Below are 72089 nucleotides of genomic sequence, written 5' to 3' on the forward strand. Positions count from 1 at the left end.
AGAGATTTACCTGCATGGTACCAGGGATGAGGGACTTCAGTTATATAGACAGACGAAGAAGCTGGGATTGTTCTCCTTAGAGCAGAGAAGGTTAACGGAAGATTTGAGAGAGGTGTTCAAAATCAGGAACGATTTTGACAGAGTAAATAAGGAGAAACTGTTTCCAGTGGCAGAAGGGTCGGTAACCAGAGGACACAGATTCAAGGTGATCGGCGAAAGAGCCAGAGGCGACATGAGGAAACATTTTTTTACACAGCGAGTTGTAATGATGTGGACTGCACTGCCTGAAAGGCCGGTGGACGAAGATTCAATAGTAGCTTTCAAAAGGGAATTGGATAAATACTTGAAGGGAAAAAATTTACAGGGCTCTGGAGGAAAGAGCAGGGGGGAGTGGGACTAATTGGATAGTTCAGCACAGGCACGATGGGCCGAATGGCCTCCTTCTGTGCAGTACCATACTATATGAAATACTTGTGGGCCAGGAGGAGCAGGAGTGTTTCCCTGCCCTGGGCCCCGCCAAGAGCCCTAGGGCCTCCCCAGCCCCGGCCATGCCTCTCCTCGTGCCCCCTTCTCCCCCCAACCTCAGCGAACCCTGGCAGTGTCCGACTCCCACCCCAATTCCCGCTCCTGATGACATTGTTATTTTACCAGAAGCTGGAATTTCATAAATGCCAAAAGAAATCGAATAGTTGGAAATACAAGCATGGTCTCCTGGATACTTCAGATTTCACCTCAGACAATCTGAATAAAGTGCACACCAGAGAGCAGCTTCTCCAAACCTCCCTTGTAAATCAGGTCTCTGATGCTAAGGGTCAGATTTGTGGCTCTGCTTAGCTCCAGGGCCTGAATGACCCCCTTGTGTCTCGGTTGACTGGAACTGGACTCGGTATTATAGTAAGGAGAAGCTGTTTCCGGTGACAGGAGGGGTCAGTAACCAGAGGACACAGATTTAGGGTCATCGGCAAAAGAACCAGAGGGGAGATTAGGAGAAATTTGCTTACGCAGCGAGTTGTTATGATCTGGAATGCACTGCCTGAAAGGGCGGTGGAAGCAGATTCAATAGTAACTTTCAAAAGGGAATTGGATAAATACTTGAAGGAAAACATTTTAAGGCCAAGGGGAAAGAGCAGGGGAGTGGGACTAATTGGATAACTCTTTCAAAGGCCGGCACAGGCATGATGGGCTGAAAGGCCTCCTTCCATGCTGTATCATTCTATGATTGTATGAGCAATCGGACTATAATCCAACCAGAGTGCTGTGCAGTTTAAACGTGACCTCCTCCCACCTGTACTGCACGCACTTCAAGGCTATATTTGCAGGTTTGAGCTCGCTGAGTGCATGGTTGACAGCTTTAAGAAGGCGGCCCAGCAGCATTATTCAACGTGGTTCCACTGAGTCTCGAGTCCAGCTTTGGCCGTCACACATCCGATCTTGCAGGAAGCGCAGTCAACAAGTTAGTGCTCTCCTGGGATGGTGCTCAGCCCTCAATTAACGCACTCAAAAAACAAGGTTCTCCTCAAAATATTTAATGGACCATAAATGCAGTGACAAGACTCTCTGGCTTTTTGTGGGATGCTTTTGTTTTATTGATCAGTACAGTTACATCTTAGTACAGGCACGCAGCTTATTTTGTTCCCCCCCGGTAATAGGTGAGCTCCTCCTGGCCTAGTGTTGGATTCGGCGGATGGACTGCATCTGGTTGGTATGGGCCTGGGTGCTGTACTCATTGTAGTTCTTGAACTCACCGTTGTGCCTGTCTCTCTCAAGGATGTACTGGTAGCCCCTGTATCCTGGGTACTGGTAGGCAACCCACCTGTAACAACAGCAACAACAACTTGCATTTATATAGCGCCTTCAACATAGTAAAACACCCCAAGGTGCTTCACAAGAGCATTCTCAGACAAAATTTGACACCGAACCACATAAAGAGATATTAGGGAAGCTTGGTCAAAGAGGTAGGTCTTAAGGAGCGTCTTAAAGGAGGAGAGAGAGGTAGAGAGGCGGAGAGGTTTAGGGAGGGAATTCCAGAGCACAGGGCCTATTCAACTGAAGGCACTGCCGCCAATGGTGGAGCGAAGGAAATGAGGGATGTGCAAGAGGCCAGAGTTGGAGGAATGCAGAGTTCTTGGAGGCTTGTAGGGCTGGAAGAGGTAACAGAAATAGGCAGGGGTGAGGCCATGGAGGGATTGGAACATAAGGATGAGAATTTAAAATTGGAGTCATTGGGGGGACAGGGAGCCGCCAATTAATTATTCTCATCCCCTTAATCTTCCTCCTCCTTGCATCCTAACTCTGTTGAAATCAAAACTCATTGGGCCAACGGTACTTTTGGATATGATAGGGGCAGCAGGACAAGAGTTTGGTGGCTCAGGGTGATCAGTAGTGTCTGTGGTACTAGACTAGCAACTGAGTGATTGTGAGTTCAAAATCCCAGCGCACAACTTGTGAAATTAAATTCAATAAATTATATATCCTGGACTATCATAAAAGCCCAACAGATCCACGAATGCCCTGGTCAGGCCTACATTTCCCATGATGGTCTCTGAAATGGCCTAGCAAGCTGCTCAGTTGTATAAGAGTAACCAAGGATGGGCAATAAATGTGGTCTTGCCAGCATTGCTCACATCCCAAGAACAAATTAAAACTAAGGTTCGTGAAGGGCAAATTTAGGGCAAATGTCAAGGGGGTACTTCTTTATACAGAGAGTGATGAAAGGCTTGAATGAATTGCCAAGAAGGGAGGTTGTGGCTACGACACTGGACTCATGTAAGAAAGAGGTAAACACTGTCATTGGGGAATGGTCGGTTTGGCATTGTGGAAGGGTGAGGCTGAAGGGGCTTCTTCATCTGACCGTAACTTGTAATCTTGTGATCTCCTCATGTCCCAGCACTTCAGGACTGTGGAACTCCTTACCTCCCCTCAATCTCCCATTCCTTCTACAAACTGTAGACGTTACAAACCCAAACTTTCGAATTAAAAAAATAAGATGAAAATCACCCACTGGAAAATTGTACGGCGTTCCAAAAACGCCCAGCTCACCCCGGATCAAAGTCTAAAGCCAGTTGCGCAAAGTTATTGTCACCAGACCATTAACGGGAAGATCTGGGAAGTACTCCCAGTGGAATTTTAACCTCTGGAATACCATCAGCTCCATGGAATTCAGCTAATAGAACACGCAGTAAAAAATTCCACTGCAGTGCTGCCAGTACATGACTAGAGCGCCTATCTTGAGGTAGCGGAACCACAGTCCCAGACTTTCCGTCCATTAATATTCACGAACTTGTGGTGTGCAATTTCGCAATGCGACCTCCCAGGCGTGTGCTGGAGTGCAGAAGCAGAATTTTCACCCCAAATAAGTCGTTCTGGCCCTTTTTCTCCAGTTTTCCTCGCCTGAAGCCGCTAACTCCTGCTGGACTGGAAGCACGTGTAGGCCAGAGTTGATCCAGTAGGGCTTCTGCACAATATGGCAGCTTTCTTGGTTGTTATTTTTTTTCCTCTGGTGTGCCAGCCCAAGAACGACCAGATTTATTGAATTCAGTTTCATGGTTTGCCATGGTGGGAGATTAGAACATGTGACCACTGGTTGCAAGTATAGTACAATGACCACTACCCTAGTGTACCCATTTAGAAAGCTGGGTGCCAACCGCATACTTCTACTTGAGTCTGTCAAGAACCCATTGCCACTTGGGTCTAAACTAGGTGTCAGCCATGGCTCAGTGGGTCGCACTCTGGCCTCTGAGATAGTAGGTCAGGGGTCAAGTCCCACTCCAAGAGACTTCAGTACAAAATCTAGGCTGTTATTCCCAGTGCGGTACTGAGGGAGTGCTGCACAGTCAGAGGTGCTGTCTTTTGGAGGCCCTATCTGTCCTCTCAGGTGGGTGTAAAAGTTCCCATGGCACTATTTGAAGTAGAGCAGGGGAGTTCTTCCCAGTGTCCTGAGCCAATATTTATCCCTCAACCAATATCACTAAAAACAGATTATCCAGTCATTATCATGATGCTGTTTGTGGGACCTTGCTGTGCGCAAATTGGCTGCCGTGTTTCCTACATTACAACAGTGACTACACTTCAAAAAGTACTTCATTGGTTGTGGGATGTTCTGAGGTCATGAAAGGTGCTCTACAGTCTTTCTTTTTCATATTTTCGATGTTAAAAATGGAAACTCTAGGCCCACATATGTCTTTCTGGTGTAACCTCCGCATGACCTCAGTAGGTTTGTACACCACTTTCCTAGTTATATGTCCCAGTATTTTATCATTTTCTGGTTGCCTCGCCACATTGTCCAGACATTGACAGTGACGAGCCCAGAGTTACTCCCTTTTTGAGTCTAATTCTATTCCATTCATTTTATACTGATGTCACACATTATTTTGCCCAATGTGCAATACTTTACATCAAACTCCTGGCGTGCTTTCCTTCGGGGGAACGCATGTGCACCTACGCAGAAGGACATCGCCAGCAAGACCAATGGTTACTTACGCTCCAGAGTTGACCTTGATGGAAGCAACTTCCTTGTTACACCAGCCCATGGCCTGCAGAGAAGGGTAATCGTCACACAGCTCAAACTTGCGGCCTTGGAAGTTCTCATTTTCGTACAGGGTGATCTTACTGTCACTGTGGTTCTGGGAACAGAGAGAGAAAGCGGCTGCAATGTAAATCTGTAATATACATCAACTCAAGTCTTCAGAGAGTCCACAGCTGCAAGGTGCTAACCTCATAACTTTCTGATGTGGAGCTTGTTCATTTTTACAATTTAATCCTAAATGTAACACATTCCAGCCCATGCGTTATTGTACATGTAACACATTTCAGTCTGTGTGTAATCCTGTGCATAAACCACCCCAATCCTTGCATATCCTGTGCATAACACGCCCCAGTCCATGCATTATCCTGTGTGTAACACACCCCAGTCCATACATTATGCTGTGTATAACACACCTCAGTCCATGCATTAACCTGTGTATAACACACCCCAGTCCATGCATTATCCTGTGTATAACACACCCCAGTCCATACATTATCCTGTGTATAACATATCCCAGTCCATGCATTATCCTGTGTATAACATATCCCAGTCCATGCATTATCCTGTGTATAACACATCCCAGTCCATGCATTATACTGTGTGTAACATACCCCAGTCCATGCATTATCCTGTGTGTAACATACACCAGTCATGAGTTTTCCCTTATGTAATGCACCTCAGCCTGTGTACTGTCTCTATGTGTAACACACTCCAGCATGTATGTAATCCTTTCTATGGGGGGGGGGGGGTGATGGGTGGAGGGCGATCTGCACACTAAGTGTAAGGAAATAGTAACTTGTTTCTTTATGATCGAGCTTCCAATTCCATTCTATGTAGCACACAGAGGAAACATTACCTCAATTTGATAGTAGCAGGCTTGGAGTTACAGAGCTGACATACAAGCGGAGAGAAAGAGTTAAAGATTGCGAGGAACTTACAGCGCATTTGATGGGGCGGAAGGAGAGCAGGTGCTCTGTCCTGTAGCCACTGTTTCCACTCCAGGCATCCCAGCGTGGGTAATCACCCTTCTCCAGAATGAACTGCTGTCCCTGGAACTCTGGATACTCATAACCCGCCCAGCTGCAAGTGAGACAGGAAGAGAAGATAGTCAGTGGCTTTCCATGCTAAACAGATATATGACCTTGATATACCACAGCCTCTGATTACGTACGGCTCACCTCTCCTCCCCACCCCGTCCCCCCTTTTTTCTCCCCATCTCTCCTGGAGGTGCCAACTCATGTTGGAGTACCAGTTCCGTGGCTGCGCCACTCGTACCAAGACCGACCCCAGAGGAAGTTCTTCACTCGCGAGCTTAGACAGTGAGTATCAGCGGGCTATTTGGCTACGTGGAGCAGTGCGGCCGAGCCCGATGCTGTCTTCAACTGACATCCGCCCACCCGCACTCTCCAGCAGTTCATCAGACGTCGGTCAGGCGCAGGAAACCTGTCCGACCTTTCCCCTCTCCTCACCCACGAACTCTGCCCCCAGATGGTGTTGGTGCCTGGACTTCTCTGCCTTGCACGTAGCAAGTCAAATGCAGGCTTTGCCATCCTTTGGTTCACTTGGTAAAGAAAGAAAGAACTTCCATTTATACAGTGCCTTTCACGACCTCAGGATGTCCCAAAGCGCTTTACAGGCAATGAACTACTTTATAATGTGTGATCATTGTTGTAGGAAGTGCAACAGTGAAAGGCACTATATAAATGCAAGGCTTTTTTTTTGGAAGGCCACTTCAGAGTGTCTTAAAAGTCAGCTATATATTGCGGATTAGAGTTATGTATAGGCTGGGCTCCCTTCCTGAAGCTTTTATGAATATTTTTTCTGGTGCCAACCTAAAAGTGATCAGATTTATTGAACTCAATTTCACAAATTAGCCAGATATGTTTCATGAACTCACAACCTCTGAGATGCCAGTCCAGTATCCTAAGCACTACACTACCCTACCCGTATGGTTCATTGAGAGTTGGATGGGGGAATACTCTTCCACAGCACGTGTTTGGGGAGCGTTAGTCTGTATCTAACTACGCCACATACCTGACCTGGGAATGCTGTAGTGGAAAGTGCTCCATTCGCCAGCACTGACATCCCTCACCTCGATGAGCACGCAGTTCACAACAACTTGCATCTGTATAGCGCCTGTAACTTGGTAAAATGTGCCAAGGCGCTTCACAGGAGCGTTATCAAACAAGATTTGACACCGAGAGACGTAAGGAGATATTAGGACAGGTGATCAAAAGCTCGGTCAAACAGGTAGGTTTTAAGGAACGTCTCAGAGGAGGAGAGGTAGGGGGGGTTTAGGGAGGGAATTCCAGAGCTTAGGGCCGAGGCAGCTGAAGGCACGGCCGCCAATAGAGGGGCGATGAAAATTGGCGATGCGCAAGAAGCCAGAATTGAAGGAGAGCGGAGATCTCAGAGGGTTGTAGGGCTGGAGGAGGTTACAGGTTACAGAGATAGGGAGGTGGGGAGGACATGGAGGGATTTGAAAACAAGGATGAGAATTTTAAAATCGAGGCGTTGCCGGACCGGGAGCCAATGTAGGTCAGCGAGGCACAGGGGGTGATGGTGCGAGTTAGAAATCGGAGCAGCAGAGTTTTGGATGAGTTCAAGTTTACGGACGGTGGACGATGGGAGGCCGGCCGGGAGGCCATTGGAATAGTCAAGCCTGGAGGTAACCAAGACATGCATGAGCCCTAGGATCGAGCCACCAATCAAAATCTAGCTCCTCTACTCTTTACCAATGGTTGAGATCATTAGTTTGTGAGATGGGGGGGGGGGTTAATGTTTGGATACTTACGGTCCACATTCCACCTTGATGGAGCGGATCTTGTTGAATCCCCGCTCCATGATGTTGGGACATTCCAGCATAAACTCACACCGTTTTCCCTGGAAGTTTTGCTCTTCCCAGACAGTGACTTTCCACTGTCCCATGATATCCATAGGTTGGGTTGTCATCTTGAATTTTTGTACTGCGCCTTCTGTAACTGCAAGAAGAAGAAGCAAAATATCATTAGCGCCAAAAAAAAAAGAACAAGCGGCCCAGTTGCTCAGTGGATTAAATGCACTGCCAAGTCAGAAGGCCGTGGGTTCCAGCCCCACTCCAGGGACTTCAGCAAAAATCTAGGCTGACACTACGGTGCAGTACTGAGGAAGTGCTGCACTGTCAGAGGAGCCGTCCTTCCGATGAGACGTTAAACTGAGGCCCCATCTGCCCTCTCAGGTACACTTAAAAGATCCCATGGCACTATTCAAAGAAGAGCAGCGGAGTTCTCCCTGGTGTCCTGGCCAATATTTATCCCTCAACCAACATCAATAAAACAGATTACCTGGTCATTATCTCATTGCTGTTTGGGGGAGCTTGCTGTGCACAAATTGGCTGCCGCATTTCCTACATTACAACAGTGACTACACTTCAAAAGTAACTTTTGTAAAGTGCTTTTGGACATCCTGACATCGTGAAAGGCGCTCTATAAATGCAAGTTCTTTCTTTCTTTCTTTCTTTTATTGGCGGCCATGCCATCAGCCCTACGCTCTGGAACTTCCTCCCTAAACCCCTCCACCTCTCCACCTCCCTCTCCTGATGTGGAACTGAGCCATACAGGCTACAAGGTTCGATGTTTGATTCAAACTTGAGTTGAGTTAGTTGATATCACTTGAAGCTGGAGCTGCTTGCCTCAACCCCCCTAAGTTATGAAGGGGGGAAAAAACATTGGCCAGGGTTCCAGCTCCTCACCGCTATCTGGACGGAAACCATGACCCTGAATTTCCGCAGGGCTACCACGGGTCTTCTGCCCTAACTTTGGCGTGAGACTGGCGGAAACCCCAGTGTAAACATCCATTTTCAACCGTTTAGACCATTCCTCTGGGGGCATGGGGGTGGGGGGGCTGCCTACCGAGTCTGCTGACAAACTTATGGAAGGAGACTGGGGATCAGGAGAACCTCCATGGAATTGCAAGGCCTGCGTGTGTGTGTGTGTGTGTGTGTGTGTGTGTATAGATATGGGACAAGGAGGGATTGTGCTGGACTGTGACATTCTCCACAGTCAAGTAGCCACCGAGCAAGGCTGGAACTTGTTCAACCATTCCCCCAGCAGGAGGCGATAGCTCTTAGGAGAGGGAGGAAAAGGAGAGAAGATTGGGAGAAATTGACTCTGGGTAGTGCCTGTGGAGTCTCATCAAAAGGGGTATTGCGATCAGCAAATAAGGCAAGTAAACACCATCCAGACACAAGGGGATAGACAGTCAGCTCACTGGGATCACCCTGACACAAGGGGATAGACAGTCAGCTCACTGGGATCACCCAGACACAAGGGGATAGACAGTCAGTTCACTGGGATCACCCTGACACAAGGGGATAGACAGTCAGCTCACTGGGATCACCCTGACACACGGGGATAGGCAGTCAGCTCATTGGGTTCACCCAGACACAAGGGGATAGACAGTCAGTTCACTGGGTTCACCCAGACACAAGGGGATAGACAGTCAGCTCACTGGGATCACCCTGACACAAGGGGATAGACAGTCAGCTCACTGGGATCACCCTGACACAAGGGGATAGGCAGTCAGCTCACTTGAATCACCCAGACACAAGGGGATAGACAGTCAGCTCACTGGGATCAGACTCTCTACCATCAATCATCTCTGTTATATTCGCAGTTATTACAGCTTTATTTCTGATTCAAATACAGCATAATTGGTATGCTGGGTATGCAGCAGCGTTTGGTCATAAATCTCTCCCCTCTCTATCCCATTCTATCACTCTCTATCCTTTTTCTGTCTAATAGCACTCTCTCCCACCCTTTCACTTGCTCTGTCTTTCTCTCTAACCCTTTCTACCACTTTCTTCTCCCCTCTCTCTAATCACACACTTCTATCACTTCCATTGTTTCTCTCTAACTGTCTATCACACTCTCTCCCTTGTCTCTCTTTCTCCGTTTCTCTCTCTAACCCTTTGTATCACTCCCTCATTTTTGTCTGCTTCTCATCCTTTCTATTATTATTGTCTCTCTCTCTAACCATTTCTACCATTCGCTTTCCCCAGTTCTCTCAATTTTATTCTATTTTTTTCTACCACGTTCTCCCCCTTTCTCTGTCACTCTCATTCTTTATCTCTATCCCTCTCTTTTTCTATTGCCCTCTCCCATAATTTTCTAACACCTTCTCCTCCTTTCTCTATCACCCTCTTCCACCTTTTCCATCACCGCCTCCTCGTCCTCTGTCGCCCTCTCCCACCCATTTCCTCACTCTAGTTCTTTAAAGTCCCTACACCTTACGAGACGCTCCTGATACGTTGAGATATGGGTGTTTGGAAGAGTCAGCACACAATGCTGAGAATTTATGCACAGTACAGTCTGGAGATAAAACTGAACGACGCGGTAAATATCAAAGATACTACAATCTGCTGTCACCAGGATCAGTCTTCTAATATTGACCTTCCCTTTGGTTTTTTACCCCTCCCCTATCTCCTATAGGTGTTAGCACTTCGTCAGGGTCCAGTTCCATGGCTCAAGGCAGCTCTTTGCTTTCCTCAGCCAAGAGAGGTCCACGTGCGAGCCTAGACTGGGAGCTGTGCAGATCATGGTGAGCACCAGAGCCAAGCCCAATCCCATCCTCACGCTGCATCCAACCCAACAGGGCGGGTCAGAAGCAGGAACGCAGAATGATATTTTCCACCCCTCTCTAACTCAGGGGCACTGAAGACAATTGAAGCATCATAACTGCACCCCTCAGTAAGAGAGTCTGTTTGAGCACAGACCAGGGATCGGACCTGGTACTTTCATATCTGTATAGATGAGTCTCACACCATCCGGCTCACTTAACCACTAAACCATTAGGGGAACCCCAACAGAAAGAAAGACTTGCATTTATATAGCACCTTTCATGACGTCAGGACATCCCAAACGCTTCACAGCCAATGAAATACTTTCACAGCAAGCTCCCACGAACAGCAATGAGATAATGACCAGATATCTTTTTTTTAGCGGTGCTGGTTGAGGGATAAACATTGGCCAGGACACCAGGAATAATTCCCCTACACTTCTTTGACTGGTGCCATGGGATCGTCTACATCCACTTGAGAGGGCAGACGGGGTCCTCGGTTTAACGTCTCATCCGAAAGACGGCACCTCCGACAGTGCGGCACTCCCTCAGTACTGCACTGAAGTGTCAGCCTGGATTTGGTGCTCAAGTCTCTGGAGTGGGACTTGAACACACGACCTTCCGACTCAGAGGCGACAGCACTACCCACGGCCGTAACTTATTTTCTTTTTCTAGCTTTAGTCTAAACGCTTAAGTAACTCCCTTGTACATGACGAGGCCCTGACGGGACAGTCGACCGTGCGAGGTACTCACTTGAGTCTGCGGTGGGTAGATCCAACGAGGTTGCTGTGGTGCCAGTCAGGGAGCCAAAGCCTCTTTTATACTCCTGCCTCGCCCCCAGTGTAAGTGCAGAATGGGCATAATCCCTGCAAGCTCAGCAACGCGCTCCGTTGAAAAGGCCCGCGTTAGTCAAAAGCTTTTTGTGCCGAGCCTCGGTGTCCATTGTCAAAAGGATCAGCTTTTTATTCTCTCCGAACTTTGCAACAATAGAAAATGCTGCTTCCACGTTTGACCTCCAGCCAGGTTACAAGAAAAACAGACTGACACAACACTCTAGTCCGACAGCCAATACAATTAGTCACACACCACTTTACAAGTACAATGAGCTGAACATACAGCAGTGATTTAGAGAGATTATACATGTGGAACGTCTCTATCTCTCACTCTCCCTCTCGTCTGTCTTTCTCGGGCGTTACTTCTACACAACAGTGCACTGTCCCAGATGATTACTTTCATCCAGACACTTGGAGTTCTGTCCAATTCGGGTCCAAAGTTCCAAATCAAAAGCCTGCACTAGGCCTAAAACCAAAAGGGCAAATCATATAATCATAGAATCATAGAAAGGTTACAGCACGGAAGGAGGCCATTCGGCAAATCGAGTCCGCGCCGGGTCTATGCAAGAGCAACCCAGCTAGTCCCACTCCCCTGCCCTTTCCCCGTAGCCCTGCAAATTTTTTCCTTTCAAGTACTTATCCAGTCCCCTTTTGAAGGCCATGATTGAATCTGCCTCCACCACCCCCTCGGGCAGTGCATTCCAGATCCTAACCACTCGCTGTGTAAAAAAAGATTTTCCTCATGTCACCTTTGGTTCTTTTGCCAATCACCTTAAATCTATGTCCTCTGGTCCGTGACCCTTCCACCAATGGGAACAGTTTCTCTCTATCTACTCTGTCTAGACCCTTCATGATTTTGGATACCTCTATCAAATCTCCTCTCAACCTTCTCTGTTCCAAGGAGACAACCCCAGCTTCTCCCGTCTATCCATATCCCTCCTCCCTGGAATCATTCTAGTAAATCTCTTCTGCACCATCCCTAAGGCCTTCACATCTTTCCTAAAGTGCAGTGCCCAGAACTGGACACAATACTCCAGTCGTGGCCAAATCAGTGTTTTATAAAGGTTCATCATGACTTCCATACTTTTGTACTCAATGCCTCTATTTATAAAGCCCAGGATCCCGTATGCTTTTTTAACCGCTTTCTCAACCTGCCCTGCCACCTTCAACGATTTGTGCACATATACCCCCAGATCTCTCTATTCCTGTACCCCTTTTAGAGTTGTGCCCTCTAGTTTATATTGCCTCTCCTCGTTCTTCCTACCGAAATGGTCTTTTTTTGTTATTAAGAAGCCTATGTCAAGGCTTATTGTACAAGACACCACCAAAGCTGAAAGGATTAAGAGAGAAGTCAAAATAAATTTAAAAAGAAGGGAAGACATACATTTGTATTGCACCTTTCAAGATCTCAGGACATCCCAAAGCGCTTTACTGCCAATGGAGTATTTTGTTTTGAAGTGTAGTCACTGTTATAATGCAGGAAACAGGGCAGCCAGTTTCAGCAATGTCCCACCATAGGAAATGTCATATTGACTAGATAATCTGTTTTTTAGTGATGTTGGTTGAGGGATAAATATTGGCCAGGACACGGGGAGAACTCCCCTGATCTCCTTCAAAATAGTGCCGTGGGATTTTTTATGTCCACCTGAGGGGGCAGACAGGGTTTAACGTCTCATCCAAAAGACTGCACCTCCGAAAGTGCAGCACTCCCTCAGTACTGCAGTAGAGTGTCAGCCCAGATTATGTGCTCAAGTCTCAGGAGTGGGACTTGAACCCACAACCTTCTGACTCAGAGGCAAGTGTGTCCATGGATGCAAGGACCCTCTTCAGGCAAGGATTAAAATATCAGCACACCTCACATTAAGGGGTGATCTTATAGAAGTCTATAAAATAATGAGGGGCATAGATAAGGTCGATAGTCAAAATCTTTTCCCAAAGGTAGGGGAGTCTATAACGAGGGGGCATAGATTTAAGGTGAGAGGGGAGAGATACAAAAGGGTCCAGAGGGGTCATTTTTTCACTCAAAGGGTGGTGAGTGTCTGGAACGAGCTGCCAGAGGCAGTAGTAGAGGCGGGTACAATTTTGTCTTTTAAAAAGCATTTGGACAGTTACATGGGTAAGATGGGTATAGAGGGATATGGGCCAAGTGCAGGCAATTGGGACTAGCTTAGTGGTATAAACTGGGCGACATGGACATGTTGGGCCGAAGGGCCTGTTTCCATGTTGTAACTTCTATGATTCTATGATTCTATGATTACCTCATAGTGCCATGGGATATTTTACGTCCACCTGAGAGGGCAGACGGGGCTTTGGTTTAACGTCTCATCTGAAAGACAGTGCAGCACTCCCTTAGTACTGCACTGGGACTATCAGCCTTGGATGATGTGCTCAAGTGTATGGAGTTAGGCTTGAAACCATGACCTTCTGACTAAGAGGCAGAAAGAAAAAAAACTGCAGGGCTACGGGGATAGGGCGGGAGAGTGGGACGAGCTGGATTGCTCGTGCATAGAGCCGGCGCGGACTCGATGGGCTGAATGGCCTCCTTCCGTGCTGTAACCTTTCTGTGATTCTATGATTCTAAGAAGTACTTCCACTGAGCCAAGGCTGACACCTAGCTGGACCACTCTTCGGCAGAGGGTGAGTGCTTGCAGAGGCTCAATTCTAGGTTGTGACAGCAAGACCAACGTGTGAAGGCCTGACTAACCATTCATTATGCTGGATGGTTCTTCAGAAGCAGCCCAATCACAGCACGTCATGCTTTACACAGCACTGCAGGAAGAAGGCATGCCAGGGCGATCACCAACCGGCAAATCTTGCTTGGCCGCACCCACCAAGATGCAAGAGGCCACGTTTGAAGGCGGCGTCGCACGGATCTGACAGTGAGAGTGGGGGAAGTGTCCCCACAGGGTTTGGGTCAACTGAACGCCAGATGCAGATGTGTGTCTGCTGCTAACACGTGTTATAGGGCTGGCACAGCCAGTGACAGAGCTTTACCTAGATACAGGGAAACTATTTCCTCTGGTGGGGGAATCCAGAACAAGGGTGGACAATCTTAAAATTAGAGATGGACCTTTCAGGGGTGATGTCAGGGGTGAAGCACTTTTTCACACAAAGGGTAGTGGAAATCTGAAACTCTGTCCCCCCCAAAAAAACTGGGTCAATTGAAATTTTCAAGACTGAGATTTTTGTTAGGCCGGGCACCAATGGATATGGATCAAAGGCAGGTAAATGGAGTTGAGGTACAGATGAGCCACAACCTAATTAAACAGCGGAACAGGCTTGAGGGCTGCATGGCCTACTCCTGTTCCTATGTACCTTCAGCTGTAGCCAGAGAATCACCTGCAATGGCTTCTCTTCCCACTCCTGCACCGTTACCCCTGGAGTCCCCCCAAGGATCTATCCTTGGCCCCCTCCTATTTCTCATCTACATGCTGCCCCTCGATGACATCATCCAAAAACGCAATGTCAGATTCTACGTGTATGCTGACGACACCCAGCTCTACCTCACCACCTCCTCCCTCGACTCCTCCACTGTCTCTCATTTGTCACATTGCTTGTCCGACATCCAGTACTGGATGAGCAAAAATTTCTTCCAACTAAATATTGGGAAGATCAAAGCCATTTTCTTTGGTCCCCACCACAAACTCCGTTCCCTAGCCACCGATTCCATTCCTTTCCCTGGCCATTGTCTGAGGCTGAACAAGACCGTTCACAACCTTGGTGTCCTATTTGACCCTGAGATGAGCTTCCAACCACATATCCGTTCTATCACCAAGATCGCCTACTTCCACCTCCGTAACATCGCCCGTCTCCACCCCTGCCTCAGCTCATCTGCTGCTGAAACCCTCATCCATGCCTTTGTCACCTCTAGGCTGGACTATTCCAATGTTCTCCTGGCCGGCCTCCCATCTACCACCCTCCATAAACTTGAGCTCATCCAAAACTCTGCTGCCCGTATCCTAACTCGCACTAAGTCCCATTCACCCATCACCCCTGTGCTCCCTGACCGACATTGGCTCCCGGTCCGGGAACATCTCAATTTTAAAATTCTCATCCTTGTTTTTAAATCCCTCCATGGCCTTGTCCCTCCCTATCTCTGTAACCTCCTCCAGCCCTACAACCCTCCGAGATCTCTGCGCTCCTCCAATTCCTGTCTCTTGTGCATCCCCGATTTTAATCGTTCCACCTTTGGCGGCCATGTCTTCAGCTGCCTGGGCCCTAAGTTGTGGAATTCCCTCCCTAAACCTCTCCGCCTCTCCATCTCGCTCTCCTTCTTTAAGACGCTCCTTAAAACCTATCTCTTTGACCAAGCTTTTGGTCACCTGTCCTAATATCTCCTTATGTGACTCGGTGTCAAATTTTGTTTGATAATCGCTCCTGTGAAGCACCTTGGGACATTTTACTACGTTAAAGGCGCTATATAAATGCACGTTGTTGTTGTTGCTGCTAACATGTATTGTCGAGCTGGCACAGCCAGTGACAGATCCAATCAGCTGTAGCCTTAAAGGGGGTTTCCTTTCCCTTCATTTTTGTCCGTCACCTCTTAATCCCCCATCAGTCTTGACAAATGGCTGTGAACCCATTTGAGATGTCCTGAGGAATACGCAATATAAATACAAGTTTTCTCTTTCCTCCCAGCACCACTGGAAATAATTCACTGTGGAAACCCTCATCAATACATTTGCAATGTTGCTATACATAGCAACCTCAGGAATTCTTGCTCCTCAATTTCATCCTGATTTGTTTATCCCCTTACATGTGTTAGCCGTGGCTCAGTGGTAGCACGCTCGTCACTGAGTCAGAAGGTCGTGGGCTCAGGACCCAGAGACTTGGGCCCATAATCCAGGCTGACACTCCAGTGCAGTACTGGGGGAGTGCTGCACTGTCGGAGGTGCCATCTTTCAAGTGAGACATTAAACCGAGGCCCCGTCTGTCCTCTCAGGTGGACGTAAAAGATCCCATGGCACTGTTTTGAAGAAGAGCAGGAGAATCCTGGCCAAAATTTATCCCTCAACCAACATCGCTAAAAACAGATTATCTGGTCATTATCACGTTGCTGTTTGTGGGATCTTCCTGTGCACAAATTGGCAGCTGAATTTCCTACATTACAACAGTGACTACACTTCAAAAGTACTTCATTGGCTGTAAAGTGCTTTGGGACATCCTGAAGTCATGAAAACTACTTTTTAATGCAAGTTTTTCTTTTCTTTCATATATAAAGGCGGGTGTCTCCAACACTTGCTCAGCACCCCGGCTTGATTAAGTGGGGCTTGAACAAATGTACATAAAAATTTGGTCAATTTGCCATAGAAGGTGCTTAGTAAAGTGTGATTGGTGGGGACGAGGAGGGAGATTTTGAGTGTGTCTTTGGTCCAATGATGTCGAGTTTGGAGAATGATCAGTGTCACACTGCAGAGGGCGCCAGTGCTCTGTTAGTCACCTTGCTCTGTTTTAGTTTGCCAGGAACATTTTCAACCAACAAGCGAAAGAGGCAGGTGCGATTTGGTTTTTTTTTAATTCATTCTCGGGATGTTAGCAAGGCCGGCATTTATTGCCCGTCCCTAATTGCCCCTTGAGGAGGTGGTGGCGGGAACCTCTTCTTGAACCGGTAAAAGGGGCACCGTCAGGGAACATCAACTTCACACAAAGAGCGCTCAATGCATGGAACAGACTCCCAGATGGTGCCTCGGTTTAATGTCTCGTCTAAAAGATGGTAACTCCGACAATGCATTGAAGTGTCTGCCGAGATTATGTGATCAAGTCTTGGGAGCTTAAACCCACAGACTTCTGTTCCAGAGGCAAAGGTGCAACCACTCTCTCTTCTGTACCCCAACCGTGTGTCTCAGTCCCTAACCTCAGAAGAGAGTCCACACTGCAGCTGTCCAACACTTCCATTTCCCATAGCAGGTCATAAGGTTGTGGGCTCAAGCCCCACTCCAGGACTTGATCTAGGCTGACTGTGAAGTCTCCAAGTGAGGCTGCCAGTTTAGTGTCAATTGGTGTTGAATTATGAGCAGTTGTGAGCTGAAGACTTGGGCCTTCCATGAACTGAGCTGAAACTGCCCACACTCAATTCACTTAGGACATTTATACCCAACACAAGGGGGACACTTTCCTACCGTCGATCTGCAAAAAAGCAGCAACAATTTGCCTTCATAGAGCACCTTTAAGATAGAAAATATCCCACAGGAGAATTATAGAGGGGGGAAGAAAAGACTAAGAACAGCGGATAAAGACATGGACGGCAAGCCGTGGGAGGAGAGTTAGGAGAGATGATTGTGAGCTTGAACAAAGAGATGGGCCGTGGAAGGTTTTTAAAGGTGCAGAGAGAAGTGGAGGTACAGAGAGTTTAAATCAGGGATTCCAGAGTGTGGGGCTGTGGTGGCTAAAGAACAACATTTGTGGGGGGGGAGGGAGGGAGGGCAAAATACACACTGGCTAGAGTTGGAGGACCGAAGGGCAAAAGGGAGGACATAGGAGGGTACAGAGATAGAATGGGGTGAGGCCTTGGTTCAACATCATAAGGTTGTGGGCTCAAGCCCCACTCCAGGACTTGATCCAGGCTGACTGAGGGGGTGCTGCATTGTCGAAGGTGCTGTCCTTCAGATGAGACCTTAAATCGAAGCACCATCTGCCTGCTCAGGTGGATGTAGAAAAGTCTCGTGCTACCATTTGACGAAGGGAGCTCTTTTAGTGTTCTGGGCAAAATTTATTCCTCAGCCAACATCAGATCGTTCATCCCATTGCTGTTTCCGTATCCTAACTTGCACCAAGTCCCATTCACCCATCACCCGCTGTACTCACCGACCTACATTGGCTCATGGCCCAGCAACACCTCAAATTTAAGATTCTCAACCTCCTGTTTAAATCCCTCCACGGCCTCGCCCCTCCCTATCTCTGTAACCTCCTCCAGCCCTACAACCCTCCGAGATCTCTGCCCTCCTCCAATTCTGGCCCCTTGTGCATGCCTGACTTCCTTCACCCCACCATTGGTGGCCGTGCCTTCAGCTGCCTAGGCCCTAAGCTCAGAAATTCCCTCTCTAGAACTCTCCGCCTCTTTACTTTTCTCTCCTCCTTTAAGGCGCTGCTTAAAACCTACCTCTTTGACCAAGCTTTTGGTCACCTGTCCTAATATCTTCTTACCTGGTTTCAAATTTTGTCCTGTGAAGCGCCATGGGACATTTTACTACATTAAAGGCGCTATATAAATGCAAGTTGTTGTTGTTGACCTAGCTGTGTGCAAATTGGCTGCCACGTTTGCCTACATAATAACAGTGACCACATATCAAAAGTACTTCTTTGGCTATAAAGTTCTTTGGGATGTCCTGGGGGCTTGAACAGCCCTATATAAGTCTTCTGTTCAATACCTATCTCTTCGGTCATGCTTCTGGTTACCTCTCTCTTAACTTCCCTACCCCGTTTCTCCTCTGTGAGGAGTTTTAGAACATTTACCACGTTAGAGGCAGGATATCAATGCAAGTTGTACTTGTTTTTGAGTCAGCACCTTCAGGACAAGAAAGCTGCAAAAAGAAAGGTGCAAGGGGGCTAATGTCCCCACATATGTCCTGGAACTCCCTTCCTAACAGCACTGTGGGAGAACCGTCACCACACGGACTGCAGCGGTTCAAGAAGGCGGCTCACCACCACCTTCTCAAGGACAATTAGGGATGGGCAATAAATGCCGGCCTCGCCAGCGACGCCCACATCCCATGAACGAATAAAAAAATATATATTTTATCATAGCAAGAGTCTGTCCAGCCAGCATGGATCATTGATTGGATCTGGAGGGGTAGACTATTGCTAGGAACCTGTAAGTCAAAACCCTAATGGGCAAACATTGCGAAACACACTGGTGCTCTGTGCTGGGGAGCTGCATTCATGTAGCTGGTTAAATTTCAGCAGTTTCCTTACACACACTTGAGGGTCTCTTGTGGATGCTTAGAGGGTTAAATTATGAGGACAGGTTGCATAAACTTGGCTTATATTCCCTTGAGTTTAGAAGATCGAGGGGTGATATGATCGAGATGTTTGAAATCTTACAAAGGTTTGATAGGGTTGATACAGAGAAACCATTTCCTCTGGTGCAGGAATCAAGGACAAGGGGGCATCATTTTAAAATTAGAGCCAGGCCGTTCAGGAGCAAAATCAGGAAGCACTTTTTCACACGAAGGCTAGTAGAAATCTGAAACTCTCTCCCTGAAAAGTGGGTGCTGGGGGACAATTGGTGCTTTCGAGTCTAAGATGGATAGATTTTTTTATTGGGTAAGGGTATCAAGGGATATGGAGCTAAGGCAGGTAAATGCAGATGAGGTACAGATCAACCATGGTCTAATTGAGTGGCGGAGCAGGCTCGAGGGGCTGAACAGCCTACCTCTGTTACTAATGCTTCTATGTTCCTATGTCTCTTTGCCACACACCTTGACAAAATGTGGCTATGGGCTCAGGTAAGTGGGGTGTGTCCCCATTGCAAGAGGCAGTGTGCACTCCGTATTAATCTAACAGAAACTCTACCAGTGAGGGCCGCTCAGGAGTTTAGTTCAGAGACTCTTACGCACATGTGATGGATTTTCTACACCTGTCAGGCTAGGGTTGCCAACTCTGGTTGGACGAATTCCTGGAGGTTTCATCACATGACCTCCCAACTCCAACCACCCCGCCCCAGTCAAACAGCCTTTGTTTCCCCCCCATCTCCAGTATTTTTATAACTAATAACAGAAACATTCAAAGAAAATGAATAAACACTTTTTTTTTAATGCCCCTATGACTTTTTTCCATTTTTTTTTTGATCGCAGCAGCGTCCTGGAGATTAATCTTTAATTCCTGAAGACTCCAGGACAAATCCTGGAGGGTTGGCAACACCTATGTCAGGCGCACAACTAACCAGACAGTATAGAAGGTCGCGGTGTTCAAAAGGCTCGACAGTCCTAAAATGTAATACTATTATAAACTGGGCAGTAAAAACAGGCGCTGTACTGTGTCAGTGAAGAGCTGTATGCCTGTCGCTCTGAGCAATCAGATCCACGAGCTCGGGGATACAGCAGGCCTCTGCCATTCACAGTGACAATGCTGCTGATATGGCAGCTTTCTATTCTGATTAGATCGGCTAGTTACTGCCTGAAGGACTTTTTTTTTTAGATATATATATAATGGCTGCCCTTTTGCGCCTGGATTACGGTAAAGATTATGCATTTACTCTGTGTTATAATTAAATAATGAGGCAGGTTTTGTTTCTGTGTTTTGATGCCTCAGGCTGTAGGCCTCATTTAAAGCAGGTGCTGCTTTGCATTGCTCTGACACTTAAAGGGGACACTCGCTGTTGGGCAATAAACTTGAAAATTAATTTTCCTGCCCTGTTTTCTATGTCAATGTTCTCCCTTCCCCCTCGCCTGAAGGTGTTGTCGCTTTGCCAGAGTTCCGTTCTCTGGTTGCCAAGCGTCTTCCAGGCTAGTACTGTCACTTATCCATTTTTGGTGTCAGCCATGGCTCAGCACACTCACCTCTGAGTCAAAAGATCATGGGTTCAAGTCCCGCTCCAGAGACTTGAGCGCATAATCTAGGCTGACACTCCAGGGCAGTACTGAGGGAGTGCTGCACTGTCGGAGGTGCCATCTTTCAGATGAGACGCTAAACCGAAGCCCCGTCTGACCTCTCAGGTGGATGTAAAAAATCCCAAGGCGCTATTTGAAGAAGAGTGGGGGAGTTCTCCCCGGTGTCCTGGGCCAATATTTATCCCTCAACCAACATTACTAAAACAGATTATCGACTCATTATCTTATTGCTGTTTATGGGACCTTGCTGTGCACAACTTGGCTGTCATGTTTCCTACATTACAACAGTGACTACACTTCAAAAAGTACTTCACTGAGCTTTGGGGTGTCCTGAGGTTGTAAAAGATGCTATATTAATCCCAGTCCTTTCTTTCTTTACCCCATTATATACTGTACCTGTATTAGATTCGCTGAAATTATAACTGTTTTATATACTGTACCTGTATTAGATACTAAACCTGTATTATGTACCCTGTATTATATACTGTATCTGTATTATACACCCACAATATTATATATGGTATCTATTATTTACCATATGTGTATTATATCCTGTATATGTATTAGATACTGTATGTATATTAGATACTCTAGTATTATATATGGTACCTGTATTAGATGCAGGTTTTAGATACTTTAATTAGATACCCTAGTATGATATACGGTATCTGTATTATACACTGTATTTGTATTAGATATGCTGTTTTATTATATACCCATGGTATTATATATTGTATATGTATTATATATCTATATTATTGTACATTGTGCACATTCAGGGCTACATACAGTACATGTTATATCCTATGTATTATGCACAACATGCGTATCACATCAGTGTTATAGTCTACATGCTTTATAATCTCAGTATTGTATACGGTGTATTTTGAAAGATGTACTGGACATATTACACTCTCAGTACAGCTACAACTCATTCCTCAGTTAGCAGGTATCCTTTACCCCAAACTATCCTGAACCCCTCAATTAGATTCCAGCCTGTAACTCACTCCCGACTACCCATTATTCTATATATAAACCATCTGAACCCCTTGATTAGATTCCAGCCTTTAACTCACTCCCAAATTTCCATTATTCTATATATAAACCATCTGAACCCCTCGATTAGATTCCAGCCTTTAACTCACTCCCACATATCCATTATTCTATATATAAACCATCTGAACCCCTTGATTAGATTCCAGCCTGTAACTCACTCCCAAATATCCATTATTCTATATATAAACCATCTGAACCCCTCGATTAGATTCCAGCCTGTAACTCACTCCCGGGTATCCATTATTCTATATATAAACCATCTGAACCCCTCGATTAGATTCCAGCCTGTAACTCACTCCCGGGTATCCATTATTCTATATATAAACCATCTGAACCGCTCGATTAGATTCCAGCCTGTAACTCACCCCGAGGTTTTCATTATTTTGTACATAAACCATCTGAACCCCTCGATTAGATTCCAGCCTGTAACTCACTCCTAGGTTTTCATTATTTTGTACATAAACCATCTAGCTCCTCAATTAAAAAGACGCCTTGTGATAAGATTCATGTACATGTTTTTAGACAAAGGAGAAATTGGGAACAAACACTTTCATATGAAGCTGGTTCCTTATTGAATTCAGACTAAATAAAAACCGAGTTTGACCTTTGGGTTGCCAATCCTCCAGGATTGTCCTGAAGTCTCCAGGAATTGAAGATTTATCTCCAGGACACTGCTGCGAGCAAAAACATGGAGGAAAATTATAGGGACATCAAAAAAAATTATCTTTTTTTTTCATTTTCTTCAAACGCTTTTGTTTATTGGTGGGGGGGAAAGGTTCACAAAGAGTCTGTTCATCTCCGATTTCCTTCGCCCCACCATTGACGGCCATGTCCTCAGCTGCCCAGGTCCAAAGTGCTGGAATTCCCTTCCTAAACCTCTCCGCCTCACTACCTCTCTCTCTCCTCCTTTAAGACGCCCCTTAAACCCCTAAAAACCCTACCTCTTAGACCAAGTTTTTGGTCACCTGTCCTAATATCTCCTTATGTGACTCAGTGTCAAATTTTGTTTTGATAATCGCTCCTGTGAAGCGCCTTGGGACGTTTTACTACGTTAAAGGCGCTATATAAATGCAAGTTCTTGATGTATGTCCACTTTCGAATTGATGTGGGAAGTGGGTGAGTCCTGAGGAAGTGGACGTGTCGTGTGATCAATGGCAAAGGCGAGGGGGCAGGGCGGTTGGAGGCAGGAGGTCATGTGATGAAACCTCCAGGGTGACGTCCTACCAGAGTTGACAACCCTATTTGACCTGTGAGTTTAGAGAGACGTGTTGAAGTCTCTACATTGGAATTCTGCCACTCCTTTGCCCCCTCCTCCCCTGCAGTGCACAGAACTTTACATGGAAATGATCAGTTACAATTGTTTTGCATGTTGGCTGAATGCTATCCAGAGCAGCAAGTGGAACGATTGTCCACAGAACCGAGGTAAGCAAATTTGTCTCTGGAACAGTGAGGAAGGGGTTTCTGTATGTCGTGACCTCTCCCAGAATATATCACAGGCATTACATAGGACTACATAGAATTTACAGCACAGAAACAGGCCATTCAGCCCAACTGGCCTGTGCTCCACACTAGCCTCCTCCCATCTTACTTCATCTGACCCTATCAACATATCCTTCTATTCCTTTCTTTCTCAAATACTTATCCAGCTTCCACTTAAATGCAATTAGAACTAGAAAACTCTTGGGATGAATTCCATGTCGGTGGTGGGGGAACTTTTAGCGACAATAATCTGGGACAAAATTAATTGGCACTTGGAAAAATGTGGGTTGATCAATAACAGCCAGCACGGATTTGTTAAAAGCAAATCGTGTCTGACAAACTTGATTGAGTTCTTTGATGAAGTAAGGGTTGATGGGGTTAGTGTGGTTGATGTTGTGTACATAGACTTTCAAAAGTGTTACTTTCCCATTTTCGTTATTCCTGCCTCTGTCGCTTTTTGTTTTATACATCAGGCCATTTAAGAGTGAAATCATGGAGCGCTTTTTCACAAATCACGTAGCGGAAATCTGGAATTCTCTTCCCCCCCCTAAAGGCTGTCGATGCTGGGGGTCAATTGGAGCTTTTAAGACTGAGCTGGATAAATTTTTTGTTGGGTAAGGGGTATGGAGCAAAGACGGGTAAGTGAAGTTGAGGTACAGATCAGCCATGATCTGATTGAATGGAGGAACAGGCTCGAGGGGCTGAATGGCCTACTCGTGTTCTTATATTCCTATAGAGCTGCTGATCTCCACGTGCGAGCTGATTGCGACTCGCTGCACCTAGTTTGCCACAATCCAGGGGCTGATTCTCAGGTCTGCTTTATCCAGGGTCTATAATGTCATCGGTTCCCTTGCAGGTTAGGTTGTTTATACCCAGAAAGTGTATTCGACAGTGGGAGGGAGGACTGAACACCTCTTATGCAAACATGCCTGAAACCTTCCTCTGCTTCCATGTGTACCAATGTCAGAGCTGACCCTTAGCCACTGTGAGATACAGGAAGGAAAAAGAGCAACAAGACAGATTGCAAACCAGCTGTTGTGAATGGAGCTGCTGTTCATCTTTTACATTGAGAAAAAAAGCATTGGTTGCCATGTTGTTGCATCGGCCCTGTGCTCGCTGACCTACATTGGCTCCCGGTCTGGCAACATCTCGATTTTAAACGTCTAATCCTTGTTTTCAATTCCCTCCATGGCCTCGCCCCTCCCTCTCTCTGTAACCTCCTCCAGCCCTACGACCCTCCGAGATCTCTGCGCTCCTCCAATTCCGGCCTCTTGCGCAACCCCAATTTTCTTCGCTCCTCCATTGGCGGCCGTGCCTTCAGCCGCCTAGGCCCTAAGCTCTGGAATTCCCTCCCTAAACCTCTCCGCCTCTCTACCTCTCTCTCCTCCTTTAAGACATTACCTTAAAACCTACCTCTTTGACCAAGTTTTTGGTCACCTGTCCTAATGTCTCCTTATGTGGCTCGGTGTCAAATTTCGTCTGATAATCGCTCCTGTGAAGCGCCTCGGGACGCTTTACCACGTTAAAGGCGCTGCAATAATGCAAGTTGTTGTTGTTGTTGATGATGACAACAGCCTCCCACCACAGCGTTGTGTAATAGCTACCAGAGGTGGGGGGAGGCAGCACCGAGACCGTTCTCGGCGATATCTCCCTGCGCCGCAGGACGCAAAGCACTACCGGCAGCAATCAATGGCTGGAGGCGGTCATTTTGCCCTGGCCGTGGATGGGAGCACAGAACCCAGCCAAAGAGACCAAAGCTACCAGTAGCTGCCTGTGCGCATCCTGGCCTGACAGCAGTGGCCAGCTAGAAACAAAAAGCTGCTTCTGTGATGCACTAAAGACCCATGACTAAGTGCCTCTGGCTCATGTCGACGACGACGACGACAACAACAACAACAACAACAGCTTGCATTTATATAGCTCCTTTAACGCAAGAAAGCGTCCCAAGCCGCTTCACAGGAGCGTAATCGAATAAAAATTGACTCCGAGCCAAAGAAGGAAATATTAGGGCGGGTGACTAAAAGCGTGGTCAAACAGGTAGGTTTTAAGGAGATCTTAAAGGAAGAGAGAGAGGTTTAAGGAGGGAATTTCAGAGCTTAAAGTCTAGACATTTTCTATATTACAACAGTGACCACACTTCAAAAGTCCATCATTGGCTGTAAAGTGCTTTTGGGCGTCCTGAGGTCATACTGGTACTATATAATTGCTCAATTGCTAAATTTAAATGTGAGATAGATAGCTTTTTGGCAAACAAAGGTATTAAGGGATATGGGCCAAAGGCAGGTATATGGAGTTAGATCACAGATCAGCCATGATCTTATCAAATGGCGGAGCAGGCACGAGGGGCTGAATGGCCTAATCCTGTTCCTACGTCCCTATGTTCCTATAAATTACAGTCTTTCCTTCTTAGACGGCTGAAGGCATGGCCGCCAATGGCGGGGTGGAGGAAATGCGGGCTCCACAAGAGGTCAGAATCGGAGAGACGCAGAGATCTCGGAGGGTTGCAGGGCTGGAGGAGGTTACAGAGATCGGGAGGGGCGAGGCCATGACGACGTGGATTTAACATCGCCCGCAGCAGTTACGTTGCTGGGCTACACCAAGGCTGGTGACCGGCAGGACCAGCTCCTCCGGTGAGTGCTGTAAAGTGTATCCCACGGTGTAAAATGGAATGGTTATCGCAGCACGTAGAGCCTCAGGGAACGTTGCAGGATTCGTTCAGCTTGGAGCGGGTGTGGGGCAAAGGAGGACCAAGCCTGTGGCCTCAGACATAAGTCCCCTCGCTCGAACCATACAACACGTGTCACCCTACAGGCTCAGCTTACTTGATACACAATGCTGCACACGGCTTAACAGAATATCAATAAATATGATTCACAGGTGTCCGAGCCCAGAGCTAAAGCTTCAGGCCTGCCTCTGCGATACTCAGTTAGTCTCCTAGCCACCAACACAAAGGCAAACACAGCCAGGGGCACTCAGTAGAGAGAGGTTTTTTTTTTGGACTGCAACCTGTCCACTTTTGGACCTGACGGTCCTGTTTTCAACTGGGTCATGCAGAAATTTCTAAGACTGTAAATTGGACGCTGAAAATGCAATTTAAAGAAGTAGCAATCTGTTTTTTTCCCCTCCACTTATTCCAGTGACAGAGATGATAGTGATTAACATTTTGAACTCGTTTTCATCAGCAGCAAGACAAAATGTGAGAACTCGGACCGTGAGCAAAACCCCCATCTCTTCAGCAAGACTTAGCAGCTCTTATAAAATCTTACAAGCTCTTATAACAGGTGTTCAAAATTCTGAAGGGTTTTGATAGGGTAGATAGTTTCCATTGGCAGGAGGGTCGATAACCAGAGGACACAAATTTAAGGTAATTTGGCAAAAGAACCAGAGGGGAGAGGAGAAGAATTTGTTTTACGCAGCGAGTTGTTATGATCTGGAATGCGCTGCCTGAAAGGGCGGTGGAAGCAGATTCAATGGTAACTTTTAAAAGGGAATTGGATATATACACTTGAAAAGGAAACATTTGCAGGGTTATGGGGAAAGAGTGGGGGATTAGGACTAATTGGATAGCTCTTTCAAAGATCCGGCACAGGCACAATGGGCCAAATGGCCTCCTTCAGTGCTGTAAGATTCTATGATTCTATTCTATAACACCTGGACAGCCACAACTGACTTTTTGTAGCGCCTTTTATGACCTCAGGACTTCCCAAAGTGTTTTACAGCCAATGAAGTACTTTTTTTGTAGTGTAGTCACTGTTGTAATGCAGGAAACACGGCAGCCAATTTATGCACAGCAAGATCCCACAAACAGCAATGTGATGACGACCAGATAATCTGTTTTTAGTGATGTTGTTCGATGGATAAACATTGGCCTAGGACACCGGGGAGAACCTGCTCTTCTTCGAAGTAGCGTCATTGGATCTTTTACGTCATAGAATCATTCGTGCCTGTGCCGGCTTTTTGAAAGAGCTGTCCAATTAAATCCCACCCCAGCTTTCTCAACATTACCCTGAAAATTAGTCCTCTTCAAGTACCATGTCCAATAGCCTTTTGAAAGTTCCTATGGAACCTTCTTCCTTTCATGGAGTGCGTTCCAGATCTTAACAACTCTCTGCGTGAAAAAATTTCTCCGTGTTTCCCCTTTAGTTCTTTTACCAATTATTTTAAATCTCTGACCTCTGGTTACCGACCCACTTGCCAGAAGAAACATTTTCTGCCTATTTGCTCTATCAAAACCCTCATTATTTTGAATAACTCTATTAGGTCTCCCCTTAACCTTCTCTGCTCTAAGGAGAACAATCCCAGCTTCTCCAATCTCTCCACATAACTGAAGTCCCTCATCCCTGGTATCATCCTGGTAAACCTCCTCTCTATCCTCTCCAGGGTCTTGACATCCTTCCTAAAGTTTGGTGCCCAGAATTGTACACAATATTCCTGCTGAGGCCCAACCAGCGATTTACAAAGATTTAGTATAATTTCCTTGTTTTTGTATTCAATGCCCCTATTTACAAAGCCATGTATCCCATATGCTTTCTTAGCCGCCTTATCAACTTGCTTCCTTCAAAGATTTGTGAATATGCACCCCCAAGGTCCTTCCACTCTTGCACTCCCCTCAAAATAGTACCATTTAGATTATACTGCCTCTCTATGTTGTTCCTCCCAACTTATCCGCATTAAATTGCATTTGCCATGTGTCTGCCCATTTCACCGGTGTGGTTATGTCCTCTTGAAGTCCGCTACTGAGAGGGCAAACTGGGCCTCGGTTTAATGTCTCATCCAAAAGACAGCACAGCACTCCCTCAGCGCTGCACTGGGGACGTCACCCTCAATTTTGTGCTCAAGTCTCTGGATTGGGAATTAAACCCACAACCTTCCTCCTCAGAGGCGAGAGTGCTGCCCACTGAGCCGCGGCTGATACCCCAGGAAACGTTTGACTGAGATTTATTCATTTGATCTATTTATTTATTTGGAATAAGACCTATCAAAAACAGGATTAACCCAAAATGAGCGTTCATCACTCCAAATGATCGACAGCTTGTAAAGGTCTCGGGCCCGTGCTCATTCAGATACTTGCAGTGACCGACCGCACTGGACACAGGGCCTGAATCCTTTGCCGTTAAGTAACTCTGCCACGTGTGCAGGTGTGCAAAATTCATACACATATATCCAATGAACTTCTGCTATTTTTTAATTCACGAGTGGTTAGTGGATCTGCCCATCAATTTACATGTGTGGATTTGAAAGCTGAGCTAGGCTTTGATTTCATTCTTTCTTGTGGCTATACTTAACCGACCGGTTAACGTGTTCAAATATGATCCTGCCTGCGATATTTCAACCCGGTCATTAACCCGTTATGGGTTAATTAATGAGGCAAAAGCGTTCACAAAATCAAACATCCCCCCACATAATTTAGGGAAACGCTGCCCAAGTTTAATATACAATTATTATTGACTCTTTTTTGTAGTCGTGAAGATAAGAGATACCAGTGCTGGAGAATTCAGCACCAAGTACTTCCAGGTCAAGTACAACACATCCAGATGTAGAGCGAACCTCCCTCTACTCAACCCCAACAATGTGCTTCAGCCCAAACTCAAGAAAGTGCCCCCTGCTACACCAATGTGATATTTTTCCATTTCCCACACACACACCAGCCACCCCGTTAAGATTGCGAAGGCAGTGCCAATTAGCACTGGGTCTGGGGTACATTTTTTGGCTGCATATCTTGTAGGAAGTGAGGTTGCCCCAATTAATACCATGTAGAAACTTGAAAGAAAGATAGGTCCTTTCATCCCAGCAAAACTGGGCTGAATTCATACCTTGCCCCAGGTTGGACCCTCCTAACTCATTAACTGCCATCGCTTATAATCTTCCTGGGCTAAATTTGAACCCAGGTCCCAGAGGTGAAAGGACAGGCTGGTAATCTATGGCACCACCCAGCTCCCCCGAGGATAAGTCTCCATATAACTACCTTCCCTGCTCATTAACGATCATTGTCTCCAATCTTCTTTCACATACAGTGTCAATCAACACATTGGCATTTTACCTGAAGGTGACAGACACATCCTTATATTTTTGGTAGTTTTCAAGTTGCAGTTTTTTAAACCCTAAAATATAAGATTTTAACTATGCATTAGGGTTAGGGTTAGGGTTAACCCACATGTGGGTTGCACCATGTCAGCAAAATCAGCCTGGACATCCCACTGACTGCAAGCCCCAATGAAAGATAGAAAGAAAGAAAGATTGAAGCATAGAAGCTCAGAAGGATCGAACAATAGACAGATGGAAAGATAAAAAGATAGAACGAAAGAAAGAAAGATAGAAAGAAAGAACAGAAGGAAGGAGGAAGGAAAAAAAGAAAGAACTTGCATTTATATGGCGCCTTTCATGAACGTCAGGACATCCCAAAGCGTTTACAGCCAATGAAGTACTTTGAATGAGAAGCAACATAGCCTGACAAGAATGAACAATTCACTTACAGTGAGGCACAGTGGGACCCAGTAACTCAACTAGATTCATCACTTCACTTGCAGTAAAGCTCTGGAGGAGGGACAGTAACAGCAGTTGGAAATTTAGCTCATTGACGTCTTGCATCAGAGGTAGAGCAGGGGAGTTCTCCCCGGCGTCCTGGCCAATGTTATCCCTCCACCAACATCGCTAAAAGTAAACTATCTGGTCATTATCACCTTGCTGTTTGTGGGAACTTGCTGTGTGTAAATTAGCTGCCACGTTTCCTTCATTACAACAGTGACTACACCAAAAAAGTACTTCATTGGCTGTAAAGAGCTAATAGGAAAGACTGAACAGGCTGGGGCTCTTTTCTCTAGAAAAGACAAGGCTGAGGGGTGACCTGATAGAGGTCTTTAAAATTATGAAGGGGCTTGATAGGATAGACGTAGAGAAGATTGTTGGGGAGTCCAACCCCCTAGGGGTTATAAATATAAGATAGTCGCTAATAAATCCAATAGGGAATTCAGAGAGTGGTTAGAATGTGGAACTTGAGGGAGAAAGGAATTGAAGGCTGTGCTGATAGGGTTCGATGAAGCAGGGTGGGAGGAGGCTCGTGTGGAGAATAAACACCGGCATAGACCTGTTGGGCCGAATGGCCTGTTCCTGTGCTGTAGATGCTATATATAATCTACATAACGAAGCTGAGCAGATGTCACATCACCTTCTACATCAATTTCACCGCCAAAATCGTTTATTTCTATGCCACCACAGCCCTATTTAACAACAGTAGATCAGTCAGTGAGTCCGCCTCTCTCATTGGGAGAGAGCAGCTGCAGCACAGGAGGAAGGAAAATTACGAGGAAAAACGAAAATTCTTTTTTAAATGGACAACTGAAAAATAACAAGATGGGGAACATTTTTAACCCTCTTTTAATAATGTATTTCATCCTCATCCTCACTCCAGATTTCCTCACACCACACTCCATTCCACGCCCGAGAAGCAGCTGGATCCCAACAGCTTGCATTTATATAGCGCCTTTAACGTAGGAAAACGTTCCAAGGCGCTTCACAGGAGCGTAAATCAGTCAAAATTGGACACCGAGCCACATAAGGAGATATTAGGACAGGTGACCAAATGCTTGGTCAAAGAGGTCTTGAAGGAGGAGAGAGAGGTAGAGAGGCGGAGAGGTTTAGGGAGGGAATTCCAGAGCTTGGGACCCAGGCAGCTGAAGGCACGGCTGCCAATAGTGAAGCAATGAAAATTCGGGCTGCACTGGAGGCCAGAAATGGAGAAACGTAGAGATCCCAGAGGGTTGTAGGGCTGGAGGAGGTTACGGAGATGGGGAGAGGCGAGGCCATGGAAGGATTTGAAAACAAGAATGAGAATTTTAAGATCAGGGTGTTGCCGGATCGTGAGTCAATGTAGGTCAGCGAGCACAGGGGGTGATGGGTGAACGGGACTTGGTGCGAGTTAGGATACGGGCAGCAGAAATTGACACCGAGCCAAAGAAGGAGATATTGGGACAAGTGACTAAAATTTTGGTCAAAGACTTAGGTTTTAAGGAGCATCTTAAAGGAGGAGACAATTGTAAACAATTTTACAACACCAAGTTATAGTCCAGCAATTTTATTTTAAATTCACAAGCTTTCGGAGGCTTCCCCCTTCCTCAGGTGAACGTAATTTCCAACAACGTTCACCTGAGGAAGGAGGAAGCCTCCGAAAGCTTGTGAATTTAAAATAAAATTGCTGGACTATAACTTGGTGTTGTAAAATTGTTTACAATTGTCAACCCCAGTCCATCACCGGCATCTCCACATAAAGGAGGAGAGAGAGAGGTTGAGAGGTGGAGAGGTTTTAGAGAGGGAATTCCTGAGCTTAGGTTCTAGACGGCTGAAGGCACAGCCACCAATGGTGGGACAAAATGAGTGGCGGATGCACAAGAACCCAGAGTTGGAGCAACGCAGAAGTCTCAGAGGTTAGAGAGATAGGGAGGGGCGAGGCCCCGGCTCCTGTGTGCCAGGCATCCTGCTCCAGGTCTCTACGGAACAATTATCCTTCACCTGATAGCACAGCCAAGATCGAAGAACTGCCAAGTTGGGATGCACTGCCATAAGGCCACTTAACTGGTACCATTCTTTGTCGCAGCATATTGGGAGCATCGAAAACACCACATCACAGCAACATTGAATGTATGTTTTCTCATACATTGAAAACAAACAACACTGTAAAAAATTAGCGAGTTCTGCAGTTGGCATCAAACTATCGTGCCAGTGAAGGGAAAGATAAAATTAGCCAAGATTCCTGCTTCTGATCACTATCCAGTGAGCCTCTGCATGAAGGTCAGGAGAAGTCATGATGCCTCACACAGTCGAATAGCCTGCTTACACTCGCCAACAAGGATCATGCGAGGTAGCAGAGGATGACTGCAATTGCCCCGTGCACCATCATGCCACCGCACCCCCCCTCCCCCCCCCACCCCCCCCCCCCCACCCCGAAGCAGGAGTCATCGCCATCAGTAGAGGAAGGGAGAAAAGCCAGGAAATTTCCCGAAAAACGGGGAGCACAGGAAACTGTGAAACTACTTGTACCTTTGCACCTTGCATCTGTAATAGGAAGTATGTATGGACAGATCGTGTTTAATCTCTGGAAAATAAAATTTAATAAAACACACTTCCAGGTACTGGGAACAGTGCACCATGCGAGAAGTTAATTGTTAAAGTGGTTTAGGTTAATAATTATCTCTAAACACACAGTTAATGAACAGTCAAATTACCTGCTCCATATGTTATCTGTCACCATAGTAACTAATCCCTGACAAGACAAACAGAAGCATGCAGTACATTATGGATGTTGCCCGAAACCTAGTTTACATAAAGTTAGAAGAGGGGGGGATGGCACAATCTGAATTATGTGCTCTGGTTACAGTGTACATGCTGCCACAAGATGCTGTTTGGCAGTGTTAAACCTAAAGGCCTACGATGGCCCAAAAGCCTGCCATCAGTCAAGCCTGGATTTTCTGATTGGTGTTATTTTAACGCCCTTATTCACCACTCAGCTGGGGCGCTCTGTCCTCTGAGTCAGAAGGTCGTGGGTGCAAGTCCCACTCCAGAGACTTGAGCACAAAATCCAGGCTGACGCTCCCGGTGCAGTACCGAGGGAGTGCTGCACTGTCGGAGGTGCCGTCTCTCAGATGAGATGTTAAACCGAGGCCCCGTCTGCTCTCTCAGGTGGACGTAAAAGATCCCACGGCACTATTTCTAAGAAGAGCAGGGTGTCCTCCCCTGGTGTCCTGGGCCAATATTTATCCCTCAACCAACATCACTGAAAAAGCAGATTATCTGGTCATTATCACATTGCTGTTTGTGGGATCTTGCTGTGCGCAAATAGGTTGCCATGTTTCCTATATTACAACAGTGACTACACTTCAAAAGTACTTCATTGGCTGTAAAGCGATTTGGGATGTTGTAAAAGGTGCTATATGAATGCAAGTCTTTATTTCTTTCTGCATTAACCCATTCATTTTAAATGGGTTAATCCTGTCTATTGGAAAAAGCTAGGTGCCTGTGTCTAGGCTCACACATGAAGATTGGACACTTAAACCAAGTATCAGAAGAGTATCTGTGGGCCGATCCATACCATAGAAAGGATTCAGCACCTTTAGGAGAGGAGGGGGGAAAATTGGGGAGGAGGGGGAAAGGACAGCCAGTGCAGGACAAGGGGTTGTTTTGCTTTTGAATTTGTATGTGTGAGTTTTGAACATGCCAGGGTTAAATTTGTTATCGATGAACGATGGACAATTCTCCCATTTTAGATTCCAAGGGGGTAATTTTAATTGGGCGAGGTGTAAAACGGGCAGCCGATTCGCTATCGCCCGTTTTACGCCCAGCGATAAAAGTTAAAATTCCACCCCCCAAGTATCAGGACCGAGCGCTCCCAAATAAATCCAGACAAGGAAGGCCATTTGGCCTATCTTAGCTCACAAATCTAAATACAAAATCTACTGTTCTTCTGAACTCTCTCTTAAATCATTCCAAGGCTTTTTACCCTCACTGCCCTACCCAGTAGACCATTCCATGTGTTGATCACTCCTGACGAAGGAGGAAAGCTCCGAAAGCTTGTGATTTTCAAATAAAGCTGTTGGACTATAACCTGGGGTTGTGCGACTCCTTACATTTGTTCACTTTTGAAGTACAGTCACTTTTGTAATGCAGCAGCCAATTTGCAACACAGGAAGAGCCCACAAACAGCAACTGAGATAAGTGACCACATAATCTGTTTTACTGTTTTTTTAAAATTTCAAAATATACTTTATTTCATAAAATTTAAGGATACACAGAGTTCACTGCAAATACACAATTACAATTCAAATAATACAATGCAGATCGTACACACTCCGATCCCGTCACTACAATTCAAAACACAGTATATATCTTCCAATACATTCTGTACAATACAAAGTGGGATGGCCTTTCCACATAGAGCCTTTTGTTTTACTGATGTTGGTTGAGGGAATACGTGTTGGCCAAGGCAATATCCACTGCTCTCCTTCAAATAGTGCCAGGGGATCAGGTGCTGTTCCTCCCACTTCCAGATTATACCTAATCCATTTTTGCAGGTCTTTGGCTCCCTCATACTTGACTGCCTCCCTCTTTCTCTGCTATTCGACATCATGTGCAAATTTGGCCAATTTGCATTGAGCTCCATGATCCAAGTCCTTGATGTAAATTAGAAACAGTCAAAGTCCCAACATCGATCGCCATCCAGTACCTCCCCCACCCCGAGGTCGCTCCTTTACCCAGTTCCTTCAGCTAATTTCTTAACCGTATCCAGGTTTAGAAGAACGTAAGAACTTAAGAAATAGGAGCAGGAGGAAGCCATACGGCCCCTCAAGCCTGCTCTGCCATTCAATCAGATCATGGCTGATCTTCGACCTCAACTCCACTTTCCTGCCCGATCCCCATATCCCTTGATTCCCCTAGAGTCCAAAAATCTGTCTATCTCAGCCTTGAATATACTCAACGACTCAGCATCCACAGCCCTCTGGGGTAGAGAATTCCAAAGATTCACAATCCTCCGAGTGAAGAAATTCCTCCTCATCTCAGTCTCAAATGGCCGACCCCTTATCCTGCGACTACTCCCTCTAGTTCTGGAATTCCCATCGCTGAAGGTTTATAACACATCCAGCAGCAGAGTAAAGCTCCCTCCACTCTGCCCCAACAATGTGTCTCAATCCCCCAAACCACAGAAGATCGCCACCTATTGCACTGGTGTGGCACATCCATTTCCTGCCTTGTGACCTGACTCAGATCAATTATTGGAAAATTGAGGGTGGTTTTGCATGTTGGGTTTCCACCCAATGAGAACTGGATTGAGATTGGCCCAAACTCACGACAAGTAGGGCCCCCAATCTCATTTCTCATAGGATCTTGACAGCCCCAAAGTAGACAAACGGGACCTTCATCCCATCAGTCCAGACTGGACACTAGCCCAGGTCCTACGAGTGAAACAGCTACGGCTCAGTAGTAGCAACTCTTGTCTTAGAGTTTGAAGGTTATGGGGTCAAGTCTCACTCCAGGACTTAAGTATATAACCTAGTATGACATGTTACTGAGTGGGTGCTGTCTTTTGTATGAGATATGCGATTTGAGAATATAAGATAATATAAGATATGCGATTTGAGAACCTCTCATTCACTCACTCACCTGACGAAGGAGATAATCTCCGAAAGCTTGTGATTTTCAAATAAAACTGTTGGACTATAACCTGGTGTTGTAAGATTCCTTACATTTTGTATGAGATGTTAAACCAAGGCCCCATCTGCCCTTTTGGGTGGATGTGAAAGAACACATGGCACTACTTGAAAAGCAGGGAGTTCTTCTGGTATCTTAGTCAACATTTATTTAACTGGGTATTAATCTGATTGCTGTCTCTCGGGCCCTGCTGTGTGCAAATTGGATGCCACGTTTCCCTATATTATAACAAGAACTTGCATTTATACAGGGCCTTTAACATAGGAAAATGTCTCAAGGCTCCCTTCGCCCCACCACTGGCTACCAAGCCTTCAGCCATCTAGGCCCTAAGCTCTGGAATTTGCTCCCTAAACCTCTCCATCTCTCCTTCTCTTTCCCTCCTATAAGTCACTCCTTAAAACCTACCTCTTTGACCGAGCTTTTGGTCACCTGTCCTAATATCTCTTTCTTTGGCTTGGTGTCAAATTTTTGTCTGATTTACGCTCCTGAGAAGCGCCTTGGGACGTTTCACTACGTTAAAGGCACCAGGGGAGTATAGAAAGTGCAGGGGTGAAATTAAAAAGGAAATTAGGAAAGCAAAGAGAGGGCATGAAAAAATACTGGCAAGTAAAATTAAGGAAAACCCAAAAATGTTTTACAAATATATAAAGAGCAAGAGGATAACTAAGGAAAGAGTAGGGCCTATTGGAGAACAAAAAGGTAACCTATGTGTGGAGGCGGAAGATATGGGTATGGTTCTAAATGACTACACAGAGGTTGATTTTAACCCCAAAGAACAGGTGGGTTGGGGGCGGGTGGGAGTTGAAAATAATTGTTTTTTGGGTCATGACTGCAACCCTGCTTTATTTCCGGGTTTAACTTGGGTGGGTAAAAGTTCAGGCTTCCCACAGGGAATGCAAAGTCCAAATATTTTGCAGTTGCGACCCAAAAAATCAATTATTTTCAACTCCCACCCGCCCCCAACCCACCCGCTCTTGGGGGTTAAAATCATCCCCTTTGTGTCTGTCTTCACAAAACAGATCATCGACACAGATACCACCATCACACGAGATGACACCACCCACCAGGTGCATGGTTCATACTCCTGTGACTCGGCCAACGTTGTCTACCTCATACGTTGCAGGAAAGGATGCCCCAGAGCATGGTACATTGGCGAGACCATGCAGACGCTGCGACAACGGATGAACGGACACCGCGCAACAATCGCCAAACAGGAGGGTTCCCTCCCAGTCGGGGAACACTTCAGCAGTCATGGACATTCATCCACCGACCTTCGGGTAAGCGTACTCCAAGGCGGCCTTCGAGACACACGACAACGCAAAATCGTCGAGCAGAAATTGATAGCCAAGTTCCGCACCCATGAGGACGGCCTCAACCGGGATCTTGGGTTCATGTCACGCTACACGTTACCCCACCAGCGAACAAATGTTATCTGTTTTTAATATAATGGGTCATTTGCTGGCTCTCTCTGCCTTCCGGATGTTTCTGCCTCTCTCTGTGTTTTTTTTCTCTGTTTTTTTTTTCCCTGTTTGTTTTTTTGTTGAATGTGTATTCGGGGGTTCTGCAGGTGACACCTCTCTGTCTGAACACGGTGATTGCCTTGGCAACGGGCAGTTGCAGGGGCAGTCTGTAAACACCATGTATTGTTCAATATGTATAAATGCGTAGGCTTCAAGGAGCTCTTGAAACATTTGCCTGAGGAAGGAGAAAATCTCCGAAAGCTTGTGAATTTAAAATAAAATTGCTGGACTATAACTTGGTGTTGTAAAATTGTTTACAATTGTCAACCCCAGTCCATCACCGGCATCTCCACATCATGACTACCATCGACACCACAAACTGCCGGCTCACAGTGGAAAGGATATCCAAGAAGATCGCGCATTTAGACACAGACATCAAGTTTTTACAGAGCTGCAAGAAAGCAGACAAGATCCCGAAAGGACTCCAGATCACGAACCCACTCAAGTCCACATACAACTCGGATTACGCTGAGAGACTCTGCCGCCGTACCTCTCGCACACTCCGCAACCATCTCATACACCAACTCTACAGCAGACGCCACAACCTCGAAACCAAGATAGAGTCCATACTCTCAACCTGTACTCAAGACACAGCAGACCAGCTACGTTATACCGCCAAACAGACGAGGCAACGGAACTACGCTGCCTACATGAAAACCAAGAGCAGGAAGCTTGAGAAACTCGGCATCACCACCAGCAACGACCAAGCTTCCCCTGGTACCACGGTTGCAACCACAGGGAAGTCTATTGTCAATTTATCCGACCACACCCTTCAACCAGACGAAATCGAAGTTCTCAGCCGAGGGCTCAATTTCTGCCCCACTACCAAAATGGACCCCACTAGTCTCGCGGCGGACACAGAGGAATTCATCAGGAGAATGAGGCTCCGGGAATTCTACCACAAACCCCAAGATTTCAGCAGCGAACCCAATGAGACAATCGACGATCCGGAACAGCAGACAGAGGGATCCGCGGTACAGCAACCGAAGAGGAAAGAGTCAAACTGGACTCCTCCGGAGGGTCGCTGCCCTCAGCTGGACATGTATGCTCAAGCTGTCAGGAAATGCGTCAATGCCAGATTCATCAGCCGCACTCAGAAGACAGTCCAGAATGTCACCCGAGCACAACGCAACGCCATCAACGCTCTCAAGACCAACCGCAACATCGTCATCAAACCAGCGGACAAAGGAGGAGCCATAGTCATACAGAACAGAACAGACTATTGCAAAGAAGCATACCGACAACTGGACAACCAGGAACACTACAGACGGTTACCCGCAGATCCGACCAAAGAACACACCCACCAGCTCAACAAACTGATCAAGACCTTCGATCCAGACCTTCAAAGCATCCTACGCATTCTCATCCCACGTAATCCCCGCGTGGGAGACTTCTACTGCCTCCCAAAGATACACAAAGCCAACACACCCGGACGTCCCATCGTATCAGGCAACGGAACCCTGTGTGAGAACCTCTCTGGATACATCGAGGGCATCCTGAAACCCATCGTACAGGGAACCCCCAGCTTCTGTCGTGACACTACAGACTTCCTACAAAAACTCAGTACCCACGGACCAGTTGAACCAGGAACACTTCTCACCACGATGGACGTCTCGGCACTATACACCAGTATCCCCCACGATGACGGCATCGCTGCGACAGCATCAATACTCAACACCAACAACAGCCAATCTCCGGAAGCCATCCTACAACTCATCCGCTTCATCCTGGATCACAATGTCTTCACCTTCGATAACCAGTTCTTTACCCAAACACACGGAACAGCCATGGGGACCAAATTCGCACCCCAATACGCCAACATTTTCATGCACAAGTTCGAGCAGGACTTCTTCACTGCACAAGACCTCCAACCAACACTATACACCAGATACATCGACGACATTTTCTTTCTATGGACCCACGGCAAGGAATCACTAAAGAGACTACACGATAACATCAACAAGTTCCATCCCACCATCAAGCTCACCATGGACTACTCCTCAGAATCAGTTTCTTTCTTGGACACACGAATCTCCATCAAAGACGGGCACCTCAGCACCTCACTCTACCGCAAGCCCACGGACAACCTCACGATGCTCCACTTTTCCAGCTTCCACCCTAACCACGTCAAAGAGGCCATCCCCTATGGACAGGCCCTGCAAATACACAGGGTCTGCTCAGACGAGGAGGAACGCGATGGACACCTACAGACGCTGAAAGACGCCCTAGTAAGAACGGGATATGACGCTCGACTCATCGATCGACAGTTCCGACGGGCCACAGCAAAAAATCGCATAGACCTCCTCAGGAGACTAACACGGGACGCAACCAACAGAGTACCCTTTGTCGTCCAGTACTTCCCCGGAGCGGAGAAACTACGCCATGTTCTCCGCAGCCTTCAACATGTCATCAATGAGGACAAACACCTCGCTATGGCCATCCCCACACCTCCACTACTCGCCTTTAAACAGCCACCCAACCTCAAACAGACCATCGTTCGCAGCAAACTACCTAGCTTTCAAGAGAACAGCGTCCACGACGCCACACAACCCTGCCACGGTAACCTCTGCAAGACATGCCAGATCATCGACACAGATACCACCATCACACGAGATGACACCACCCACCAGGTGCATGGTTCATACTCCTGTGACTCGGCCAACGTTGTCTACCTCATACGTTGCAGGAAAGGATGCCCCAGAGCATGGTACATTGGCGAGACCATGCAGACGCTGCGACAACGGATGAACGGACACCGCGCAACAATCGCCAAACAGGAGGGTTCCCTCCCAGTCGGGGAACACTTCAGCAGTCATGGACATTCATCCACCGACCTTCGGGTAAGCGTACTCCAAGGCGGCCTTCGAGACACACGACAACGCAAAATCGTCGAGCAGAAATTGATAGCCAAGTTCCGCACCCATGAGGACGGCCTCAGCCGGGATCTTGGGTTCATGTCACGCTACACGTTACCCCACCAGCGAACAAATGTTATCTGTTTTTAATATAATGGGTCATTTGCTGGCTCTCTCTGCCTTCCGGATGTTTCTGCCTCTCTCTGTGTTTTTTTTCTCTGTTTTTTTTTCCCTGTTTGTTTTTTTGTTGAATGTGTATTCGGGGGTTCTGCAGGTGACACCTCTCTGTCTGAACACGGTGATTGCCTTGGCAACGGGCAGTTGCAGGGGCAGTCTGTAAACACCATGTATTGTTCAATATGTATAAATGCGTAGGCTTCAAGGAGCTCTTGAAACATTTGCCTGAGGAAGGAGAAAATCTCCGAAAGCTTGTGAATTTAAAATAAAATTGCTGGACTATAACTTGGTGTTGTAAAATTGTTTACAATTGTCAACCCCAGTCCATCACCGGCATCTCCACATCATTCACAAAAGAGGGGGATAATGCAGGGTTTGTAGTTAAGGAGGAGGAGTGTGAAATATTGGATGGGATAAACATAGTGAGAGAGGAAGTCTTGAATGGTTTAACATCTTTGAAAGTAGATAAATTATCTGGCCCGGATGAAATGTGTCCCAGGCTGCTAAGAAAAGCAAGGGAGGAAATAGCGGAGGCTCTGACCATCATTTTCCAATCCTCCGTGGCTACAGGCGTGGTGCCGGAGGATTGGAGGACTGCTAACGTTGTACCCTTGTTTAAAAAGGGAGAAAGAGATAGACTAAGTAATTATAGGCCAATCAGTCTAACCTCAGTGGTGGGCAAATTATTGGAATCAATTCTGAGGGACAGTATGAATCATCATTTGGAAAGGCACGGGTTAATCAAGGACAGTCAGCATGGATTTGTTAAGGGAAGGTCATGTCTGACTAACTTTGATTGAATTTTTTGAGCAGGTAATGCGTAATGAGGGTAACGTGTTTGATGTAGTGTACGTGGATTTTAGCAAGGCTTTTGACAAGGTCCCATATGGCAGACTGGTCAGAAAAGTAAAAGCCCATGGAATCCAAGGGAAAGTGGCTAGTTGGATCCAAAATTGGCTCAGTGGTAGGAAGCAAAGGGTAATGGTTGATGGGACTGGAAGGCTGTTTCCAGTGGGGTCCCGCAAGGCTCACTACTAGGGTCCATGCTTTTTGTGGTATATATTAATGATTTGGACTTGAATGTGGGGGACATGATTAAGAAGTTTGCAGATGATACAAAAATTGGCCGTGTGGTTGATAGTGAGGAGGAAAGCTGTAGACTGCAGGAAGATATCAATGGACTGGTCAGGTGGGCAGAAAAGTGAAAAATGGAATTCAATCCAGAGAAGTGTAAAGTAATGCATTTGAGGAGAGCAAACAAAGCAAGGGAGTACACAATAAATGGGAGGATACTAAGAGGTGTAGAGGAACAGAGGGACCTTGGAGTACATGTCAACAGATCCCTGAAGATAGCAGGACAGGTGGATAAGGTGGTTAAAAAGGCATATAGGTGCTTTCCTTTATGTGCCGAGGCATAGAATAAAAGAGCAGGGTGGTTATGCTAGAACTATATAAAACATTGGTTAGGCCACAGCTTGAGTACTGTGTACAGTTCTGGTCACTCCATAACAGGAAAAATGTGATTGCACTAGAGAGGGTACAGAGGAGAGTTACGAGGGTGTTGCCAGGGCTGGAGAATTTTAGCTATTAGAAAAGATTGGATAGGCTGGGGTTGTTTTCTTTGGAACAAAGGAGACTGAGGGGAGATTTAATTGAGGTATATAAAATTATGATGGGGCCTAGATAGAGTGGATAGGGAGGACACATTTCCTTTAGCAGAGGTGTCAGTGACCAGGGGGCATAGATTTAAAGTGATTGGTAGCAGGATTAGAGGGGAGCTGAGGAGAAATGTTTTCACCCAGAGGGTGGTGGGGGTCTGGAACTCACTGCCTGAAAGGGTGGTAGAGGCAGAAACCCTCAACTCATTTAAAAAGTACTTGGATGTGCACTTGAAGTGCCGTAACCTACAGGGCTACGGACCAAGTGCTGGAAGGCGGGATTAAGCTGGATAGCTCTTTTTCGGCCGGCACGGACATCATGGGCCGAACGGCCTCCTTCTGTGCCGTAACTTTCAATGATTCTATGATATAAATGTAAGTTGTTGTTACCACTAATTGCATGAGAGTCGAGACCTTATTGAGCCTTTCGCACTGTCCGTGAGCTTCCGGCTCGTACTGTCGGGCACGTTGCACTAGGGGGATGGAGTGGAGTAGGTCTCAGGCCTCTGCACCTGTTAGCGCAAGATTCTAGCACCTCATGACCTTGGACCCCTCCCCCACCCCACCGTGGTCGTGTGACACCACAGCAACCCATCCATGCCAGCCTTCTGCACAGCGTCTCGCAAAACCCTGGGACGGAAGCAGCTGCCACCTTGACAAAGGCCAGCTGCAAAGGCAGTACTAGAGCAGGGAAGGAGAGGGGGGAGGGGGGGCTTTCGGGCATTGGGAAATATGAGAAATGTAATCCAGAGCTCTGTTTGTATGCTTTAACTCACCAATTCAGGCAACACTAATCCACCCTACGCTTGCAGCCATTTCATATCTCATAGATAAACTGTCACCTGCTCAGTAAATATTCTGTAGCTGCAGGACCGCACAGACATCTGTAAAACGACACCTCCACCTCAGGCTCCTTTACAGTGACAACACCGTCCCAGTGTTTGGAACTCACCTATACAGAGGAGACAAGTTATTCAAACCAGCGTATGCTAATTGCAGATCTTAAAATTACGAGAAATAATTTGTAATGAAATTCCTGATTTAGGTCGCAGACCAAACACGTTTAATGTGCTCACCTTAAATACATCTGTGTGCTTTCTGTAACAACAAACAACATCAGCTTGTATTTATACAGCGCCTGTTGCTTTGTAAAACGCCACAAGGTGCTTCACAGGAGCGATTATCAAACAGAATTTGACACCGAGCCACATAAGGAGATATTAGGACAGGTGATCAAAAGTTTGGTCAAAGAGATAGGTTTTAAAGAGCATCTTACAGGAGGAGAGAGAGATAGAGAGTCGGAGAGGATTGGGCAGGGAATTCCAGAACTGGGGACCTAGACGGCTGAAGGCACGGCCGCCAATACCGAGGCAAAGGAAATGGGGAATGCACCAGAGGCCAGAGTTGGAGGAGCGCAGAGACCTCGGAGGTTTGTAGGGCTGGAGGAGGTTACAGAGATAGGGAGGGGCGAGGCCATGGAGGGATTTGAACATGAGGATGAGAATTTTAAATTCAAGGCGTTGCCGGACCAGGAACGAACGCTAGTCGGCGAGCGCAGGGGTGATGGGTGAACGGGACTCGGTGCGAGTTAGGATACGGGCAGCAGAGTTCTGGATGAGCTCAAGTTTATGGAGGGTGGGAGATGGGAGGCCGGCCAGGAGAACCTTGGAATAGGCAACTCTAGAGGTAACAAAAATATGGATGTGTTTTACCACAAGCTATTTTATTAAGAAAAAGAGGCACACATTTAAGGACACCTTCAGGAGAGGAAGGGAGAAATCTGTGGGGAATGAAAATATCTCCCAGCCACACAAACGCTAAAAAAGCACCACGCTGACTGCAGCAATTCAAGGAGAAGGCCTATCACCACCTTCTCAGGGCAGTTACCGAACCCCACCACATTCCTGCAGTTGTCACTAGGTAGCAATTGCAACCCCCCTCCTTCAGCCCAAAAACGCTGAAATCAATTTCCGTACCCCTAGCTGAGACTAGTAAGCTCAAGGCAGCAAATCTGGGGCTTTCATTGGCCTGTAACGGCCCAGTGCCATCCTGAGCAACGAGCCGTAAGCACCAGACAACCCTTTTATGGCAGTAGCTAGCCACTGCCCAGTGCATTCACCTTCCACTGGGCACCCACGCCACAGAGAGGGCAATGGTTTTCCACCCGCATGGACACACTGGGGTAGGAATGGTGAGGCTGCATTAAAAAAAAGAACGAACTTGCGTTTATATGGCGCCTTTCATGACCTCAGGACCTCCCGAAGAGCTTTGCAGCAGTCACTAACATTACAACAGCAAAATAAAGTCCTTTTGATGTATAGTCACGGTCCTAATGTAGTAAACTGCTGGTGGAGTTTGGGCTACAACATTTGCCCACGGAGCAGAGCCTCACATTTTCTGCCCTCTTATGTTAATTAGGAGTAATTGCCACCACACCCACTCAGGTATACGTTATTTACTGCTTCTGGTAATTTCTTTGACACCTGTTTTGACTGGAATCTACAAGTAGATTACTCTTTGTCCTTTGAAGACTCCATAAATTGGTTATCGTTAGTTCAATAGCTGGTGTGACGCCCTCAGTTTTGACAGCCCCCAGGAGAGACTTTCTGTTGCAATTTAACATGCAGTGACTACAGCCAGTGTTGCGTATTTGGTCTCTCGCCACTCCCTCCACCTCCACCCCCCCACCATCACCTCTTCCCACACACGCACACGCCTGGAATTTCCGCAAGGCTTCCCCCACCCCCCCCCCCCCGGGTTTCCACCACTCTTCTGCTGAAGTTATGGCGGGAGATTGGGGTATTCCCACAGAAATTCTACCTCACAGTCAGCCACAGGTATTAGCCTTGGCTCAGTGGGTAGTACTGTTGCCTCTGAAGTCACGAAGGTTATGGGCTCAAGACCCACTCCAGAGACTTGGGCACAAAATCTTAGGCTGACGCTCCCAATGTAGTGCTGAGGGAGTGCTGCACTGTCTTTCAATATGAGATGTCAAACTGAGGTCCTGTCTGCCCTCTCAGGTGGGATATAGAAAATCCCATGTCACTATTGTAAACAGGAGCTGGGGAATTCTCCCTGGTGTCTTGGCCGATATTTATCCCTCAACCCAACATCACTAGAACAGATTATCTGGTCATTATCACTGTGTGCAAATTGGCTGCTACGTTTCCCTACATTACAACATTGACCACACTTCAAAAAATAAGGAATCTTACAACACCAGGTTATAGTCCAACAGTTTTATTTGAAAATCACAAGCTTTCGGAGGCTTTCTCCTTCGTCTGACGAAGGAGAAAGCATCCGAAAGCTTGTGATTTTCAAATAAAACTGTTGGACTATAACCTGGTGTTGTAAGATTCCTTACATTTGTCCACCCCAGTCCATCACCGGCATCTCCACATCACACTTCAAAAAAGCACTTCATTGGCTGTAAAGCACTTGGGACATCCTGAGGTCGTGAAAGGTGCTATATCAGTGCAAGTTCGTTCCTTTAAAAACCGCTCATAATTAACTGGCCTATCAAGGGTTAACCTGTCTTTTTAAAAGTGTACAGAGCCCCCACTGACAGAGCCGTTTAAACAGGTGAAGGAGAGAGGACATCTATTACAGTTGAGGCTGTGGAAGATAAACAGAAGCTGGGCTTTGGCTCCTAGCATTTAATTTCCAGTTGAAAGGAGACACGGAGAGAGATAATGGAGAGCGCAGTGATAAACAGAGACAGGTGGAGGCAAGTAAGGTAAACAGAGGAGATGAAAGTCTGCATTTCTTTTACTGCAGCACCTACAATAATGGCCTTAATTAAAACATCAGTGCAAAACGCCAGCAAGATCCCTACCCCATGAGATTAAAACATTTTTTTTTATTCAAAAGAGCATTTGAATGTCACACATTTACAGTGTTCAGCTGTGATACAAACCCTTCATGGATGCTTGTTTTGGGATATTTGGGATGAATGTTTGATCTTGTTTTACTTAATTTGAGGAGGTGGACAATTTATAGAATCATACTGGAGGCCATTCAGCCCATCGTGCCTGTGCTAGCTCTTTGAAACAAAAAGACTTACATTTCTATAGCGCCTTTCATGAGCTCACAACACCTCAAAGTGCTTTACAGCCAATTAAGTACTTCTGAAGTGTGGTCACCATTGTAATGTAGGAAAGCCAATTTGTGCACAGCAAGGTCCCACAAACAGCAATGAGCTAAATGATCAGATAATCTGTTTTTAGTGATATTGGTTGAGGGATAAATATTGGCCAGGACTCCAGGGAGAACTCTCCTGCTCTTCTTTGAAATAACGCTGTTCAGATATTTTACATCCACCTGAGAGGGCAGACAAGGCTTCAGTTCAACATTTCATCCAAAAGTCAGCACCTCCGACAAGTGCGGTTCTCCCTCGGTACTGGCACTGGGAGTGTCAGCCTAGATTATGTGCTCAAGTCTCTGGAGTGGGACCTGAACCTACAACCTTCTGACTCAGAGGCGAGAGTGCCACCACTGAGCCACAGCTAACACCTGAGCTATCCAATTAGACCCAATCCCCCTGCTCTTTTCCCCATAGCTTGCAAATTTTTCCTTTTCAACTATTTATCCAATTCCCTTTTGAAAGTTGCTATTAAATCTGCTTCCACCACCCTTTCAGGCAGTGCATTTCAGATCATAACAACTCGCTGTGCAAAAAAATTCTCCTCATCTCCCCTCTGGTTCGTTCGCCAATTATCTTAAATCCATTTCCTCTGCTTATCAACCCTCCTGCCAGTGGAAACAGTTTCTCCCTCTTTACTCTAAGAAAACCTCTTCTAATTTTGAACACCTCGATTAAATCCCAGCTTCTCCAGTCTCACCACATAACCTTTTTTATTCGTTCATGGGATGTGGGCGTCGCTGGCGAAGCCGGCATTTATTGCCCATCCCTAATTGCCCTTGAGAAGGTGGTGGTGAGCCGCCTTTTTGAACCGCTGCAGTCCGAGTGGTGAAGGTTCTCCCACAGTGCTGTTAGGAAGGGAGTTCCAGGATTTTGACCCAGCGACGATGAAGGAACGGCGATATATTTCCAAGTCTGGATGGTGTGTGACTTGGAGGAGAACATGCAGGTGGTGTTGTTCCCATGTGCCTGCTACCCTTGTCCTTCTAGGCGGTAGAGGTCGCGGGTTTGGGAGGTGCTGTCGAAGAAGCCTTGGCGAGTTGCTGCAGTGCATCCTGATGTTACACACTGCAGCCACAGTGCGCCGGTGGTGAAGGGAGTGAATGTTTAGGGTGGTGGATGGGGTGCCAATCAAGCGGACTGCTTTGTCCTGGATGGTGTCAAGCTTCTTGAGTGTTGTTGGAGCTGCACTCATCCAGGCAAGTGGAGAGTATTCCATCACACTCCTGACTTGTGCCTTGTAGATGACTGAAGTCCCTCATCCCTGGTCTCATTCTAGTAAATCTCCTCTGCACCCTCTCCAAGGCCTTGATATCCCTCCTAAAGTGCAGTGCCTAGAATTGGACACAATACTCCTGCTGAGGTCTAACCAGCGATTTGTAAAGGTTTAGCATGACTTCCTTGCTTGGAGAAGCTGGGATTGTTCTCCTTAAAGCAGAGAAGGTTAAGGGGAGAAATGGAGGTATTCAAAATTATGAAGGGTTTTGATTGAGCAAGTAGGGAGAAATTGTTTCCTTTGGCAAGTGGGTCAGTAACCAGAAGTCATAGATTTAAAATAAGTGGCAAAAAGACTAGAGGGGAAATGTGGAGAAATGTTTTTCATACAGAGAGTTGTTAAGAACTGGAACACACTACCTGAAAGCAGATTCCATAGGAACGTTCAAAAGACAATTGGACATGTACTTGAAGAGGACTAATTTGCAGGGTTATGATGAAAAAGCAGCAGGGTTGGGACTAAATTGGACAGCTCTTTGAAAGAGCCAGCACAGGCGCAATGGGCCGAATGGCCTCCTTCTGTGCTGTAAGCTTCTATGATTCTATAATATGGTCACATGAAAGCGAAATGATGCTGTGTTTGACCTCACCACCTCAGCAAACACATGAAGGTGGAACCACGGAATGTCACAGCACAGGAGTTGGGCCACTCAGCCCATCAAATCCGTGCCGGCAAATTTTATCCACTCGAGCCACCTAGGCCGGGAATTTCCTCGGAAGTGCGCGGAAGTGTGACAGAAACCAGGTCAGCAAGCGGTTAAACTGGGTTTCCAGGCGAAGTCACGACGGGAGAACGGGAGCAACTCTGAGGAGATTCCTGGCGAAGAGATTTACTCGAATGTTAACAGGGATGAGAGACTTGAGTTATGTGGAGAGACTGTATTAGCTGGGATTGTTCTCCTGGCTCTGTACTTGCTTAAAAACTGTTTAATCTTCAACTTCTTCCAGTTCTGACGAAAGGTCATTGACCTGAAACGTTAACTCTGTTTCTTTCTCCACAGATACTACCTGACTTGCTGAGTATTTCCAGCATTTTCTGTTTTTATTTCAGGTTAAGGGGAGATTTGATCGAGGTGTTCAAAATCATGAACGGTTTTGACAGAGTAAATAACTGTTTCCAGTGGCAGAAGAGTCGGTAACCAGAGGACACAGATTTAAGGTGATCGGCGAAAGAGCCAGAGGCGACACGAGGAAACATTTTTTTATGCAGCGAGTTATTATGATCTGGAATGCGCTGCCTGAAAGGGCGGTGGAAGCAGATTCAATAGTAACTTTCAAAAGGGAATTGGATAAATACTTGAAGGGAAAAAATTTACAGGGCTATGGGGAAAGAGCAGGGGAATGGGACTAATTGGATAGCTCTTTCGAAGAGCCAGCACAGGCACGATGGGCCGAATGGTCTCCTCCTGTGCTGTACCTACAATGATACTATGATAGTCCGATCCCATTCATCTGTTTTGACCCGCATTCCCTTCAATATTTCTCTTTTCTCAGGCAACTAATTCCCTTTTGAAAGGACTTACGATGGACTCTGGCTTCGACAATGGTTTGCCACAGAGAATTCCAAATTCTAACCACCCTCGTGCAAGGATATTTTTTCCTACCCTCCTCCTTTCACCTTAATTTTTTTTTGTGATCCTCTTATAATCGTGCGGCCCCATTACTGCCTCGCCAACCAGTGAAAATAACCCGTCACTGTTCATCATATCATGAAACCTTCATGATCCTGAAGACCTCTATCAGGTCACCACTCAACCCTCTCAGCTCCAGTGAAAAAAGCCCAATCTTGAAATATCTCTCCTAGCAACTGTGACCCCCTTATTCCTGCTAATGTGGCCGTGAATCTATGCTGCACCTTTCCCATTGCTATAAAGCACTTTCTATAATGAGATAACCAAAACCTGTACACAATATTCCAACTTCAGTCTTGTGCAAGTTCATTATTACCTCTCTGCTTTAGTATGTTTTTGCCTCTGGATACAAAACCGAGGATTCCCTCTACCTTTCTGCATGTGCGGCCACTTTCGATGATCTGCATATGTCAGCTGTTTCTTGTTGTGAGCACTCTCGCCTCTGAGTCAGAACATTGTGGGTTCAGGTCCCATTCCAGCGACTTTTGAGCATTAAATTTTGGCTGACACTTCAGTGCAGTACTGAGGGAGTGCTGCACTGTCGGAGGCGCCGTCTTTCAAATGAGACGTTGAATCGAGGCCCCGTCTGCCCTCTCAGGTGGAAGTAAAAGATCCCACGGCCACTATTTCAAAGAAAAGCAGGTGAGTTCTCCCCAGTGTCCTGACCAATATTTAGCCCTCAACCAACATCACTAACAGATGGTTCGCTCATTGCTGTTTGTGGGACCTTGCTGTGCGCAAATTGGTTGCCATGTTTCCTACATTACAACGTGGCTACACTTCAAAAGTACTTCATTGGCTGTAAGGCGCTTTGGGACGTCCTGAGGATATGAAAGACACCAGTTCTTTCTTTTAACCATTTAACAAGTGATTTCTTTCCCTGCTCTTACCCCACATTTCTCCACATTTATAAACGTCAGTCTCGTTTAAATGTACAAACTGTCATTCTTCTACTTCAAGGAGTGACAGATGTATTTTTTGGGTGCAGGAATCTTCCACCCCCTCCCCGATTCCGATTTTCACCAGTTCTGAATCAGCTGGTGAATGCCGGACGCTCGATGCCTTCTGAAATGGTCGTTCTTCACATGCGAGCCGAGACAGTGAGGGGGAAGAAATTTCCTGGCCGTTCCGGAGAGTTCCCGCCGTCACTCCGGCCAGCTCCCCGTCTTGCCCGGGAGTTTCCTGTGACCTTGTTTTGGGGACGGAGCCTCCACCCGCCCCAAAAAAGGAGGCTACCGACATGGAGGGTCCGGAGTCGGTGGGGATGGGAGTGGGGGGTAGGATGTGGGAACTCTCTACGCTGGGAGTTCCCTTGACCTCGGTCTCACGGGAAGCTGGTGTAAGTTTGGTGAAAGAAGTGGGCCGGCCTCCTATAGGGCGGAGGTCGGCGCAATTAGTGTGGGGGGGGGGAGGGGGTGCGGGGGTTGGGGAGGTGGGGATGGGAGTTTGGCTCAAGCCGGGATTCTGGCCCTGTGGGGCAAGTGGGTACCCAGGATGTGCCTCTAGTCTCCCGGGCTCTCATCAATCCTGTGCAAATGACTTCACCTCCCACTGAACCCCCCCACCCCATATGCCGGTGGGGTCAATAGCAGAGGACACTGATGGGTGCGAACTTTCTGTAACTGCCTGGACCGTGCCGCCAATGAATTTCAACACCCACCCCCCGCCCCCGAGTGCCGACTGAGCTGTTTGACCAGGAGTGCATCACAGCTGCGCCTGATCCTGTCGTCACCCCATGTATGTACATGCAGGCACATCACAGCACAAGATACTGGACAGTGATTGGAACATAGTAACAGGAGGAGGCCATTCAGCCCCTCGAGCCATTCTATTAGATCATGGTTGATCTGCATCTTAACTCCATTTAACTGCCATTGCTCCATATCCCTTGATAACCTTACCCATCAAAAATCTATCGATCTCAGTCTTGAAATTTTCAATTGATCTCCAGCATCCACAGCCTTTTGGGGGAACGAGTTCCAGATTTCCACTACCCTTTGTGTGAAAAAGTGCTTCCTGATTTCACTCCTGAACGGCCGAGCTCTAATTTTAAGATTCTGCCCCTTTGTTCTGGACTCTCTCCCCCCCCCACCGGAGGAAATAAATTCTCTCTAACTACCCTATCGAATCCCATTATCATTTTAAACACCTCGATCAGATCACCCCTCGACCTTCTAAACTCAAGGGACTACAAGCCAAGTTAATGCAACCCCGTCCTCGTAATTTAACCCTTTTAGCGCCAGAGCCTTCTACCTCTCTCCAGTCCATTTGTCGTGCCCCGACTGCTGTCCAGCAAAGCAGTGCTCAAACCTGGGATCTTCCAGGTCTGCGTGTGGAGCAGACCAGATAGTGCATTCACACGCTGAGCTACCAGGGACCTCTGTTTGTCTTAATCCACTGGCTTCCCGAGGGCAATTGATATACTTTTTCTGTTCATTAGTGTTAACGTGTTTGACATTAACTGATTTCTGCTGGACTGCGAAGTTGCCGCTGGTCTATCAGTAACCCGGGAGGGAGGTGCGTCAGAGAGGAAGTGGATCACATAACATTATGTAAATGCTCCTGACTGTGAAAATAAAAAGATTTGGAAAAGAAAATTATTTCCAGAACATAAGGAGCCATTTCGACACCAGTGGAGTCTGTTATTTTGCAATAATTAACTTTTTCCAATTTTCTAGTAAAATGGCCAAAAGAGTAATTGGCCCAAAAGGGGTGATCTAATTGAGGTGTTACATAGTATTTACAGCACAGAAATTGGCCATTCGGCCCAACTGGTCTATGCTGTCTATGCTCCACACGAGCCTCCTCCCACCCCTCTTCATCTCATCCTACCAACATATCCTTCTATTCATTTCTCCCTCATGTACTGATCTAGCTTCCTCAGAAATGTATCTACGCCATTCACCTCAACTACTCCATGTGATAGCGAGTTCCACATTCTAACCAGGTGTTTAAGATGATTAAAGGATTTGATAGGGTAGATAGAGAGAAACTATTTCCTCAGGTGGGGGAGAGTACAGAACAAGGGGCATAACCTAAAAATTAGAGCTGTGCTGTTCAGGGGTTATATCAGGAAGCACCCCACCCCCCCAACTTGGACTATCTGACTGCGGACAGACCTTGGGTCACTTACACACCAAGAATAGTAGTTGCCCACTAAAGCCCATAGGGAAGAATGCGTGGTTTACATATTATATATAAGGGTGCAGGCAGAGAGGGACTGGGTAACCGCCAGGCAGACAAGGAGGACCAGGCAGGTAGTGGAGGAGTCCCCTGAATGAATCTCGCTCTCTCTAGCCAGTGGTGAGGGAGAGGTTTCCTCTGGGGAGTGCAGCCAGTGCCAAGTCCATGGCACCACGGGTGGCTCAACTGTACAGGGGGGCAGGTAGAAGGTCAGGAAAGCAATAGTGATGGGGATTTAATAGTTAGGGGAGCAGACAGGGGTTTCTGCTGCCGCAGACGTGACTCCAGGATCATATGTTGCCTCCCTGGTGCTAGGTTCAAGGATGTCACTGAGCGGCTGCAAAACATTCTGAAGGGGGAGGGTGAACAGCCAGAGGTCATGTTCCATATCGGTAACAACGACATAGGTAGAAAGAGGGATGAGGTCCTGCAGGCAGATTTTAGGGAGCGAGGAAAAAGATTAAAGAACAGGACCTCAAGGGTAGTAATCTCAGGATTACTCCCGGTGCCACGCGCTAGTGAGTATAGAAATAGGAGGATAGGGCAAATGAACGTGTGGGTGGAGGGATAGTGAAGGAGGGAGGGCTTTAGATTCCTGGGGCATTGGGACCAGTTCTGGGGAAGGTGGGACCTGTACAGGCCGGACAGGTTGCACCTCAACAGAGCTGGGACCAATGAACTCGCGGGGAGGTTCACTAGTGCTGTGGTCAGGGGGAGGGAGGTTTATACTAATTTGGCAGAGGGATGGGTACCAGGATGCAGCATTAGAAAGGAGAAACAAGGTGCACAAAGGATTGGGAGAGACAGATAGCAGTAGGGTAAGAAATAGTACAACATTAATTGAGGTCTGACTAAGGGAGAATACAAGAAAGTCTAAGATAGTGCATGTGTGTAGACGCACGAAGTGTGGTAAATAAGGTTGGTGAGCTGCAGGCACAAATGGGAATACGATATCGTGGCGATAACGGAGACCTGGCTCAAAAAAAAGGCAGGATTGGGAACTAAATATCCCTAGGTACAAGGTGTTTAGAAAAGATAGGGAAGGAAAGAAAGGAGGTGGGGTGGCAATATTGATTAAGGAGAATATTGCAGTGCTGGAGAGAGAGGATGTCCTGGAGGGGTCAAGAACAGAATCTATTTGGTTAGAGTTAAGAAGCAATATAGGTGTCATTACACTACTGGGTGTATTCTATAGGCCACCAACTGGCGGGAAGGATATAGAGGAGCAAATTTGCACGGAAATTACAGAGAAGAAGCATAGAGTAGTGATAATGGGGGACTCAACCATCCTAATATAGACTGGGATAGTAATAGTGTAAAGGGCAAAGAGGGGGAAGAATTCCTGAAGTGTGTTTAGGAGAACTTTCTTGATCAGTATGTTTCCAGCCCAATGAGGAAGGATGAGGTGGAGATGCCGGTGATGGACTGGGGTGGACAATTGTAAGGAGTCGTACAACACCAGGTTATAGTCCAACAGCTTTATTTGAAATCACAAGCTTTCGGAGCTTTGCTCCTCTTTTGCCCCTTCACTCACCTGACGAAGGAGCAAAGCTCCGAAAGCTTGTGATTTCAAATAAAGCTGTTGGACTATAACCTGGTGTTGCAAGACTCCCTACAATGAGGAAGGAGGCATTGCTGGATCTGGTTCTGGGGAATGAGGTGGGTCAAGTGGAGCAAGTGTCAGTGGGGGAACATTTAGGGAACAGTGATCATTGTGTCATAAGGTTTAGATTAGTTATGAAAAAGGACAAGGAGCAATCTAGAGTAAAAACACGTAATTGGAGGAGGGCCAATTTCAGTGGGTTGAGAATGGATCTGGCCCGGGTAAATTGGAATCAAAGATTGACAGGCAAAACTGTAATTGCACAGTGGGTGGCCTTTAAAGGAGAGATGGTTCAGGTACAGTCTAGGTACATTCCCACGAGGGGGAAAGGTAGGACAACCAAAGCCAGAGCTCCCTGGATGACGAAAGAGATAGAGAGTAAGATGAAGCAGAAAAAGGGGGCGTATGACAGATGTCAGGTTGTTAATACAAGCAAGAGCCAGGCTGAGTATAGAAAGTTGAGAGGGGAAGTTAAAAAGGAAATCAGAGAGGGAAAGAGTGAGTCTGGGAATAGACTGGCAGCCAACATAAAGGGGAATCCAAAAGCCTTCCATAGGCATATAAATAGTAAAAAGGTAGTAAGAGATGGGGTGGGGCCGATTAGGGACCAAAAAGGAGATATACGCATGGAGGCAGAGGGCATGGCTGAGGTACTAAATGAGTGCTTTGCATCTGACTTTACCAAGGAAGAAGATACGGCCAAAGCCACAGTAAATGAGGAGGTAGTTGAGATACTGTATGGGATAAAAATTGATAAAGAGGAGGTACTAGAAAGGCTGGCTGTACTTAAAATAGGAAAGTCACCAGGTCTGGATGGGATGCATCCTAGGTTACTGAGGGAAGTAAGGGTGGAAATTGCGGAGTACTGGCCATAATCTTCCAATCCTCCTTAGACACAGGGTAGTGCTGGAGGACTGGGGAATTGCAAATGTTACACCCTTGTTCAAAAAAGGATGTAAAGATAAACCCGGCAACTACAGGCCAGTCAGTTTAACCTCAGTGGTAGGGAAACTTTTAGAAACAATAATCCGGGACAAAATTAATAGTCACTTGGACAAGTGTGGATTAATAATGGAAAGCCAGCACGGATTTGTTAAAGGCAGATTGTGTTTGACTAACTTGATTGAGTTTTTTGATGAGGTAACAGAGAGGGTGATGAGGGCAATGTGGTTGATGTGGTGTATATGGACTTTCAAAAGGCCTTTGATAAAGTGCCACATAATAGGCTTGTCAATAAAATTGAAACCCACGGAATAAAAGGGGCAGCGGCAACATGGATATGAAATTGGCTAAGGAAACAAGGTAGTGGTGAACGGCTGTTTTTCGGACTGGAGGGAGGTATACAGTGCTGTTCCCCAGGGGTCGGTACTGGGACCACTGCTTTTCTTAATCTATATAAATGACTTGGACTTGGGTGTTCAGGGCACATTTTCAAAATTTGCAGATGACACAAAACTGTGTAAATGTAGTAAATAGTGAGGAGGATAGTGTTAGACTTCAAGAGGACATAGACAGGCTGGTGGAATGGGTGGTCTCGTGGCAGATGAAATTTAACGTTGAAAAGTGTGAAGTGATACATTTTGGTAGGAAGAACGAGGAGAGGCAGTATAAACTAAAGGGTACAACTCTAAAGGGGGTGCAGGAACGGAGAGACCTGGGGGTATATGTGCACAGATCATTGAAGGTGGCAGAACAGGTTGAGAAAGCGGTCAAGAAAGCATATGGGATCCTATGCTTTGTAAATAGAGGCATAGAGTACAAAAGCAAGGAAGTTATGTTGAACCTTTATAAAACACTGGTTCAGCCACAGCTGGAGTCTTGTGTCCAATTGTGGGCACCGCACTTTATGAAGGATGTGAAGGCCTTAGAGAGGGTGCAGAAATGCTGCAAGAGCTGGGATTGTTCTCCTTAGAGCAGAGAAGGTTGAGAGGAGATTTGATAGAGGTGTTCAAAATCATGAAGGGTCTAGACAGAGTAGATAGAGAAAAACTGTTCCCACTGGCGGAAGGGTCGTGAACCAGAGGACACAGGTTTAAGGTGATTGGCAAAAGAACCAAAAGCGACATGAGGAAAAACTTTTTTAAGCAGCGAGTGGTTAGGATCTGGAATGCACGGCCTGAAAGGGTGGTGGAAGCAGGGTCAATTGTGACCTTCAAAAAGGAATTGGATAGGTACCTGAAGGAGAAAAATTTGCAAGGCTACGGGGAAAGAGCGCGGGAATGGGACTAGCTGGATTCCTCTTGCAGAGAGCCGGCACAGGCCTAATGGGCCAAATGGCCTCCTTCTGCACCGAAACCATTCTATGATTCTATGATTTAATGGTTCTGAAAGTATATATTTAATGGAACGGGCCTGGTGCACTGAGAACTGCAGGTAACCACCTCAGTTTGAACCTTACTGCCTGTTTCATTCTTGCAAACATGTTCTTCTGCACGCTTTGAGCTATTCCCTTGGATTTTCCTGGATGACTTCAACCCAGTGGCCGGATCCAGGAGTCCCACGCTGTGGTAACCCTCCCACTGCAGGCTCCCCATATCCTGGTGCCTCTGGACGATTGACAGCTTCAATCAGATTACATTGTTGAAATGCAGTGACCTGTAATGGTCCTTATATGGTGCTAATCGCCCAATGGTGGGAATGTTTCTTTTTTTGGGGGGCCCACTGGTAAATTCTGGCTAAAAACCCAATGATCAAAGGTTATTAGCCTTAACTGCAAGGTATAAATTAGTAAAATTGAACAAACAAGATTGTTTCGGTCAATGTGGCAAAGCAAAATTTCAGCTGCAGCGTTGAATCAGTATAACACACCCAGCCTGGAATTCAGCCGTACAGACCAAGGAAACACGCAGGTTTTGTTTCTAGCTCTGTGCCGAATTCACTGATCTCACACCCAGGGTGACAGAAGAAGCATCACATTTGGCCTCTGAAGCCCTGGGCTTCAAAGAGGATAACAAATACAGCCCAAGGTGACTTCCACTCCTTCTTCTTAATATCGCCCGCCTCTCCACCCCTGCCTCAGCCCATATGTTGCTGAAACCCTCCATCCATGCTTTAGTTACCTCCAAATGCAACTATTCCAATGCTTTCCTGATAAGCATCCCTTCTTCCACCCTCCATATACTAGAGCGCATCCAAAATTCTGCTGCCCTGTATCCTAACGTGCACTAAATCCTGTTCCCCATCACTCCTGTGCTCGCTGATCTACATTGGCCCCCAGTCCAGCAACGCCTCGATTTTAAAATTCTCATCCTCCTTTCAAATCCCTCCCTATCTCTGTAACCTCCTCCAGCCCTACAACCATCCGAGATCTCTGCGCTCCTCCGACTCTGGCCTCTTGTGCATCCCCCACTTCCTTTGCGGCTGTGACTTCAGCCCTCTAGGCCCTAAGCTCTGGAATTCCCTCCCTAAACCTCTCCGCCTCTCTCCTACTTTAAGATGCTCCTTAAAACCTAACTCCTTGACCAAGCTTTTAGTCACCTGTCCTAATATCTCCTTCCTTGGCTCGGTCTAAATTTTTGTCCGTTAACATTGCTGTGAAGCGTCTTGGGACGTTCTACTACATAAAAGGGACAATATAAATGCAAGTTATTGTAGTTGTTATCGCTATCTAGTGGCCCCTGCTGGAAAGATTTAGATTTGAGGTTAGGATCAGATCAGCCATGATCTTATTGAATGGCGGAGCAGGCTCGAGGGGCCGATTGGCCTACTCCTGCTCCTATTTCCTATGTTCTTATGTTCTTAAAACATGGGGAAGGACAATATCAACCTCGGATTGGGATCCCCTCACTCTGCCAACATTCAATGCTTACACATGGAGAGTGGCCACTTGAGTGAGGTGCTGGAGGTAACTCTGTATAGAAATGTACCCCAGTGTAAGCTAGTTCCTTCAGCTTGACGTCAACTTGACGCAACTGAGCCTCCGAGCCTGTAGGTCATGGTTTCAAGCACCCCTCCAGGTTTTGAGCACATAAGCCAGGCTGAAGCTTAATGCAGTACTTGAGAGAGCGCTGCATTGTCAAAAGTAATGTTGTTCAGATGAGGTGTTAAACCATGGCCCCACCTCCTTGTTCATGTGGAGGTTATAGATTCCCACGGCAGCATTTGAAGAAGACCAGCGGAGTTCTTCCCAGTGTCCTGGTCAACAATCCTCCCTCGATCAAAATCACCAAAAACAGACTAACTGGACACTTACCTCAGTTGCTGTTTGCGGGATCTTGCTGTGTGCAAATTGGCTGCTGTGTTTACCTATGTAGCAACAGGAATCCTGTATCAAAAAGACATTTGTTGGTTGTGAGGGGTTTTCTGATGTCCTGAGGGCATGATAAGGCACTATGTAAATGCAAATAGAAAGCAAAAAGTTGGAAGTGGAGGGGAATTAGAAAGACATCACCTACTCCTGCTTCTCATACTCCATACCCCGCCAATGGAACTGTTCAACAATTGGGTCTATTCCTTTGCAAACAAATCCACCCCCCTCTCATTTATACTGTGGGCCAGATTCAGCACCGAGAAAGCAACTGTACCCATGGGGAATAGGGTTGCCAACTATGATAGCCTGCATTCCTGGAGGTTTCATCACATGACCTCCTGCCTGCAATCGCCCCCGCCCCCCCCCCCCACACTCCTGCCATTGGTCGCCCGTCATATCCATCATCATGGCGCCCCGCCTTCCCATGGCCAATCGGAAAGCGAACAGACTCTTCGTTATCTGATTGGATGGTTTGTGACTGTCTGTCAAACAGACTTTTTTTTCCCACCTCCAATATCTTTGTAACTAATAAACAAAAGAGTTCAATGAAAATGAAAAAGAAAACCACGCCATTATCTTTAATGCCGCTATGATTTTTCTCCCGGGTTTGCTCGCAGCTGTGTCCTGGAGATTAATCTTCAATTCCTGGAAGGTTGGAAACCCTAGTGGGGAAAGGTCATTAAAGGCAAGCAATGCCCTGAGAGCTCAGCCCACTCCCAGTCTCAGCCAAAATGGCACACACGACACATGTGCCACCACTGACTGTTGTTCACCTCTGCCATCAAAAGCACCCAGGTTAACCTTACCCCTCCCCCCCTCACCACCCCTTCAAAGGAGGGTGTCAGTCCCTCTGGAGACACCCGCCTTAACATTACACTGAGTTTCCTCCAGCACACCGTTGTTTTTTTGGGCAATCCTATAAGGTATATGGGACATGGAGACACCTCACCTGTTGTATACATTGAGTTACATTAAGTTTACAGCACAGAAACAGGCCATTCGACCCAACTGGTCATTTAGGCTCCACACGAGCCTCCTCTCACCCCGCTCCATCTAACCCTATCAACACACCCTTCTATTCCTTTCTCCTTTGTGTGCTTATCTAGCTTCCCCTTAAATATATCTATGCTATTTGCCTCAACTACTCCTTGTGGTAGCGAGTTCCACATTCTAACCACTCGCTGGGTAAAGAAGTTTCTCCTGAATTCCCTATTGGATTTATTGGTGACTATCTTATATTTATGGCCTCTAGTTTTGGACTCCCCCACAAGTGGAAATATTTTCTCTACGTCTATCCTATCAAACCGTATCATTATCTTGAGGACCTCTATCAGGTCATCCCTCAGTCTTCTCTTTTATGGAGAAAAGAGCCCCAGCCTGTTCAGCCTTTCCTGGTAAGTATATCCTCTCAGTTCTGGTACCATCCTTGTGAAACTTTTTTGCACCTTCTCCAACGCCGCTATATCATTTTATAATATGGAGACTAGAACTGTGCACAGTACTCCAAGTGTGGTCTAACCAAGGTTCTACACAAGTTTAACATAACTTCTCTGCTTTTCAATTCTATCCCTCTAGAAATGAACCCTAGTGCTTAGTTTGCTTTTTTTTAATCACCTTTTAGTGGTTTGTGTATCTGTACCCCTAGATCCCTTTGCTCCTCTACCTCATTTAGACTGTTATTATCCAAGCAATATAATAGAATCAAAGAATCATGGAGCACAGAAGGTCATTCGGCCCATCGTGTCTGTGCCAGCTCTTTGAAAGAGCTTTCCGATTAGTCTCACTCCCCTGCTCTTTTCCCATAGCCCTGCAAATTTCTCCTTTTCAAGTATATATCCGATTTTCTTTTGAAAGTTCGTATTGAATCTGCTTCCACCGCCCTTTCAGGCAGTGCATTCCAGATCATAACAACTCGCTGCATGAACAAATTTCACTCATTTCCCCCCTGGATTATGTGTGAATTATCTTAAATCTGTGTCCTCTGGTTAGCGGCCTCCTTGCTGCTGGAAACACTTATTTACTCTATCATAATCGTTTATAATTTTGAACACCTCTATCAAATCTCCCCTTAACCTTCTCTGCTCTAAGGCAGACCTAGGCAGGTTTTCCCCTCCTCAAATATTAGTTCCTGTCAACTTCGATGTAGTGCAACGGTTAACAAATTGAAGTTGTGTCATTGTTATAAAAGAAGCTGTTGATCTATCGAGTGCGTTTCATGAATATGTAAATACTGACAAAGGTTAAGGAAATGATCCAACTTTTCTGCATAGCATGCAAAACTCAGGCAAATCCATTCGGAGCTGGAACTGGAACTCTGCCTCCACAGACTCAGCTGACAGTCCTGGCGAGTTCCTACAATCATATCGGTGGGGTTAGATGAAGTAGGGAGGGAGGAGGCTCATGTGGAGCATAAACACCAGCAAGGAGCTGTTGGGCTGAATGGCCTGTTTCTGTGTTGTACAGTCTATGTAATCCTATGTAATAGAATCATAGAATCGTACAGCACAGAAGGAGGCCAGTCAGCCCATCATTCCTGTGCCGTCTCTTTGAAAGCGCTATCCAATTAGTCCCACTCCCCTGCTCTTTCCCCGTAGCCCTGTAATTTTTTTCCTTTTCAAGTATTTATCCAATTCCCTTTTGAAAATTACTATTGAATCTGTTTCTACCACCCTTTCAGGCAGTGCAGTCCAGATCGTAACAATTAGCTGCGTAAAAAAATTTCTCCTCATCGTCCCTCTGGTTCTTTTGCCAATTGCCTTAAATCTGTGTCCTCTGGTTACCGATCCTCCTGCCAGTGGAAACAGTTTCTCCTTATTTACTCTATCAAAACCCTTTATGATTTTGAACACCTCTATTAAATCTCCCCTTAACCATCTCTGGTCTAAGGAGAACAACCCCAGCTTCTCCAGTCTCTCCACATAACTGAAGTCCCTCATCCCTGGTACCATTCTAGTAAATTTCCTTTGCACCCTCTCCAAGGCCCTGAGTTCTTACACTCTGCTATATAATGTCAAATTAAGAAAAAATTTAGAATCTATTTTTTGCTATTAAAGAAAAGGACTTATTAAAATAAAATGTTGGGTCTCAAGGTTTGTCATGTTAGTGCTGAGGAATAGAAATCTTCTCATTTTAGTCACCCAGATCAGGATTAGCACATGAACCCTGGTCAATTTTCCCTTCACTAACCTTGGAGAACTGAGACAAATTGTAGCAAGCCGACCATTGCACTGCCTGAGTGCAGCTAACTCAGCCCAACTAGGACCTACCTGACTAGCTACTCCATGTGCAACAGAAAAGAAAGAAAGAACTTTACAATTATATAACGCCTTTCGCAACCTCAGAACGTCTCAAAGCTCTTTACAGCCAATGAAGTACTTTTTGAAGCGTAGTCACTGTTGTAATGTCGGAAATGCGGCAGCCAATCAGCACACAGCAAGATCCCACAGATAGCAATGAGATAAATGACCAGATAATCTGTTTTTAGTGGTGTTGGTTGAGGGATAAATATTGGCCAGAACACCAACCAAGATCCATGCAGTTCGCCTTCTATCATCCAGGTAGTTTCAAGATACAATGATAATGGAGTTGTTGACTGATCATAGCAATCAAACTCTACCAATTAGCCTTCAGCAAACCCAGACATGACGTGAGGAAAACCCCAGTGGTGAAGAGCTTTGGGAACCATAGGTCCAAAGTCACCTTTTTCCTCCCAAGCGATGCTACACTGACTTACATGTCATGTCTCAAATTAGTCAGATGCTGTATTCCAAAATATTATTTTCTGAAAGAAATCTATCTAATTTGCATTTTAATGAATCAGTACTAACTGATTCCACCATCTCCCTAGCACGCCTGTTCCACAAGAACATAAGAACATAAGAAATAGGAGCAGCAGTCGGCCATACGGCCCCTTCAGCCTGCTCCGTCATTCAATAAGATCATGGCTGATCTTCGAACTCAACTCCACTTTCCCGCCCGATCCCCATATCCCTTGATTCCCTTAGAGTCCATAAATCTATCGATCTCAGTCTTGAATATACTCAATGACTGAGCACCCACAGCCCTCTGGGGTAGAGAATTCCAAAGATTCATGACCCTCTGAGTGAAGAAATTCCTCCTCATCTCAGTCCTAAATGTCTGGCCCCTTATCCTGAGACTATGCCCTCTAGTTCTAAACTCTCCAGCCAGGGGAAACAACCTCTCAGCATCTGTGAAGCCCTCTTAGAATCTTATATGTTTCAATGAAATCACCTCTCATTCTTCTAAACACCAGAGAGTATAGGCCCATTCTACTCAATCTTTCCTCGTAGGACAACCCTCCCAACCCAGGAATTAATCTAGTGAACCTCCGTTGCAACGCCTCTAACTCAACCTCCTGACTCAGAAGCAAGAGCGTTACCCCCTGAGGCACAGCCAACGCCTATAGCATTGTCACGATATAATGTAGGTTTGCTCAATAAGAACAGAAGAAATAGGAGCAGGAGTAGGCCAATCAGCCCCTCGAGCCTGCTCCGCCATTCAATAAGATCATGGCTGATCTGATCCCAACCTCAAATCTAAAGAACACAAGAAGTAGGAGCAGGACCCGGCCACTCAGCCCCTGGGCCCTCTCCGCCACCCACAGGACCTTGACCGACCCGAACTCAGCTTCATGTCCAATTTCCTGCCCGCTCCCCGTAGCCCCTAATTCCCTTTACTTCTAGGAAACTGTCTATTTCTGTTTTAAATTTATTTAATGATGTAGCTTCCACAGCTTCCTGGGGCAGCAAATTCCACAGACCTACCACCCTCTGAGTGAAGAAGTTTCTCCTCATCTCAGTTTTGAAAGAGCAGCCTCTTATTCTAAGATTATGCCCCCTGGTTCTAGTTTCACCCATCCTTGGGAACATCCTCACCGCATCCACCCGATCAAGCCCCTTCACAATCTTATATGTTTCAATAAGATCGCCTCTCATTCTTCTGAACTCCAATGAGTAGAGTACCAGGAAGGTCCAAGGTTCGATCCCCGCTCTGCTCTGAATCAGCTGATCTGAGCTGGAGCAACAATTGGCCTCAACGCCCCTGGGTGAAGCGGAGTTAAAATCAGTCGGGGTTTCCTCCGCCCATCGTTAACCAGTGCTGGAAGTGAACATGAGGGGGGGTTGGGGGTTCAGACAGCCCATTCACACTGAACGTCTGAGAGCCAACACGTGAGTGAAGGCTGGTTTACTTGGGGCAAGGTACTGGCGGGCGAGCTATTAGCAGGCACAACATCAGAGGAGGAAAAGAAGTACATTGTCCTGGCATCAGTCTGGCTCCTTTCGCCTGAACAGGCACAAAGCCTGAGTGAACAGGTCAGATGTGATTTACCCACTTTTGCCTGGGGTAGGTGGGGAGATGGGGGCAATGCCTTTGATGCAGCTGCTTTGATGCCCATTTTAGGTCGTGCCAGATGTGCTTCTTCAGCTGAGGCCGACTTACCTGAAGCAAAGCGCACATCAGCGAGCACTGGCTTCTAAAATAAAGTTGTCACGTGACACATTCCTCGTGTCTCACCTGGTTGGTGACATGACTGGGCCGCGATAGTCAGTGGTGGAAGCAGATTCAATAACAACTTTCAAAAGGGAATTGGACAAATACTTGAAGGGGAAAAATTTGCAGGGCTATGGGGAAAGAACAGGGTGGAGTGGGACTAATTGGATAGCTCTTTCAAAGAGCCGGCACAGGCATGATGGGCCGAATGGCCTCCTTCTCCGCTCTATGATTCTATAATTCTATAGAATAGCTCATTTCTTTTGAATCACATACCAATTGATCTGTGTCCTTTATTTAAACCCTATGGAGTGAAACTATAAAAATTAAGTGAACTCATAAAAGCTAAATTTCATTCTCCATTTTTTTTTTCAATTTTTTTTTTCTGGTTTCCCGCCCCCTCCTGAGGGCCTTGACTCCCTTACCGAAGTAGAATTGCACGGGAGGCAGCCGCCCTCTGTCACTTCACCCAAAAGACCATTTTTTATCTGTCAGCCTTAGCAGTGAAAGTCACGATGCTCTTTGACTGTAGAGGTTATCACAGAGAGATTCGGGTGGTTTATATATAAAATAATGGATACCCGGGAGTGAGTTACAGGCTGGAATCTAATCGAGGGGATCAGATGGTTTATATATAGAATAATGGATACCCAGGAGAAAGTTACAGGCTGGAATCTAATCGAGGGATCAGATGCTTTATAAAAAGAATAATGGATACTCGGGAGAGAATTACAGGCTGGAATCTAATCGAGAGGATCAGATGGTTTATATATAGAATAATGGATACCCAGGAGAGAGATACAGGCTGGAATCTAATCGAGAGGATCAGATGGTTTATATATAGAATAATGGATACTCGGGAGAGAGTTACAGGCTGGAATCTAATCGAGAGGATTAGATGGTTTATATATAGAATAATGGATACCTGGGAGTGAGTTACAGGCTGGAATCTAATCGAGAGGATCAGATGGTTTATATATAGAATAATGCTTACCCGGGAGAGAGTTACAGGCTGGAATCTAATTGAGGGGATCAGATGGATTATATATAGAATAATGGATACTCGGGAGAGAGTTAGAGGCTGGAATCTAATCGAGGGGATCAGATGGTTTATATATAGAATAATGGATACCCGGGAGTGAGTTACAGGCTGGAATCTGATCGAGGGGTTCAGATGGTTTATATATAGAATAATGGATACCCGGGAGTGAGTTACAGGCTGGAATCTAATCGAGGGGTTCAGATGGTTTATATATAGAATAATGGATACCCGGGAGAGTTACAGGCTGGAATCTAATCAAAGGGTTCAGATGGTTTATATATAGAATAATGGATACCTGGGAGTGAGTTACAGGCTGGAATCTAATCGAGGGGATCAGATGGTTTATATATAGAATAATGGATACCCGGGAGTGAGTTACAGGCTGGAATCTAATCGAGGGGATCAGATGGTTTATATATAGAATAATGGATAACGAAGAGAGAGTTACAGGCTGGAATCTAATCGAGGGGATCAGATGGTTTATATATAGAATAATGGATAACGAGGAGAGAGTTACAGGCTGGAATCTAATCGAGGGGATCAGATGGTTTATATATAGAATAATGGAAACCCGGGAGTGAGTTACAGACTGGAATCTAATCGAGGAGTTCAGATGGTTTATATTTGGAATAATGGGTTCCCAGTATGAAGCAATAGAAAGTTGTATATCCAAGTTTGCAGATGATACTAAGTTAGGAGGCACAGTAAGTTGTGTGGTTTGGAGCAGCAGGTTACAAAGGGACATGGACAGACTAAGAGAGTGGGCAAAACTATGGCAGATGGAGTTCAATGTGGGGAAGTGTGCAGTCATCAACTTCGGATCTGAGAAAGACAAATCAGAATATTTTCTTAATGGTGAGAGACTTGGAGCTGTGGAGGAGCAAAGGGATTTAGGTGTCCAGGTACACAAATCACTAAAAGCTAGTGCACAGGTGCAAAAAGTAATCAAAAAGGCTAATGGAACGTTGGCCTTTATCTCAAGTGGAATTGGAATTCAAAAGTGAGGAAACGACGCTTCAGTTGTATAGAGCCTTGGTCAGACCCTATCTGGAGCACTGTGTTCAGTTTTGGGCACCAAACCATGGGTAGGATATATTGGCCTTTGGAGGAGGTACAGTGCAGATTCACCAGAATGATACCTGGGCTTAAAGGGTTAAATTACGAGGGCAGGTTGCATAAACTTGGTTTGTATTCCCTTGAGTTTAAACGGTTGAGGGGTGATCTCAATGAGGTATTTAAAATTATTAAGGGATTCGATAGGTAGACACAGCAAAACTATTCCCTCTGGTGCAGGAATCTAGAACAAGAATCTAGAACAAGAACCAGGAAAAACAGGTGCTAGGAACATAAGAAAGCTTGGGGCAAAAACCCCAAGAAAAGAGGAGATAAAACAACAACAAATTGAGTTTATATAGCGCCTTTAAGACATCCCAAGGCGTTTCCCAGGAGCGTAATCAGACAAAAATTGACACTGAGCTACATAAGGAGATATTAGGGCAGATGACCAAAAAGCTTAGTCAAAGAGGTAGGTTTTAAGGAGCGTCTTAAAGGAGGAGAGAGAGGTAGAGAAGCGAATTTTAACGGCGAGCCGGGAAGAGAGAGGGGGAGGGATTTCCGGATTGGAAACCTGGAAGTATGGGTTTCCCGGACGTCTTTACGATTTTGACGTAAGGACGTCTTTCAATTTTTTTCAGTAGGTTTCCCGCCCGACAGCCAGCCAGATTGACAGGCTGTCTGTCAGTTGGACAGGAGAGCAGCCAGGGAGCGGATGCCAGCAGGTAAGTCTTAGATCGGGGAGGGGGGGACAGTCGGTCATTGAGGGGAGGGTGGTGGGGGTCAGACATCGGGGGAAGGGAGTCGGACATCGGGGTCGGCGGTCATCAGAGGGGGGGACATCGGGGGCGGTGGTCATTGGGGGGGGTCATCGGGGTCGGTGGTCATCCTGGGAGGGGGGGTTGGCCATCATGGGCTCAGTGATTGGGGGAGGGGGCGGAGCTCGTGGGGGAGTCAGAGATCATGGTGGGGTTGGAGGTCGAGGGGGTCGGAGGCCGTGCAGGGGTCAGACATGGGGGATGGGGTTGGACATGGTTGGAGGGGGTCGGCTGATCGCATGTGTGGAGTCGGGGCAGATAAGCTTGTTGGGCCTGGAGGAAACACTCATGTTCCTCTTGGCCCACAAGCAGTGCAATAAAGGCACTTATCTGCTGATCTGGGCCTTCTCGCCTCCTCTTATGTGACAAGAATCAGAAGGCCCGGGAACCCCAGCCCCCAGGAGTTAAAAAAAAAATTATTATTTGGAGGCCTGCAGCCTCATTAAAAGCTTTCACTGACTGACCCGCCTCCTGAGAGCAGGTTGGTCGCCCGCCCCTCGACCTGCCTCCGTTAAAACCAGAAGTGGCCGGGTTGGAGGCCGGTTGTGGTCAGGTTTTACTTGTTTACAATTTTTACCTTCCCATCTGCCCCCAACCCACCCGTTCTTGGGGTTAAAATTTACCCCATAGAATCTACAGCACAGAAACAGGCCATTCGGCCCAACTGGTCTATGCCTGCATTTATGCTCCACGTGAACATCCTCCCACCCCTCTTCATTGAACCCTATCAGCATTCCCTTCTATTCCTTTCTCCCTCAATTGCTTATCTAGCTTCCCCTTAAAAGCATCTATGCTATTTGCCTCAACTACTCCTTGTGGTAGCGAGTTCCACATTCTCACCAAATATATTACACCTATTGCAATATCCTTCTCTACCCTTTCTGTTACTTCTTCAAAGAATTCAATAAGATTGGCTAAGCATGACTGTCCCTTCTGAAATCCATGCTAACTATTCTTTATTATATTTTTGGTTTCTAGATCTTTTTCTATTACATCCTTGAGTAAAGATTCCATTATCTTTCCTACCACCGCCGTCAAGCTAACTGATCCATTGTTCCCTGGACTTGTTTTTACCTCCCTTTTTAAATATAGGAATAACATTAGCTGCCCACCAGTCCTCTGGCACTATTGCCTAGAATCATAGAATCATAAAAATTTACAGCACAGAAGGAGGCCATTCAGCCCATCGTGTCTGTGCTGCCGAAAAAGGGCCATCCAGCCTTATCCCACTTTCCAGCTCTTGGTCCGTAACTTTGTAGGTTACAGCACTTCAAGTGCACATCCAAGTACTTATTAAATGTGATGAGGGTTTCTGCCTCTACCACCCTTTCAGGCAGTGAGTTCCAGACCCCCACCACCCTCTGGATGAAAAAATTTCGCCTCAACTCCCTTCTAATCCTTCTACCAATTACTTTAAATCTATGCCCCCTAGCTTTTGGCCTCTCTGCTAATGGAAATTGGTCCTTCCTATCCATTCTATCCAGTCCTCTCATAATTTTATACACCTCAATTAAATCTCCCCTCAGCCTCCTCTGTCCCAAAGAAAACAACCCCAGCCTATCCAATCTTTCCTCACAGCTAAAATTCTCCAGTCCTGGCAACATCCTCGTAAATCTCCTCTGTACCCTCTCTAGTGCAATCACATCTTTCCTGTAATGTGGTGACCAGAACTGTAAGCAGTACTCAAGCTGTGGCCTAACTAGTGTTTTATACAGTTCTAGCATAACCTTCCTGCTCTTATGTTCTATGCCTCGGCTAATAAAGGAAAGTATCCCGTATGCCTTCTTAACCACCTTATCTATCTGTCCTGTTACCTTCAGGGATCTGTGGACATGCACTCTAAGGTCCCTCTGTTCCTCTACATTCCTCAGTATCCTACCATTTATTGTGTACTCCCTTGCCTTGTTTGCCCTCCCCAAATGCATTACCTCACACTTCTCCAGTTTGAATTCCATTTGCCACTTTTCTGCCCACCTGACCAGTCCATTGATATCTTCCTGCAGTCTACAGCTTTCTTCCTCACTATCAACCACACAGCCAACTTTTGTATCATCTGCAAACTTCTTAATCATGCCCCCTACATTTAAGTCTAAATCATTATTTATACTACAAAAAGCAACGCACCTAGTACTGAGCCCTGCAGAACCCCACTGGAAACAACCTTCCAGTCACAAACACCCGTTGACCACTTTCCCTTGGATCCCATGGGTTTTTACTTTTCTGACCAGTCTGCCATGTGGGACCGTGTCAAAAGCCTTGCTAAAATCCATGTAGACTACATCAAATGCGTTACCCTCATCGATCTCCCTGTTACCTCCTCAAAAAATTCAATCAGGTTAGTCAGACACGACCTTCCCTTAACAAATCTAGGCTGACTGTCCTTGATTAATCCATGTCTTTCTAAATGATGATTAATACTGTCCCTCAGAATTTTTTCCAATAATTTGCCCACCACCAAGATTAGGCTGACTGGCCTATAATTACTCGGTCTATCCCTTTCTCCCTTTTTAAACAATGGTACAATGTTAGCAATCCTCCAGTCCTCCGGTTCCACACCTGTTCTAATGAATTTTCATATATGTGTAATCGTGCCTCTCCTATCTCTTCCCTAACTTCTTTTAATATGCGCGGATACGATCCATCCGGAGTAGGGGTTTTGTCCTCTTTAAGTTTGATTAGTTTATCAATTATGGAAACATAGAAACATAGAAAATAGGAGCAAGAGTAGGCCATTCGGCCCTTCGGGCCTGCTCCGCCATTCAAAATGATCATGGCTGATCGTCTAACTCAGTACCCTGTTTCTCTTTTTCCCCATATCCCTTGATCCCTTTAGCATTAAGAAATATATCTATCTCCTTCTTGAATACATCTAATGACTTGGCCTCCACTGCCTTCTGTGGTAGAGAATTCTACAGGTTCACCACCCTCTGAGTGAAGAAATTTCTCCTCACCTCGGTTCTAAATGGCATACCCCGTATCCCGAGACTGTGACCCCTGGTTCTAGACTCCCCAGCCATCGGGAACATCCTCCCTGCATCTAGTCTGTCTAGTCCTCCCCTTTCTATCTTAAATCTCTTTATATCTTTTTTGATCTCTTCTTCTAATGCCATGCCCACCGTGTTAGTCTCCCTGGTAACTAATGAGGCAAAGTAATTATTCAATGTTGTTGTGTTGTTCTTTCAGGGGCGGTCAACTACATTTTGGCCCAGCGCATCCTACTTGGAATCTACTCAGCAAAGAGGTTTGGGAGTCCAAGTACACAAATCATTTAAAGCAGGTACAAAAAGCATTCAAAAGGGGTAATGGAATGTTGGCCTTTATCTCAAGGGGGTTGGATTACAAAGGGGTGGAAGTTATGCATCAGTTGTATAAAACACTGGTTAGACGCCATCTGGAGTATTGCGTTCACTTCTGGACACCACACCTCGAGGATATTGGCCTTGGAGTGGGTGCAGTGCAGATTCACCAGAATGATACCGGGACTTAGAGGGTTAAATTATGAGGACATGTTGCATAAACTTGGCTTGTGTTCCCTTGAGTATAGAAGGTTGAGGGGTTAAAGGGATTCGATAAGGTAGATACGGAGAAACTATATCCTTTGGTGGGGGAATCAAGAATGAGGGGACATAATCTTAAAATTAGAGCCAGGCCATTTAGGAGTGAAATCAGGAAGCACTTTGTCACACAAAGGGTAGCAGCAATCTGGAACTCTCTCCCCCGAAAGACTGTGGAAGCTGGGGGACAATTGGAGCTTCCAAGACTGAGATCGATAGATTTTTGTAGGGTAAGGGTATCAAGGGATATGGGGCTATGGCAGGTAAATGGAGTTGAGGTACAGATCAGCCCTGATCTAATTGAATGGGAATAGGCTCGAGGGGCTGAATGGCCTACGCCAGTTTTTTTTTAGTTTTTTTTATTCGTTCACGGGATGTGGGCGTCGCTGGCAAGGCCGGCATTTATTGCCCATCCCTAATTGCCCTTGAGAAGGTGGTAGTGAGCCGCCTTCTTGAACCGCTGCAGTCCGTGTGGTGACGGTTCTCCCACAGTGCTGTTAGGAAGGGAGTTCCAGGATTTTGACCCAGCGACGATGAAGGAACGGCGATATATTTCCAAGTCGGGATGGTGTGTGACTTGGAGGAGAACGTGCAGGTGGTGTTGTTCCCATGCGCCTGCTGCCCTTGTCCTTCTAGGTGGTAGAGGTCGCGGGTTTGGGAGGTGCTGTCGAAGAAGCCTTGGCGAGTTGCTGCAGTGCATCCTGTGGATGGTGCACACTGCAGCCACAGTGCGCCGGTGGTGAAGGGAGTGAATGTTTAGGGTGGTGGATGGAGTGCCAATCAAGCGGGCTGCTTTATCTTGGATGGTGTCGAGCTTCTTGAGTGTTGTTGGAGCTGCACTCATCGAGGCAAGTGGAGAGTATTCCATCACACTCCTGACTTGTGCCTTGTAGATGGTGGAAAGGCTTTGGGGAGTCAGGAGGTGAGTCACTCGCCGCAGAATACCCAGCCTCTGACCTGCTCTCGTAGCCACAGTATTTATATGGCTGGTCCAGTTAAGTTTCTGGTCAATGGTGACCCCCAGGATGTTGATGGTGGGGGATTCGGCGATGGTAATGCCGTTGAATGTCAAGGGGAGGTGGTTAGACTCTCTCTTGTTGGAGATGGTCATTGCCTGGCACTTATCTGGCGCGAATGTTACTTGCCACTTATGAGCCCAAGCCTGGATGTTGTCCAGGTCTTGCTGCATGCGGGCTCGGACTGCTTCATTATCTGAGGGGTTGCGAATGGAACTGAACACTGTGCAGTCATCAGCGAACATCCCCATTTCTGACCTTATGATGGAGGGAAGGTCATTGATGAAGCAGCTGAAGATGGTTGGGCCGAGGACACTGCCCTGAGGAACTCCTGCAGCAATGCCCTGGGGCTGAGATGATTGGCCTCCAACAACCACTACCATCTTCCTTTGTGCTAGGTATGACTCCAGCCACTGGAGAGTTTTCCCCCTGATTCCCATTGACTTCAATTTTACTAGGGCTCCTTGGTGCCACACTCGGTCAAATGCTGCCTTGATGTCAAGGGCAGTCACTCTCACCTCACCTCTGGAATTCAGCTCTTTTGTCCATGTTTGGACCAAGGCTGTAATGAGGTCTGGAGCCGAGTGGTCCTGGCGGAACCCAAACTGAGCATCGGTGAGCAGGTTATTGGTGAGTAAGTGCCGCTTGATAGCACTGTCGACAACACCTTCCATCACTTTGCTGATGATTGAGAGTAGACTGATGGGGCGGTAATTGGCCGGATTGGATTTGTCCTGCTTTTTGTGGACAGGACATACCTGGGCAATTTTCCACATTGTCGGGTGGATGCCAGTGTTGTAGCTGTACTGGAACAGCTTGGCTAGAGGCGCAGCTAGTTCTGGAGCACAAGTCTTCAGCACTACAGCTGGGATGTTGTCGGGGCCCATAGCCTTTGCTGTATCCAGTGCACTCAGCCGTTTCTTGATATCACGTGGAGTGAATCGATTTAGCCGAAGACTGGCTTCCGTGATGGTGGGGATATCGGGAGGAGGCTGAAATGGATTATCCACTCGGCACTTCTGGCTGAAGATGGTTGCAAACGCTTCAGCCTTGTCTTTTGCACTCACGTGCTGGACTCCGCCATCATTGAGAATGTGGATGTTTGCAGAGCCTCCTCCTCCCGTTAGTTGTTTAATTGTCCACCACCATTCACGACTGGATGTGGCAGGACTGCAGAGCTTTGATCTGATCCGTTGGTTGTGGAATTGCTTAGCTCTGTCTATAGCATGTTGCTTCCGCTGTTTAGCATGCATGTAGTCCTGAGTTGTAGCTTCACCAGGTTGGCACCTCATTTTTAGGTACGCCTGGTGCTGCTCCTGGCATGCTCTTCTACACTCCTCATTGAACCAAGGTTGATCCCCTGGCTTGTTGGTAATGGTAGAGTGAGGAATATGCCGGGCCATGAGGTTACAGATTGTGCTGGAATACAATTCTGCTGCTGCTGATGGCCCACAGCGCCTCATGGATGCCCAGTTTTGAGCTGCTAGATCTGTTCTGAATCTATCCCATTTAGCACGGTGGTAGTGCCACACAACACGTTGGATGGTGTCCTCAGTGCGAAGACGGGATTTC

The 72089-nt window shown here is 46.5% G+C and overlaps 1 protein-coding gene across 1 annotated transcript; it reads right to left on the minus strand.

Annotated features, from left to right (window-relative positions):
• Window positions 1–1572: 1572 nt before the first annotated feature.
• Window positions 1573–42586, minus strand: cryba2a (crystallin, beta A2a). Its single transcript, XM_067986757.1, has 5 exons — window positions 42518–42586; window positions 7320–7506; window positions 5464–5605; window positions 4480–4622; window positions 1573–1813 (listed from the first exon to the last, which is right to left on the minus strand). Exons 2-5 carry the CDS (start codon window positions 7475–7477, stop codon window positions 1666–1668), a joined length of 591 nt encoding a protein of 196 aa, XP_067842858.1. The 5' UTR covers window positions 7478–7506; window positions 42518–42586; the 3' UTR covers window positions 1573–1665.
• Window positions 42587–72089: the final 29503 nt, after the last annotated feature.

The sequence above is a fragment of the Heptranchias perlo genome, chromosome 7, assembly GCF_035084215.1.
Source record: "Heptranchias perlo isolate sHepPer1 chromosome 7, sHepPer1.hap1, whole genome shotgun sequence".
Classification (NCBI taxonomy): domain Eukaryota; kingdom Metazoa; phylum Chordata; class Chondrichthyes; order Hexanchiformes; family Hexanchidae; genus Heptranchias; species Heptranchias perlo.

Bases quoted from the DNA above. Each gene is read 5' to 3' on its own strand.
- cryba2a (XM_067986757.1), bottom strand. From the start codon at position 7,477: ATGACAACCCAACCTATGGATATCATGGGACAGTGGAAAGTCACTGTC. The intron at 5,606-7,319 runs GTAAGTATCCAA...TCTCACTTGCAG, and splicing joins ATCAAGGTGGAATGTGGACC to CTGGGCGGGTTATGAGTATC. The intron at 1,814-4,479 runs GTAAGTAACCAT...CTGTTGTTACAG, and splicing joins ATCAAGGTCAACTCTGGAGC to GTGGGTTGCCTACCAGTACC.